Raw genomic sequence first — 72,089 nt, 5'->3', positions numbered from 1 at the left:
CAGGAGAGGGGATATCCCACCCATATATTACAGGAACAGCGAGCCAAGATAGACTCACCTCAGACCACTATTAAGAGATCAATACAACAGCCCAAACGTCTCCCCTTATTGTAAAGTATCACCCCTGGATTAATAAGGTGAGATCAGTGCTAAACAGACATTGGGGTATCCTAATAAAATCCTACCCAACAATAGAAGAGTTTCAACATTCCCCCATGATCTGGGCAATATACACGATATAATCATAAGGGCAGACATCTACACAAGCACTCCTATCCACAGTGAGGAACGGCACCTTTCCCTGCCCCAATTGTAGGCACGGCTCCAGTGTGATAACGGGGGCAGACATGTCTCATCCACACGCAGGTGAACAAATCCCAATACGTGGCCATTTTACATGTGACAGCAAGTTAATTATTTATATCCTCGAGTGCCCCTGCCGCCTTGCTTACGTGGGGGAAACAACGATGCGTATTAAAGATCGCTTCGGTAAGCATAAATCCACCATACGAAGAGGCAATACACTCTTGCCGATTCCGTATCACTCTCATACACATAAACACAATATTGCACAACTGCGATTTCAAATCATAGAAGAAATACCGTTGCCCCGCCGAGGAGGAGATAGGGCTGAAATGTCGATGAGAAGAGAAGCATATTGGATCCTCCGTCTTGAGACCTTGGAGCCTAAAGGACTCAATAGAGCATATGCATGCAAAAAGCAATGAAGGGGCCACACTCAAAAGGGCTCACTTGGAAAAGCAACGATAGACACTTTATTTAGCCTAAAATTATCTCCTAAAAATATACATAAAATATAGGCTGAATACAAATATATGACCTCTATATATATAGGATTGAGTCCCGTGTATCAGTACACCCGCCCCAGGGTGATTCCTGTCGGCTGTGACCCTTACTAATCGATAGAAAGGTGGTGCATATGTGCCGGCTATATATCACTCAAATGTGGCACGTGTGTCAGTATACCGCAACCAAAGGTAGATCGATGGACGTGCAGCACCTGTACAGGTGTAATGATGGGGGCTGGATAGCACTAAATGCCAATAACTTCTGATCGTTCTCAGTCAAAGTCCAATTGATATACAGTAGGTGGAAACACTCACAGTGCATAACACCGCCAAAAGTCACTTAGTGCATTCACAATGCCACAATAGATGATCCCCAGGAGCTGGGTCTTACCCGTCTTCACTGCCTCTGATGCAGCACTGATTCCAGGCGGCCGCACACCAGCGCCGTCCCACGTGGTGTGCTAGACCTCGATATGGCGTCCCACGTGACCTGGCTGCTTGGGAGACCGGGTGAAGCTGGGATGACGTCACCAATCGGCGACCGCTTGCAATGAATCCGGACAAAGCTTCCTCTATCTTCTTTATTTATTGCAGGTATTCAGTGCAACGCTCACTCCTCATTGCAGACGCGTTTCGAGGTGCTGTACCTCTTCCTCAGTGGCCAGCAGTGTACCTTTTCCTCGGGCCACTGAGGAAGAGGTACAGCACCTCGAAACGCGTCTGGCGTGAGGAGTGAGCATTGCACTGAATACCTGCAATAAATAAAGAAGATAGAGGAAGCTTTGTCCGGATTCATTGCAAGCGGTCGCCGATTGGTGACGTCATCCCAGCTTCACCCGGTCTCCCAAGCAGCCAGGTCACGTGGGACGCCATATCGAGGTCTAGCACACCACGTGGGACGCCACATCGAGGTCTAGCACACCACGTGGGACGGCGCTGGTGTGCGGCCGTCTGGAATCAGCGCTGCATCAGAGGCAGTGAAGACGGGTAAGACCCAGCTCCTGGGGATCATCTATTGTGGCATTGTGAATGCACTAAGTGACTTTTGGCGGTGTTATCCACTGTGAGTGTTGCCGCCCATATCAATTGGACTTTGAGAACGATGAGAAGTTATTGGCATTTAGTGCTATCCAGCCCCCATCATTACACCTGTACAGGTGCTGCACGTCCATCGATCTACCTTTGGTTGCGGTATACTGACACACGTGCCACATTTGAGTGATATATAGCCGGCACATATGCACCACCTTTCTATCGATTAGTAAGGGTCTCAGCCGACAGGAATCACCCTGGGGCGGGTGTACTGATACACGGGACTCAATCCTATATATATAGAGGTCATATATTTGTATTCAGCCTATATTTTATGTATATTTTTAGGGGATAATTTTAGGTTAAATAAAGTGTCTATCGTTGCTTTTTCAAGTGAGCCCTTTTGAGTGGCCCCTTCATTGCTTTTTGACATCCACGTTTCACTTTGTAGGTGAGCACCTTATCTCATACGGTGAGAGGTTGAGCCGCGGAGCTTTCTGGTTCTAGGCATACAATAGCTTCTTGTGAAATGTGCGTAGATGCTCATTATGTCTTTTTAAATATGTTTTTACAGTGCATTTGAAGTGCGGCGAACAAGATACTCACCACCGGCAACAGCTGATCTTCATTATGCATGACCCGCCCTGTGAGTTCTTTGGTGCGTACATGGTCGCTATGACAACATGACGTCAGAACCACGTGATACAGGGCGGGGTATATGAGTGTGACACTTTGTATGTTATTGCCACTTATTCACAGCTTGATAAAGGCACTATATTCTCAATCTTCGCTATATTCTAGCAATACAACCATTAGGAACCCAGCTCTAAGTTGAATTCGCAATGCGATTAATATAACCTGTATTGATCGCATTGCGATTACAACTTAGTCAAATTTGTGACACTGCAGCTTCCGAATGAATCTAAGATGGATGGTGTCCTTGCTTTTTGATAGGAGGTGGGAGGGTCTGGGAGGGAGGGTCTGCTGCTGATTGGCTGGAATGTGTCTGCTGACTGTGAGGTACAGGGTCAAAGTTTGCTCAATGATGATGTATAGGGGGCGGACCGAACATCGCATATGCTCGCCCGCCGCGGCGAACGCGAACAAGCTATGTTCGCCGGCGAATAGTTCGGGACATCTCTACTGTCAGATTGCATTGCATTATGTGGGGACAGATCTGCTTTAAACCATCTTGTTCTGTAACCTGTCAGCAGTATATTGTCATTAAAGCTGGGTCTATGGGGAAGATTTTTTCATCCATAATATTTCTCTGGAGTATGATTTCAGTGATTAAGAAACCTGTGTTAAGTGCACGAGGAAGTAGTGATAATTATACAGTTCTTGGTTCCAGGCCATTGTCACTGATGATTTCATATTAAATGTTTTTTTGGTCTATTAAGTTTAGAACCTTTATACAAAAGATGGGATTCCACGGTGAAGGAAATGAATATTACAGCTTTAACGAGAAAGGAGAAATGCTCGAATATCTAGAGATTGTGAACTGGGTAAAAAGAGAACAAAAACAAGTCAACCAAACCAGATATGTTCCTTTTCGGATTTGTGTGGGCAACTTTCATCCATTGCAAGCAGAGGACGAACATCTGACTATATTCCCACAGAGGATAACTTGGAGACATGGAAAGGTGAGAAGAAAATACCACATTTTGTTAAAGGAACACAAAACCTAACAATAATTGACAGGATATAATGGGATGTAGACCTGCCCACACTGTCAGTCTACAGGATGTTCTAAACAATCTTCTAAAAATCCTGCAGAGAAGTTATCTCTTCTGTTGTCTCAGCTAGTAACCTTCTTAGAGGTGTAAGCCGTGTATCGGGGGTGGGTTCCCCACGATACAACGAAGTCACGAACGAGGAAAGCAACCCCAACACCAGCTTTTGCCAAAACAGTATTTTACTTTAACGTGGCAATGAGCACAGCCACAAATGCTGGGAACACACAATACATTTACATACACCCAGCCAGAAGGCTCAGACCCTTGTGCTGCACAACGCGGCGTCCTCCAATGGATTCCAGAGGAAAGTGAGGTAATTTACCTACTGACGGGCACAACTAAACAGCCACGCCTTACCTGTTATTATCCTAAAAAATCAAGAACAACTGTTTGGGTGTGTGGTACGGGCTAGCCTGCGGTGCAGCACAACAGCTTACAATGCTCGACAGAATTCCCCTTCCCATAACTGTTTTTGTAGCACGTGCCTGAGTATTCCTTCTCAGCCAAAACGCCAGCCTGACTTGAGTTTGTGGGGAAGTTTATCAGCTCTCCAGTGTGAAATGTCCCTTTAAATTGTGGGGTCCTAGCAATGAACAGCCAGCAACACTTGTGGCCATGCGATACCGCAGTATATCGATGGAGCCTCCTCACACACAGCTCCTGGATCCTCTTCCAAGCTCTCCCCCAAGATAGCTGCTCTATCTCTTCCTCTCCATGCTTTGTAACTCCACCTCTCATGAATATGGAAAAATATGCATCTCTCATGAATTAGGAAACAGCGGCATCTTGTGGCCAAACAGCACAATTTCAGTCGAGATATATAACTTAGTTTACACAAACAGTGCTTAGATAATGAGAGCTGTTTCTCCATCTCACATGCCACCCCACTAGAGGTTGTAATCCTCGGCAACCCTCCCCATTTAAACTCATCCTGGGCATAGCGCTGTGGGGGCACACCAGCATTGGGCCGGGGGGAGGAGCTGATGACTGCTCAAAACTGGCTCTGACCATCACCCGGGGCATACCCATCCCTCTGGACTGGTCTTATGTTAGGGTGCACCACTTGTCTCAGGCGCTCCATCACAACCTTGTGGATCACTATGAGCCATCAGGAGTGGTCTTGCAACTATGCGGTGGTATTTGTCGGTGGGGGCTCCATCAGATCTAGCATGTGGAGATCTTCAATCTTCCGTCCGGCTCTCCCAAACATGAGCATATGTGGGGAGTATCCAATGGTACTTTGTACCCTGTGGTTCTAGGCCCACATCAGTTCAAGTAGGTACTCGGGCCACTGAGCCTTTTGGCTGTCCTAAAGAGACGGCAGCATCTGGAGCAAGGTTCGGTTGAACCGCTCGCACGCCCCGTTTCCCTGGGTTTGATGCAGGGTGGTGCAAGAAAGTTCGATCCCAGTTGGTACAGCTCATTCATTAGAGTATCCTGAAAACATGCCCCCTGGTCTGAATCTATCCTCCATGTACACCTGAACACCTGTATAAAGTATTTGCAGACCACTTCAGCGGTCGACTCTGCTATCTGGTCTCTGGTGTGTACAGCCATTGCATACTTTGTGAAATGATCTGTAATGACTAGACAGTATGAGTTTCCCGAGGTAGAATACTCAATCTGTACATAATCGATCATAAGGAGCTCTATGGGCGCAGAGGTCTGGATGGGCTTCACAGGAGCCCTCTGTTCAGTACTCTTTCTCATCCTGCAGGGCCGACACTTAAAGGGTTTCTGTCACCCCACAAAACTCTTTTTTTTTTTTGTGTACTTATAATCCCTATCCTGCGATATATCTATACATTATGTTATTAATCATTTTCGTTCAGTAGATATGTCAAAAAACGTACTTTTATAATATGCTAATTACCTGTCTACCAGCAAGTAGGGCGTCTACTTGCTGGTAGCAGCCGCAAAAAACCGCCCCCTCCTCCTGTTGATTGACAGGGCCAGCCGCGATCTCCTCCTCCGACTGGCCTTGTCAGCATTTCAAAAATCGCGCGCCTGTGTTGATTCGGCGCAGGCGCTCTGAGATAAGGAGGCTCGCCTCCTCAGCACTCCCTCAGCGCCGATGACGTCTTCTCTTTCGGTGACGTCATCGGCGCAGGCGCACTGAGGGAGTGCTGAGGAGGCGAGCCTCCTTATCTCAGAGCGCCTGCGCCGAATCAACACAGGCGCGCGATTTTTGAAATGCTGACAGGGCCAGTCGGAGGAGGAGATCGCGGCTGGCCCTGTCAATCAACAGGAGGAGGCGGTTTTTTGCGGCTGCTACCAGCAAGTAGACGCCCTACTTGCTGGTAGACAGGTAATTAGCATATTATAAAAGTACGTTTTTTTACATATCTACTGAACGAAAATGATTAATAACATAATGTATAGATATATCGCAGGATAGGGATTATAAGTACACAAAAAAAAAAATTGTTTAGTGGGGTGACAGAAGCCCTTTAACCACTTCAGCCCCCAGTGCTTAAACACCCTGAAAGACCAGGCCACTTTTTACACTTCTGACCTACACTACTTTCACCGTTTATTGCTCGGTCATGCAACTTACCACCCAAATGAATTTTACCTCCTTTTCTTCTCACTAATAGAGCTTTCATTTGGTGGTATTTCATTGCTGCTGACATTTTAACTTTTTTTGTTATTAATCGAAATTTAACGAATTTTTTGCAAAAAAATGACATTTTTTACTTTCAGTTGTAAAATTTTGCAAAAAAAACGAGATCCATATATAAATTTTGCTCTAAATTTATTGTTCTACATGTCTTTGATAAAAAAAAAATGTTTGGGTAAAAAAAAAATGTTTTGGGTAAAAGTTATAGCGTTTACAAACTATGGTACAAAAATGTGAATTTCCACTTTTTAAAGCAGCTCTGACTTTCTGAGCACCTGTCATGTTTCCTGAGGTTCTACAATGCCCAGACAGTACAAACACCCCACAAATGACCCCATTTCGGAAAGTACACACCCTAAGGTATTCGCTGATGGGCATAGTGAGTTCATAGAACTTTTTATTTTTTGTCACAAGTCAGCGGAAAATGATGATTTTTTTTTTTTTTTTTCTTACAAAGTCTCATATTCCACTAACTTGTGACAAAAAATAAAAAGTTCTATGAACTCACTATGCCCATCACGAAATACCTTGGGGTCTCTTCTTTCCAAAATGGGGTCACTTGTGGGGTAGTTATACTGCCCTGGCATTCTAGGGGCCCAAATGTGTGGTAAGTAGTTTGAAATCAAATTCTGTAAAAACTGACCAGTGAAATCCGAAAGGTGCTCTTTGGAATATGGGCCCCTTTGCCCACCTAGGCTGCAAAAAAGTGTCACACATCTGGTATCTCCGTACTCAGGAGAAGTTGGGGAATGTGTTTTGGGATGTCATTTTACATATACCCATGCTGGGTGAGAGAAATATCTTGGCAAAAGACAACTTTTCCCATTTTTTTATACAAAGTTGGCATTTGACCAAGATATTTATCTCACCCAGCATGGGTATATGTAAAAAGACACCCCAAAACACATTCCTCAACTTCTCCTGAATACAGAGATACCAGATGTGTGACACTTTTTTGCAGCCTAGGTGGGCAAAGGGGCCCACATTCCAAAGAGCACCTTTCGGATTTCACTGGTCAGTTTTTACAGAATTTGATTTCAAACTCCTTACCACACATTTGGGCCCCTAGAATGCCAGGGCAGTATAACTACCCCACAAGTGACCCCATTTTGGAAAGAAGAGACCCCAAGGTATTCGCTGATGGGCATAGTGAGTTCATGGAAGTTTTTATTTTTTGTCACAAGTTAGTGGAATATGAAACTTTGTATGAAAAAAAAATCAAAATAAAAAATCATCATTTTCCACTAACTTGTGACAAAAAATAAAAAATTCTAGGAACTCGCCATGCCCCTCACGGAATACCTTGGGGTGTCTTCTTTCCAAAATGGGGTCACTTGTGGGGTAGTTATACTGCCCTGGCATTCTAGGGGCCCAAATGTTTGGTAAGGAGTTTAAAATCAAATTCTGTAAAAAATGACCAGTGAAATCCGAAAGGTGCTCTTTGGAATATGGGCCCCTTTGCCCACCTAGGCTGCAAAAAAGTGTCACACATCTGGTATGTCTGTATTCAGGAGAAGTTGAGGAATGTGTTTTGGGGTGTCTTTTTACATATACCCATGCTGGGTGAGATAAATATCTTGGTCAAATGCCAACTTTGTATAAAAAAATGGGAAAAGTTGTCTTTTGCCAAGATATTTCTCTCACCCAGCATGGGTATATGTAAAATGACACCTCAAAACACATTCCCCAACTTCTCCTGAGTATGGAGATACCAGATGTGTGACACTTTTTTTCAGCCTAGGTGGGCAAAGGGGCCCATATTCCAAAGAGCACCTTTCGGATTTCACTGGTCAGTTTTTACAGAATTTGATTTCAAACTCCTTACCACACATTTGGGCCCCTAGAATGCCAGGGCAGTATAACTACCCCACAAGTGACCCCATTTTGGAAAGAAGAGACCCCAAGGTATTCGGTGATGGGCATAGTGAGTTCATGGAAGTTTTTATTTTTTGTCACAAGTTAGTGGAATATGAGACTTTGTATCAAAAAAAAAAAAAAAATCATCATTTTCCACTAACTTGTGACAAAAAATAAAAAATTCTAGGAACTCGCCATGCCCCTCACGGAATACCTTGGGGTGTCCTCTTTCCAAAATGGGGTCACTTGTGGGGTAGTTATACTGCCCTGGCATTTTCCAGGGGCCCTAATGTGTGGTAAGTAGGTAAATGACCTGTGAAATCCGAAAGGTGCTCTTTGGAATATGGGCCCCTTTGCCCACCTAGGCTGCAAAAAAGTGTCACACATGTGGTATCGCCGTATTCAGGAGAAGTTGGGGAATGTGTTTTGTGGTGTCATTTTACATATACCCATGCTGGGTGAGAGAAATATCTTGGCAAAAGACAACTTTTCCCATTTTTTTATACAAAGTTGGCATTTGACCAAGATATTTATCTCACCCAGCATGGGTATATGTAAAATGACACCCCAAAACATATTCCCCAACTTCTCCTGAATAGGGAGATACCACATGTGTGACACTTTTTTGCAGCCTAGGTGGGCAAAGGTGCCCAAATTCCTTTTAGGAGGGCATTTTTAAACATTTGGATACCAGACTTCTTCTCACGCTTTGGGGCCCCTAAAATGCCAGGGCAGTATAAATACCCCACATGTGACCCCATTTTGGAAAGAAGACACCCCAAGGTATTCAATGAGGGGCATGGCGAGTTCATAGAAAAAAAAAAATTTTGGCACAAGTTAGCGGAAATTGATTTTTTTGATTTTGTTCTCACAAAGTCTCCCTTTCCGCTAACTTGGGACAAAAATTTCAATCTTTCATGGACTCAATATGCCCCTCAGCGAATACCTTGGGGTGTCTTCTTTCCAAAATGGTGTTATTTGTGGGGTGTTTGTACTGCCCTGGCATTTGAGGGTCTCCGCAATCATTACATGTATGCCCAGCATTAGGAGTTTCTGCTATTCTCCTTATATTGAGCATACAGGTAATGAGATTTTTTTTTCCCGTTCAGCCTCTGGGCTGAAAGAAAAAAATGAACGGCACAGATTTCTTCATTCGCATCGATCAATGTGGATGAAAAAATCTCTGCCAAAAAAAGAAAAAGGAGGGGAAAGGCGTCTGCCAGGACATAGGAGCTCCGCCCAACATCCAAACCCACTTAGCTCGTATGCCCTGGCAAACCAGATTTCTCCATTCACATCAATCGATGTGGATGAATAAATCATTGCCGGGATTTTTTTTTTTATATATATACAAAGTGTTTGCCAAAGTATATAATCACCGCCACCTCCTCAGCTCATATGCCTCGGCAAACGTATCTTTTACTGCAGAGGAGAAATATCGTCTTGCAGCGCCGCATACACCGACTTGTGTGTAATCTGAAAGCAGCGCAATGCTTCTGTCCGAATGCACATCAGTGCTGCAGCTGGTCGATCGGTTGGTCCACCTGAAAGGTAAAAAAAACAAAAGAAAAAAGAAAAAACCAGGCCGCAACGCAATAACTTTATTAACTTTAGAACAGAACATATTAACTTTTTTTAACTTTTTTAACTTTTTTACTTACCGGTAATTTTTTTTTTGTTTAGTTTTTTTTACCTTTATAGAACAAACCTCTCCTTCCCCATGGGACAATGTGCAAAGCGCAAATCGCCCAAAGATGTGGCGAAGTACGTTATGCACTTTATCCCAGGTGAAAGGAGAGGTTTGCAGCAGCTGTGAGTAAAAGGGCCCTAATAGCCCTGTGTGCCTGTCCTGTGAGATGCAATCCCTATGCTAGGTGTACCTGTGTGTGGTACTTCCGGAAACACTCTCCATAGCATAGGGCAGGGTGGTCCGGACAGTCAGGACAGAAATAGCGGGTGTCACGCCTTATTCCACTCCTGCTACAGACACAACATTTTTTTCGGGGTGGCGGTTGGGTTGAGGTACCAGCAACGACACTGGGGAAATGTCGCTCGTGTAGACGGCTAACTACACTGGTGGATGGGGCCACGGAACCTCCTGGATATAGGAGGTTCTCGATGATCTCTTCCTGGAATTTGAGGAAGGATCCCGTTCTCCCAGCCTTACTGTAGAGAACAAAACTATTATACAGAGCCAATTGAATTAAATATACAGACACCTTCTTATACCAGCGTCTGGTTCTGCGGGAAACTAAATACGGAGACAACATCTGGTCATTGAAGTCCACCCCCCCCATGAGCAAATTATAGTCGTGGACTGAGAGGGGCTTTTCAATGACACGGGTTGCTCGCTCAATTTGGATTGTCGTGTCTGCGTGAATGGAGGAGAGCATGTAAACGTCACGCTTGTCTCTCCATTTCACCGCGAGCAGTTCTTCGTTACACAAGGCAGCCCTCTCCCCCCTTGCAAGACGGGTGGTTACAAGCCGTTGGGGGAAGCCCACGCGACTAGTTCGCGCGGTGCCACAGGCGCAAATCCGTTCTAGAAACAAATGCCTAAAGAGGGCCACACTTGTGTAAAAATTGTCCACATAAAGATGGTACCCCTTGCCGAATAAGGGTGACACCAAGTCCCAGACTGTCTTCCCACTGCTCCCCAGGTAGTCAGGGCAACCGACCGGCTCCAGGGTCTGATCCTTTCCCTCATAGATCTGAAATTTGTGCGTATAGCCTGTGGCCCTTTCACAGAGCTTATACAATTTGACCCCATACCGGGCACGCTTGCTTGGGATGTATTGTTTGAAGCCAAGGCGCCCGGTAAAATGTATTAGGGACTCGTCTACGCAGATGTTTTGCTCGGGGGTATACAAATCTGCAAATTTCTGGTTGAAATGGTCTATGAGGGGCCGAATTTTGTGGAGCCGGTCAAAAGCTGGGTGGCCTCTGGGACGGGAGGTGGTGTTGTCGCTAAAATGCAGGAAACGGAGGATGGCCTCAAATCGTGCCCTGGACATAGCAGCAGAGAACATGGGCATGTGATGAATCGGGTTCGTGGACCAATATGACCGCAATTCATGCTTTTTTGTCAGGCCCATGTTGAGGAGAAGGCCCAAAAAAATTTTAAGTTCGGAAACTTGGACTGGTTTCCACCGGAAAGGCTGGGCATAAAAGCTTCCCGGGTTGGCGGATATAAATTGTGTGGCATACCGGTTTGTCTCTGCCACGACTAAGCCCAAGAGCTCCGCAGTCATGAACAGCTCAAAAAATCCCAGGGCCGAACCGATTTGAGCCGTCTCAACCCGAACTCCAGACTGGGCGGTGAAAGGGAGAACTACAGGTGCGGCTGAAGTTGGTGACTGCCAATCAGGGTTTGCCTGCACCTCAGGGATTCTAGGGGCTCTACGGGCCTGTCTGTGCGGTGGCTGCGACGGGGTAACTACTGCACGTGCCACCGTACCAGCTTCAACTGCCCTTCTGGTGCTCGCCACGTCACCATGTTGTACGGCAGTGCTGGTACTAGGTCCAGGGAGGGCTGCGCTGCTGGTGTATGCCTCACCATGTGATCCGGCAGCGACAGCCCCACTCTGCTGCTCTTGAAGCGGATCCTGCATAACCTGTGGTCTAGCGACACGGGGCCGGGTACGCCTGGTGCTGCCAGGGACCTCAACCTCCTCGTCCGAACTTTGGGTCAGACTGCCACTGCTTTCTACAGGTTCATATTCTGACCCGCTAGATTCGTCAGATGAGGGTTCCCACTCCTCATCCGACTGGGTCAGAATCCTGTAGGCCTCTTCAGAAGAATACCCCCTGTTTGACATTTGGACTACTAAATTTAGGGGTATTCCCTGAGACTACCCAAGAAAAAAAGCAAACCTGTCTTACAAAGGGGAGGCTAGCGAAGTACCGGAGGCCGCTGCGGTTGATAAAAAATATCAAAACTGATTTTTTTATCGCCGCAGTGCGTGTAAAGTGAATGTGCAGTGATCAAAAAAATATATATTTTTTGTCACTGCGGTGGGCGGGCGTGGGTGAACGCACGTGTGGGCGACCGATCAGGCCTGATCGGGCAAACACTGCGTTTTGGGTGGAGGGCGAACTAAGGTGACACTAATACTATTATAGATCTGACTGCAAAGCGCAAATCGCCCAAAGATGTGGCGAAGTACGTTATGCACTTTATCCCAGGTGAAAGGAGAGGTTTGCAGCAGCTGTGAGTAAAAGGGCCCTAATAGCCCTGTGTGCCTGTCCTGTGAGATGCAATCCCTATGCTAGGTGTACCTGTGTGTGGTACTTCCGGAAACACTCTCCATAGCATAGGGCAGGGTGGTCCGGACAGTCAGGACAGAAATAGCGGGTGTCACGCCTTATTCCACTCCTGCTACAGACACGACATTTTTTTCGGGGTGGCGGTTGGGTTGAGGTACCAGCAACGACACTGGGGAAATGTCGCTCGTGTAGACGGCTAACTACACTGGTGGATGGGGCCACGGAACCTCCTGGATATAGGAGGTTCTCGATGATCTCTTCCTGGAATTTGAGGAAGGATCCCGTTCTCCCAGCCTTACTGTAGAGAACAAAACTATTATACAGAGCCAATTGAATTAAATATACAGACACCTTCTTATACCAGCGTCTGGTTCTGCGGGAAACTAAATACGGAGACAACATCTGGTCATTGAAGTCCACCCCCCCCATGAGCAAATTATAGTCGTGGACTGAGAGGGGCTTTTCAATGACACGGGTTGCTCGCTCAATTTGGATTGTCGTGTCTGCGTGAATGGAGGAGAGCATGTAAACGTCACGCTTGTCTCTCCATTTCACCGCGAGCAGTTCTTCGTTACACAAGGCAGCCCTCTCCCCCCTTGCAAGACGGGTGGTTACAAGCCGTTGGGGGAAGCCCACGCGACTAGTTCGCGCGGTGCCACAGGCGCAAATCCGTTCTAGAAACAAATGCCTAAAGAGGGCCACACTTGTGTAAAAATTGTCCACATAAAGATGGTACCCCTTGCCGAATAAGGGTGACACCAAGTCCCAGACTGTCTTCCCACTGCTCCCCAGGTAGTCAGGGCAACCGACCGGCTCCAGGGTCTGATCCTTTCCCTCATAGATCTGAAATTTGTGCGTATAGCCTGTGGCCCTTTCACAGAGCTTATACAATTTGACCCCATACCGGGCACGCTTGCTTGGGATGTATTGTTTGAAGCCAAGGCGCCCGGTAAAATGTATTAGGGACTCGTCTACGCAGATGTTTTGCTCGGGGGTATACAAATCTGCAAATTTCTGGTTGAAATGGTCTATGAGGGGCCGAATTTTGTGGAGCCGGTCAAAAGCTGGGTGGCCTCTGGGACGGGAGGTGGTGTTGTCGCTAAAATGCAGGAAACGGAGGATGGCCTCAAATCGTGCCCTGGACATAGCAGCAGAGAACATGGGCATGTGATGAATCGGGTTCGTGGACCAATATGACCGCAATTCATGCTTTTTTGTCAGGCCCATGTTGAGGAGAAGGCCCAAAAAAATTTTAAGTTCGGAAACTTGGACTGGTTTCCACCGGAAAGGCTGGGCATAAAAGCTTCCCGGGTTGGCGGATATAAATTGTGTGGCATACCGGTTTGTCTCTGCCACGACTAAGCCCAAGAGCTCCGCAGTCATGAACAGCTCAAAAAATCCCAGGGCCGAACCGATTTGAGCCGTCTCAACCCGAACTCCAGACTGGGCGGTGAAAGGGAGAACTACAGGTGCGGCTGAAGTTGGTGACTGCCAATCAGGGTTTGCCTGCACCTCAGGGATTCTAGGGGCTCTACGGGCCTGTCTGTGCGGTGGCTGCGACGGGGTAACTACTGCACGTGCCACCGTACCAGCTTCAACTGCCCTTCTGGTGCTCGCCACGTCACCATGTTGTACGGCAGTGCTGGTACTAGGTCCAGGGAGGGCTGCGCTGCTGGTGTATGCCTCACCATGTGATCCGGCAGCGACAGCCCCACTCTGCTGCTCTTGAAGCGGATCCTGCATAACCTGTGGTCTAGCGACACGGGGCCGGGTACGCCTGGTGCTGCCAGGGACCTCAACCTCCTCGTCCGAACTTTGGGTCAGACTGCCACTGCTTTCTACAGGTTCATATTCTGACCTGCTAGATTCGTCAGATGAGGGTTCCCACTCCTCATCCGACTGGGTCAGAATCCTGTAGGCCTCTTCAGAAGAATACCCCCTGTTTGACATTTGGACTACTAAATTTAGGGGTATTCCCTGAGACTACCCAAGAAAAAAAGCAAACCTGTCTTACAAAGGGGAGGCTAGCGAAGTACCGGAGGCCGCTGCGGTTGATAAAAAATATCAAAACTGATTTTTTTATCGCCGCAGTGCGTGTAAAGTGAATGTGCAGTGATCAAAAAAATATATATTTTTTGTCACTGCGGTGGGCGGGCGTGGGTGAACGCACGTGTGGGCGACCGATCAGGCCTGATCGGGCAAACACTGCGTTTTGGGTGGAGGGCGAACTAAGGTGACACTAATACTATTATAGATCTGACTGCAAAGCGCAAATCGCCCAAAGATGTGGCGAAGTACGTTATGCACTTTATCCCAGGTGAAAGGAGAGGTTTGCAGCAGCTGTGAGTAAAAGGGCCCTAATAGCCCTGTGTGCCTGTCCTGTGAGATGCAATCCCTATGCTAGGTGTACCTGTGTGTGGTACTTCCGGAAACACTCTCCATAGCATAGGGCAGGGTGGTCCGGACAGTCAGGACAGAAATAGCGGGTGTCACGCCTTATTCCACTCCTGCTACAGACACGACATTTTTTTCGGGGTGGCGGTTGGGTTGAGGTACCAGCAACGACACTGGGGAAATGTCGCTCGTGTAGACGGCTAACTACACTGGTGGATGGGGCCACGGAACCTCCTGGATATAGGAGGTTCTCGATGATCTCTTCCTGGAATTTGAGGAAGGATCCCGTTCTCCCAGCCTTACTGTAGAGAACAAAACTATTATACAGAGCCAATTGAATTAAATATACAGACACCTTCTTATACCAGCGTCTGGTTCTGCGGGAAACTAAATACGGAGACAACATCTGGTCATTGAAGTCCACCCCCCCCATGAGCAAATTATAGTCGTGGACTGAGAGGGGCTTTTCAATGACACGGGTTGCTCGCTCAATTTGGATTGTCGTGTCTGCGTGAATGGAGGAGAGCATGTAAACGTCACGCTTGTCTCTCCATTTCACCGCGAGCAGTTCTTCGTTACACAAGGCAGCCCTCTCCCCCCTTGCAAGACGGGTGGTTACAAGCCGTTGGGGGAAGCCCACGCGACTAGTTCGCGCGGTGCCACAGGCGCAAATCCGTTCTAGAAACAAATGCCTAAAGAGGGCCACACTTGTGTAAAAATTGTCCACATAAAGATGGTACCCCTTGCCGAATAAGGGTGACACCAAGTCCCAGACTGTCTTCCCACTGCTCCCCAGGTAGTCAGGGCAACCGACCGGCTCCAGGGTCTGATCCTTTCCCTCATAGATCTGAAATTTGTGCGTATAGCCTGTGGCCCTTTCACAGAGCTTATACAATTTGACCCCATACCGGGCACGCTTGCTTGGGATGTATTGTTTGAAGCCAAGGCGCCCGGTAAAATGTATTAGGGACTCGTCTACGCAGATGTTTTGCTCGGGGGTATACAAATCTGCAAATTTCTGGTTGAAATGGTCTATGAGGGGCCGAATTTTGTGGAGCCGGTCAAAAGCTGGGTGGCCTCTGGGACGGGAGGTGGTGTTGTCGCTAAAATGCAGGAAACGGAGGATGGCCTCAAATCGTGCCCTGGACATAGCAGCAGAGAACATGGGCATGTGATGAATCGGGTTCGTGGACCAATATGACCGCAATTCATGCTTTTTTGTCAGGCCCATGTTGAGGAGAAGGCCCAAAAAAATTTTAAGTTCGGAAACTTGGACTGGTTTCCACCGGAAAGGCTGGGCATAAAAGCTTCCCGGGTTGGCGGATATAAATTGTGTGGCATACCGGTTTGTCTCTGCCACGACTAAGCCCAAGAGCTCCGCAGTCATGAACAGCTCAAAAAATCCCAGGGCCGAACCGATTTGAGCCGTCTCAACCCGAACTCCAGACTGGGCGGTGAAAGGGAGAACTACAGGTGCGGCTGAAGTTGGTGACTGCCAATCAGGGTTTGCCTGCACCTCAGGGATTCTAGGGGCTCTACGGGCCTGTCTGTGCGGTGGCTGCGACGGGGTAACTACTGCACGTGCCACCGTACCAGCTTCAACTGCCCTTCTGGTGCTCGCCACGTCACCATGTTGTACGGCAGTGCTGGTACTAGGTCCAGGGAGGGCTGCGCTGCTGGTGTATGCCTCACCATGTGATCCGGCAGCGACAGCCCCACTCTGCTGCTCTTGAAGCGGATCCTGCATAACCTGTGGTCTAGCGACACGGGGCCGGGTACGCCTGGTGCTGCCAGGGACCTCAACCTCCTCGTCCGAACTTTGGGTCAGACTGCCACTGCTTTCTACAGGTTCATATTCTGACCCGCTAGATTCGTCAGATGAGGGTTCCCACTCCTCATCCGACTGGGTCAGAATCCTGTAGGCCTCTTCAGAAGAATACCCCCTGTTTGACATTTGGACTACTAAATTTAGGGGTATTCCCTGAGACTACCCAAGAAAAAAAGCAAACCTGTCTTACAAAGGGGAGGCTAGCGAAGTACCGGAGGCCGCTGCGGTTGATAAAAAATATCAAAACTGATTTTTTTATCGCCGCAGTGCGTGTAAAGTGAATGTGCAGTGATCAAAAAAATATATATTTTTTGTCACTGCGGTGGGCGGGCGTGGGTGAACGCACGTGTGGGCGACCGATCAGGCCTGATCGGGCAAACACTGCGTTTTGGGTGGAGGGCGAACTAAGGTGACACTAATACTATTATAGATCTGACTGTGATCAGTTTTGATCACTTACAGATACTATAAAAGTACAAATGCTGATTAGCGATACGCTAAACAGCGAATAAGTGACTGCGGTGCGGTGGGGTGGGCGCTAACTCACGCTAAACTACCTAACCAAGGGGCCTAAACTATCCCTAAAACCTAACAGCCAATACTAGTGAAAAAAAAAATGTGACAGTTTACACTGATCACTTTTTTTCCTTTCACTAGTGACTGACAGGGGCGATCAAAGGGGTGATCAAAGGGTTAATTGGGGTGCAGGGGGTGATCTGGGGCTAAGGTGTAGTGTTTGGTGCTACTCACTGTGAAGTCTGCTCCTCTGCTGGATCCAACCGACGAAAAGGACCAGCAGAGGAGCAGAGAAGCCATATAACAGATCATATTTACTAATATGATGTGTTATCTGGCTTGTGATTCGTTTTTTTGAAAATCGCCAGCCTGCCAGCCAATGATCGTTGCTGGCAGGCTGGTGACGAACTTCTTCTTTAACTTTTGCCGGCCCGCGATGCGCATGCGCGGGCCGGCTTGGAGCGAAATCTCGCGTCTCGCGAGATGACGCGTATATGCGTGATTGTGCGCAGCGCTGCCACCTCCGGAACGTGAATCTGCGTTAGGCGGACCGGAGGTGGTTAACCGCCTCCGGACCGCCTAACGCAGGATCGCGTTCCGGAGGTGGCAGTCTCAGGCAGAGTCACGCATATACGCGTCATCTCGCGAGACGCGAGATTTCCTGTAAACGCTCGCATACAGGCGCGCGCGTTCATAGGAACTGCAGGTAAGCGAGTGGATCTACTGCCTGCCAGCGGCGATCGTTCGCTGGCAGGCAGTAGATGCGATTTTTTTTAACCCCTAACAGGTATATTAGACGCTGTTTTGATAACAGCATCTAATATACCTGCTACCTGGTCCTCTGGTGGTCCCTTCTGCTTGGATCGACCACCAGAGGACACAGGCAGCTCTGTAATAAGTAGCACCAAGCACCACTACACTACACTACACCCCCCCTGTCACTTATTAACCCATTATTAACCCCTGATCACCCCATATAGACTCCCTGATCACCCCCCTGTCATTGGTCACCCCCCTGTAAGGCTCCATTCAGACGTCCGTATGTGTTTTACGGATCCGTGGATCCGTAAAACACATACGGACGTCTGAATGGAGCCTTACAGGGGGGTGATCAATGACAGGGGGGTGATCAATGACAGGGGGGTGATCAGGGAGTCTATATGGGGTGATCACCCCCCTGTCATTGATCACCCCCCTGTAAGGCTCCATTCAGATGTCCGTATGTGTTTTACGGATCCATGGATCGGATCCGCAAAACACATACGGACGTCTGAATGGAGACTTACAGGGGGGTGATCAATGACAGGGGGGTGATCACCCCATATAGACTCCCTGATCACCCCCCTGTCATTGATCACCCCCTTGTAAGGCTCCATTCAGACGTCCGTATGTGTTTTACCGATCCACGGATCCATGGATCGGATCCGCAAAACACATACGGACGTCTGAATGGAGCCTTACAGTGGGGTGATCAATGACAGGGTGGTGATCACCCCATATAGACTCCCTGATCACCCCCCTGTCATTGATCACCCCCCTGTCATTGATCACCCCCCTGTAAGGCTCCATTCAGACGTCCGTATGTGTTTTACGGATCCACGGATCCGCAAAACACATACGGACGTCTGAATGGAGCCTTACAGGGGGTTGATCAATGACAGGGGGGTGATCACCCCATATAGACTCCCTGATCACCCCCTGTCATTGATCACCCCCCTGTAAGGCTCCATTCAGACGTCCGTATGTGTTTTGCGGATCCGCGGATCCATGGATCCGCAAAACAGGGACACCGCGGATCCGCAAAACACATACGGACGTCTGAATGGAGCCTTACAGGGGGGTGATCAATGACAGGGTGGTGATCACCCCATATAGACTCCCTGATCACCCCCCTGTCATTGATCACCCCCCTGTAAGGCTCCATTCAGACATTTTTTTGGCACAAGTTAGTGAAAATAGATTTTTTTTGTTTTTGTTTTTTTGTTTTTTCTTACAAAGTCTCATATTCCACTAACTTGTGACAAAAAATAAAATCTCACATGAACTCACCATACCCCTCACGGAATCCAAATGCGTAAAATTTTTTAGACATTTATATTCCAGACTTCTTCTCACGCTTTAGGGCTCCTAAAATGCCAGGGCAGTATAAATACCCCACATGTGACCCCATTTCGGAAAGAAGACACCCCAAGGTATTCGCTGAGGGGCATATTTAGTCCATGAAAGATTGAACTTTTTGTTCCAAGTTAGTGGAAAGGGAGACTTTGCGAGAAAAAAAAATATCAATTTCCGCTAACTTGTGCCAAAAAAAAAAATCTTCTATGAACTCGCCATGCCCCTCATTGAATACCTTGGGGTGTTTTTTTTCCAAAATGGGGTCACATGTGGGGTATTTATACTGCCCTGCCATTTTAGGGGCCCTAAAGCGTGAGAAGTCTGGGATCCAAATGTCTAAAAATGCCCTCCTAAAAGGAATTTGGGCCCCTTTGTGCATCTAGGCTGCAAAGAATAAATATCTCGGTCAAATGCCAACTTTGTATAAAAAAATGGGAAAAGTTGTCTTTTGCCGAGATATTTCTCTCACCCAGCATGGGTATATGTAAAAAGACACCCCAAAACACATTGCCCAACTTCTCCTGAGTACGACGATACCACATGTGTGACACTTTTTTGCAGCCTAGGTGGGCAAAGGGGCCCACATTCCAAAGAGCACCTTTCCGATTTCACAGGGCATTTTTTACACATTTTGATTTCAAACTACTTATCATGCATTAGGGCCCCTAAAATGCCAGGACAGTATAACTACCCCACAAGTGACCCCATTTTGGAAAGAAGACACCCCAAGGTATTTCGTGATGGGCATAGTGAGTTCATGGAAGTTTTTATTTTTTGTCACAAGTTAGCGGAATACTTTTCATCATTTCCCCCCCCCCCCCTCCATGCCCTGTTTTTTCTCATTGCTCACTCATGTATAATACTTCAGACAGTTACAGTGACCACTACCTCATGTATCTCACACACACAGTGACCATAATGTATAACTGACCACATATTTCTGTAAACACTGCATCTACAGTATTATACCTTCTATGTCTCACGTCAATACACTGCTCTGTGTGTGTGTGTGTGTGTGTGTGTGTGTATATATATATATATATCTATTAAACAAAACAAGCAATGCAACAGCTCACTGCAAATCAAATAAAGTACAAAATTGCATCCTAATAGCAAATGCTGAACTAATAAGTTAGAGATACTTAGAAAATCATTTTGTACAAAATTATTTGAGCCCGCCTGCCGAATTTGCTATTAGGATGCAATTTTGTACTTTATTTGGTTTGCAGTGAGCTGTTGCATTGCTTATTTTGTTTAACAGTCTTGTTCTCAGCCATAGCAACGTGCCCCTGCGCATTGGGATGTGCTGACTGACCCCCTTTTCTCTGCAGTTCGTGCTGGAGGTCTGGCTGCCTCCCCAGTCGTGCTCTCCTTCCAGCTCGTCTGTCCCACAGGTTGATTTTAATCAGTGTTAGTATTTAGCTTGGCCTGCTCCCCCCACTCACTGAGGCCATATGGCACCAGGAGAGAGATAGTGTGTGGACTCTCATTGCAGTCCTTGGTGACCATGTGGTGCCAGGGGTGGTGTGGAGTGGGCCCGGCGTACATGCTGGTAACTGCTTTCCCTGGATATAATGGAGGCCATTTTGGCACCGAAAATGACGGAAATTCAGGCGGATCCAGCATGTAAGTGGAACCTACACTTTCTGAATTTTATGATAGCCGCCATGGCACATAACAGGTATATTTAGTGTTAGGAACCCGTCTAACTAGAGATTGCCTTGACGTTCGGCAGGCGGGCTCAAATAATTTTGTACAAAATGATTTGCTAAGTATCTCTAACTTATTAGTTCAGCATTTGCTATTAGGATGCAATTTTGTACTTTATTTGATTTGCAGTGAGCTGTTGCATTGCTTGTTTTGTTTAACAGTCTTGTTCTCAGCCATAGCAACGTGCCCCTGCGCATTGGGATGTGCTGACTGACCCCCTTTTCTTTGCAATATATATATCTATATACACATACACACACTGCATATATTACACAGTATTATACATGCAATATGTACAGACGTCCGAGGGATAGTCTGGATGCAGGTCCGCCTAATGGGTTGTGCTGGTGAATCATTCATCCCGGAGAGGAATGGACAAGACGCTAGGTATAAATGTGCTGAGAGACCTAGTCTATCAACTCTATCCCAAAGAAGGGCCGAAGTATAGGCAACGGGCCACCCATACAAGGTGTGGACTCAATCTTTCTTTCAAATCCCTCAATTATTCGCCTTATTTATTGCTTTGGAGCCAAAGCCTAGAGTCCAGCCGTATCCGGGTAGGAGTACCGAGAATGGAACCTTCCATTCCATTCTGAACCTCCCCCCCCCCCCTGGAGAGAGGTGAGCAAGTCCCACTTACAGCAGGAAGGGTGGGGACCAATGAGAGTCAGTTTAGCTTACCTACTGCTGGACGTGCCCAAGCCAGCCAGAGCACCCTAGGTCCAGGCTGATCTATCTGGCTGTAGCATGAAGCCACTTTGTCAAGGGATGTTCCCTTTAGACATATAAACTTCGGCCAGCAAGGTATTATCCCAATCTGGCCCTGATGGCATAAATTATAAAACGCAGCAGCAAGAATAGTTCATGGAACAAAAGGAGGGGCTATAAAAGGGGAATGGGGGCCCAATTTAGATTCCTGCTATGGGGCCCAGTGATTTTTATGTACGCCCCTGCCTGGGTAACATTCAGCTTATCCCACTGGCTTAACAACTTCTGGCCCACTAGATTCAGAAGAGGTCAGATCTTGGTCTGGACCCATTCTTTCACTTTCCACAAGTCTAGGCAGCCATTCTGGACCCTCTCCCAATCAGCCAAGGTCATTCCCAGCACCAGTGACATCCCGGACGCCACCCCACTTGAATGTGCCATAGCCTGAAACATAGATAAATTGACCAAGTCAGTGTCCTCTAGCTCCTCATCAGCACTATGAGTCGACAACCGTACAGGGACTCAGGAGAGTGCATCGGTGTTGCCGTTCTCCCTCCCCGACTGGAACTTGATGCAGTATTGGTACTTAGAAAGTGACCCATCCACCTCTGTTCAAGCGCACCAAGCTTGGCATTCTCTAAATGTGTTAACGGGTCTGTCATGGATGGTGAAGAGTGTTTTCCAGCAACTTCTGTTGTCCTGGAGTCAGTGTCTTTCAGTCCACCCCCATTTGGGCCATGATCACCCAGCCGTTCCACTCGGTTGTTGGGGTCTCTAAACCACCTCATCTCCCGTAGCTTAAACACCCTTAATGACCAGACCACTTTTTACAATTCTGCACTACACTACTTTCACGGTTTATTGCTCGGTCATGCAACTTACCACCCAAATGAATTTTACCTCCTTTTCTTCTCACTAATAGAGCTTTCATTTGGTGGTATTTCATTGCTGCTGACATTTTTACTTTTTTGGTTATTAATCGAAATTTAACGATTTTTTTGCAAAAAAATGACATTTTTCACTTTCAGTTGTAAAATTTTTCTAATAAAACTACATTTCTATTTAAAATTTTCTCAAATTTCTTTGATAAAAAAAAAATGTTTGGGTAAAAAAAAATGGTTTGGGTAAAGATCCAGGAGCTGTGTATGAGGAGGATCCATTGATATACAGGTGTAGGAGCACCCTTCAGTGACCAGAACTACCAGATCTTGTCCAGAGGAACAAGGATTGCTTCCAGGAATGCCGATGAGAGCTGAGGAGCAAAGCAACATACACGCAGTGCATGCTTGTTAGAGAAGCTTTTGTTTGGTTCACAGTCACCAGCGGATGCAGAGCAGACTCGGGTTGGTAAGACTGATCATGCACGCACCTCACCACAGTTTTGGCGCCTAAAATCCTAGAGACTGAGCCAATGTTAAACTTCCAACCGCCGCAGTAGCTGGCTGTCGTGTGGCGGTACACCATAAGCTAAGCCCTATGCCTGAGAAACACAACATATATTACAGCAGACCCGTTATGAAAGCCGAGCTGGAAGGCCAGCAGTCTTCAACATTGAGACAGAGGTAGTGAACTCCACAGGGGTTCTGGCTTCAAGCAAACAACTTGTTTACAAATAGCCAGGAACCCCAGCTAATAGAACAGGAAAGACCTCTCTGCAGGGGTCTGGGCCATCCCCCAGTTCAATCAAACATAGAAGACAGAATGGAACTGGCGATTTATAAGGAATTATGAATCGCCCAGCCATCACAGGCACAAACCGGATACATATTTGTGTCCCTGTGGCCACGATGAACAGGCCTGTGGTCTTAGTGTGGTGGTGGGAGGCCAGGGAGGGGAGATATACATATCTCCCCACAGAAACCCAATGACGGTACCATGTTTGGACTCTACTTGTAGCCGGAACCCAGGTGGGTCTGCTGCTCCCAGAACCATCTCCCTATGACCTTCTGGTCTGGAGCTATGAACCCTAAAGGGTTTTGTGGGTCAGTGAGCTGCCATCATCAGCAGGGAAGGGGGGGACCCTTCCCAGAGGCGGGAAGAGGAGGGGCCGGCTACAGTTTAAAAGGCTTGTGCCAGCAAGCGGGCAGGTCTTTCTCTGAAAAGGGGTCAAATCGTGGCATGTGTTTGGAGAGACCTGGAAACTGCTGACATCACTGCCCCCACAAGACCGCAGCCAAGGATTATTACACCATCATAACCCAAAGGAACATTCATCTACCCGGTAACTGACTTGTACTCTGTGTAATCCTGTTTGTACCATACTACCTGTATTCATAACCTCAGACCACTGTATATATTCTGTGTGTATAGTATGTTATCTAGTGTGCCCTTAAGGCGATTAAATATATAATTTAATCTTGTGCTGTCTTGTATCTCGATCACGAATCCCCACGTCCGTGTTTCGGCCTAGTTATAAGCTACCGCTGGTTGGTTTCTCACCCTATATAATCCCGTTAGCGGACCGGGCTTATATCAAACGAGAAGCTGGTGGCAGATTTCCAGGGCTGAGGAAGTGCTGTTTCACTGGGGCACTGACCAGGCTCCCTCAGTTTGTTGCCTCTCTGTGCATGTGTGGACATGAGGAGTCGGTGTAAACTGTGCCAAGCTGACCTTACATGCTCATCCGGGAGGGCGTAACGTCACGTCTTGGTAACCAGTGACCATACCGCGTCTCGTGAGCTCGACGTAGTTGACGTCTGACGTCAGTCGGGGCACGAGGGATGGTATTCGTCACAGAGGGCCCTAGGGGGAGGCGCCCATTGCATATGCAGTATGTTAGCTGTGTTTAGGAAACAGCAGCATCTTGTGGCCAAACAGCAGAATGTCAGTCCAGATATGTAACTTAATTTACACAAACAGTGTTCAGACAATGAGAGCTGTTTCTCCATCTCACACAGGCATGGCTGTGCATTCTTTGTGTCTCACTGAACATAAAGCAGAACGGGAGAGGCTCCTGCTATAGCCAGTTTACTAACAGCCAAATTTAGGATTGTTAGTAAGAGGAGGGAGAACATGGTTACTCTTACAGGATTCACGATAGAATTCTTAAAGAGGCTCTGTCACCAGGATCAATCTATTTCTCTATTTTAATTGCGATATGAGAAACATATGAAATGAAGAATGTTTAGTGTTTCAGATGTTTAGTGTTTCATTAATATGCAAGTCTTAATGTCTGCTAATGATTAGAGCCCTGATGAGCATCACACATTGCAATAAAGGACTACTGCGATAGATTTTATTAGGGATTGAAAACTATAACGTTGAAGAGAACAATAAACATTTCTTAAAAGCTTTTCACTTGTAAAGATAACCTCTCCCCAACCTGCAGTCATACCTATAGCAGGGGCGCTGACTTACATTCAGCATCTTGGCTCTGTTCTATGTCAGATATTTGAGTGAGGTGGTGCCCAGAATTGAAAAGGACTCCAGGGCAATAAGTATAATGGTTTCTGGTCTGAATAATTTATGGGTCTGGTCTGGCATCTTAATTCCTGGGGTCTGATTAATTAGGTATGGTGTGGGGGTCTGCATGAATTTAGGGATTTGTTCTGGGATCTCATTAATTTAGAGGTATGGTGTGGGGGTCTGCATGAATTTAGGGATTTGTTCTGGGATCTCATTAATTTAGAGGTATGGTGTGGGGGTCTGCATTCTTTTAGGTTCTGTTCTAGGGGATGACTGAATTTAGGGCTTTTATCTTGGTATTTTGACGATCAACATAATGGAGTTAGCCTTAAGTAGGACTTTTATGTGCATTGATCTAATCATTTGTCAGCATTATTTGATTGTTGGAGAGCTTTTTTGATGACCGATGATATATATTTTTCTAGATACCAGCAGGCTCGTGTTCTGCAGCTTGTTTTCCAGGAACTCGACGATCTCCAAAAAAAAGCTACCACTCATGCTGCCATGACTGTATTCCATGTTCAGAGGGACATATATCCAATATATCTGGTAAATATCTCCTAATACACATAACATGTAAACCATGAGTGGGATCAATTTACTTGATCGTGAGGATCAAAAGGGACATTTAGGTGCCAGACATATGAAAGGAGGATCATTAGACAAGGAGCTAAGGTGAAAAGATAATAGTTAATAAAGAGGGGACATAGGCCGACAATAGATTCCTGTCATTTAAAATTAAAAGATGACACAAAAACAACAAAAAGTTAGATATTAAAGGGAACCTGTCACCTACAAAATTGACCGCAAATACGCCTTTTTACTGACATAAACACAGGGGGTTTAGGCTAGACAGCTGGCTTTACTTAATGATTATATCTACCCAAAATAGTGCATTAAAAACTATAACTTATCCTGCAAAAAATAAGCCTTTATACAGGTACATTGATGAAAAAATAATATTATTATAGCTCTTGGACCATAGTAAACCAGGTCCAAGTTGAAATAGCAATTCGATTAATTCAAGTTATAATAATCGAATTTCGATTTTAGCTTAGCACTGTTATATTCCATATTAGGCTAGAATTAACGAATATGGAATATAGCAGTGCTAAGTTAAAACGATTATTAAAACTTGAATTAATCGAATTGCGATTTCAACTTGGACCTGGTTTACTATGGTTGGCTTGGTAGAATTAGCAAATATGACGAATGTATTCGTCATATTCCTCAAAACGAAGATAACGAAGTATTCTACATCTTCGTTTTAGCTCCATATTCGTCATCTTCGCTAATTCTAGCAATCAAATAGGAAGGTTGACTATAGAGACAGCTGTGTTTAATTCGCTATGCGATTATATTATTTTTCCTTCTTTTTTTTTATAAATAGAATCATTATAATAATCAAGTATTTAACTATTAAATTTTTTTTTTTAAAAAGCAAAGTAATATAATCGCATAGCGAATTAAACTTAGCTGTCTCTATAGTCAACTTTCCTATTTGATTGCTAGAATTAGCGAAGTTGACGAATATGGAGCTAAAACGAAGATGTAGAATACTTTGTTATCTTCGTTTTGAGGAATATGACGAATACATTCGTCATATTCGTCATCTTCGCTAATTCTAGATATCAAACCAATAGGAAAGTAGCCTTAAGTTAAAATCACAATACGCGATTATTTAAATCGCATAATAATCGCGATAACTAGAATAATGACGAATATTCGTTTTCGACGAATATGAAACAAATATTCTATCGAATATTCGCGAATTTTGTCGAAATCGAATATGGCACCTGCCGCTCATCACTAGCGCACATGCGGGAATAATGGTAACACAGCGCATGCGCGAGAGTTCAGGCTGGAATCCAACATGACAAGAAAACTTCAATCAAATGCTAAGGGGTGGGAAGGGGCCGCGATGAGTTTGACTTCAAGTGAGAAAGCCACTGCCCCTTGACTTTAATACCCTCTTTACATACCGCCTGCAGGGGAATAAACATCTTTTTTCAGGAGAGTAAGTTCAGAACGTCTCCTCCTTTTCACTGCAGACATCTTATATCTCCTCACATCATTATTTACCAAGTGAGCTGGAATGTGTATTTTGTATCTTATCCTTTTCATGAAAAGGATCATTGACTCTCCTGTCTGATCTTGTGATTTGTACCATGGACAATTCTCTATATACATTATACTATACAGCCCTTTAATATAGTAAAGGGATATTCCAGTTGTTACAACTTATCCCCTAGCCACTGGGATTCAGACCCCCAACGATCATAAGAAGGAGGACCCTGTACCCCTCGGAGTCCCCTCTACCCCTCTGAAATGAACGGAGAAGCAGGTCGGGCATCTGAACTGCCATCCCATTCATCTCTATGGGGGTGCCAGCAATAATTGAGCACTTTACTCGGCTATCTGCAGAACACCTGTAGAGATGAATGAAGAGTCAATGCTTGACCAACTAAACTGTAACTTACCTCGTCCTGGCCCAGAGATGTTCTACTGTGCAGGCTTCTTTGATGACTATCGTTCATCACTCAATAGCAGTTTTAAAAAGCGACATCCTTCAAGTGTTCTTTACCTGTGGACTCAGGTATTGTCCTAAATCACAGTTGGCTGAATTCAATAAAAGATATGGAAACAATGTGATGGCCAACGTTTTTTGTGTTTCTGGGAATGGGACTCAACACCACCACGAAGCTTTCTATTAATACCATGTGCCCTACTAATCACAACTCTATTCTTGACTTGTACTGTTATATACCTTCCATATCAGGCTGCTTTATAAGTCATACTGCTAACACAATCACTAAACGTTATGAAAAAAATCTTATTTACCATGGTCACAATGACTCATGTCAGAATAATCTATTTGTGTAAAATCAGAATTATTTGGTTGCTGTAGTTGAGTAATGGGCAAATTCATGCCATTCTAGACAACTCACATATTAGACATTATGAAAACTAATGAATATTGAAGCAACGTATGTGATATTTAAATAGGACCTTGTAATCAGATGTATTTATTATGTTATTTCCAGATAGTGAAAATTGCCAAAAGTGTCCTGAAGATCAATGGCCAAATGACGAAAAAGACGAGTGTATTCCAAAATTGGTAGAGTTTCTGTCATACGAGCAGGACATGTTGGCTGCAGTCTTCTCCTCCATGTCTGGACTTTTTCTTATTATAACTATCTCTGTATCAGCAATTTTCCTTTTATTCTTGAACACACCCATAGTAAAAGCCAATAATCGGAACATCAGCTTCATTCTTCTTCTGTCCCTCAAGTTCAGTTTATTGTGCATGTTCCTGTTCATTGGTCGCCCAGATGATATAACCTGCATGTTACGACAAATCTCCATTGGGGTCACCTTCACTGTTGCAGTGTCTTCTATCTTGGCCAAGACCGTTATGGTTTCCATCGCTTTTAAAGCCACCAGACCTGGAAGCTACTGGAGGAAATGGCTGGGGGTTAAACTGCCCAATTCTGTAGTCCTGATCTGCTCCCTCGTTCAGTTTCTGAATGGAATTATTTGGCTGTCAATTTCCCCTCCATTTCAGGAGATGGACATTGATTCTTATCCCGGAAAGATCATCATCCAGTGTAATGAAGGCTCTGTTGTGCCATTTTATTTCATGCTGGGTTATCTGGGGCTTCTGGCAGCTGTGAGTTTTATGCTAGCATTCACGGTGAGGACATTACCTGATATATTTAATGAGGCCAAGTATATCACCTTCAGTATGCTGGTCTTCTGCAGCGTCTGGATCTGTGCCATCCCAGCTTATGTGAGCAGTAAGGGGAAGAGCATGGTCATTGTAGAGATATTTTCTATATTGGCCTCAGAATTTGGCATTTTGAGCTGTATATTTTTTCCCAAATGCTACAATATTATTATGAGGCCAGAGGTGAGTAGTAGAAGAAATTTCCTGGAGAAACAATAATTCATGTACTGATTGTACATAATGTAAGAAGAAGTTCAAATTTACTCACCGAAATTTCTTCTTTCCATGAGTCCCGAAGCAGCACACTAAAGGGTTAAACTTAATAATTTATTATTTGAATTAATCAAAACTGTTTCCCGCTGAGACAATAAAAAGAAGTGTAAGTATGCAGAAAGAAAATATTTAATGGGTGGGATAAATTTGTGTTGATGCGGGACTCATGGAAAGAAGAAATTTTGGTGAGTAAATTTGAATTTTCCATATCATCCCTCAGCAGCACACTAGAAGGACAGGCAATATAAAAAAAGAAGGGGAGGAATTAGAAAGTCGCCTGTTCAAGCACTCTTCTTCCAAAGGCTGGGTTCATACTGGCAGAGATGTCTAGCTTGTAATGTTTGATGAATGTGCCTGGAGACGACCACGTAGCAGCTCTGCAAATTTGATCGAAGGAAAGTTGACCAACTCTGCCCTCAAAGTGGATGTAGTTCTGGTGGAATGCGCCCTGACGTTCAACTGAGCAGTATGACCATTAGCAGAGCAGGCTTTTGAGATGACACACTTAATCCATCTAAATTTTTGAGGCATCTTGCCCTTGCTTGGACCTTTCAAAAATACAGTAGGTTATCTAATAACCTAAAGTCCAGATTTTTTTCAAAATAAAGTAGTGCTCTCTTTACATCCTGCAAATGTTTAGACTGGTCTTCATTCTGACGGATTTTACTTTCGACGGCCTGTTCTTTTTGCAAGTATGGGGAGTTTCAATGGGGGCCAAATTTTCCACCTCCCTAGTGAATTTAACTATGTCATACTAGGAGGAAAATAATATATATATATACCACAGATAATCCTTTTGTGGCGGCGCTGGATTGGTATGGCAGGTACATCGATGACCTGCTCATCATCTGGAGCGGCGATGTGCCTGCCATACCGGATTTCATGCGCTATCTCAATGATAATCCTTACAATTTGAGATTCACTCATTTACAGGATAGGTCCACGATTAATTTTCTCGATTTAACTCTCATGGGTATCCCCCATTCAAATATACATTCATCCACTTATCGCAAACTGGTTGCTGGCAATGCGATTTTGAGAGCTAACAGCCATCATCCCATGCATACTATTAAGTCCATACTGGTTGGCGAAATGTTGCGTGCTAGATGAAGCGGCCTTCATCATGGAGTGCCGTATCATCGCGTCACGTATGTTGGCAATGGGCTATCCTAGTTGGATGATTAAAAAAGCTGAAAAATTGCACAGATGAAAAATCGTGAGACACTACTTTTTGGGAGGACTGATGAGGTCAGGGACAGTGTGAATATAGCAGGTGGGAATGATCGCAATAACCTGCCTACCTTGGTTCTTACGTACAGCAACCAATTCCAGCAGGTCAAACAGGTGGTATCGGAATGTATGTCGATCCTACATGAAGATGATATTTTACATGGCCTTCTGCAAGATGGTTATAGAGTGGTAGCCAGACGGTCTCCCACACTGGCTTCTCCGTTGTCCCCTTCACTCTTCACTTCCACTCCAAAGAGAACTGAGGTCAGCACCTGACTAAAGTATACCAGGTTCACACGGTGCGGCAGCCATCCCTGCAAGACTTGCGGTTATGTTCTGCCCACCAAAATGTTCCAGGATTCTGAACATACTCTAACTTTCCCCATTAGGTCTTATATTAATTGTAACACCACTGGGGTTATTTATGTCATCAGATGCACACAATGTAACCTGCTTTATGTCGGAAGTACTATAAGAAAATAAAAAAAACTGAATCCTGGAACATTTAAACTATGTCACTAATCCTTCGTATGTCAACATTTCGAATGCAGCCAGGCATTTTATTTCGGTACATGAAAGGAGCTTACGAACATCTTCTGCTTTTGGAATTGAGCGAGTCTTGCCTTCCATTCGAGGGGGCAATTTCCAAAAGCGTTTAACACAGAGGGAAGCCTTCTGGATTCTTCGATTAAAAAAGAGGCATCCAAATGGCTTAAATCTGAAAAAAGAACTTATGTATCTGTATTAGGATTGAGTCCATTCCTGGTGTACTTATCTATTTGTTTATTCCACTCAGAGGAGCAATTATGAAGATAGATCTGCCATGTTTGGTTTGCATTTTTTGTTTTGTTTTTAACATTGGAAACCACTGTTCAGACCATGCGGTTTTTCAGGAATACATTCTTTCTAATTTTTTTTTATGGGAGACTGGTCTATATGTATTGTTATTCCTGATTTAGACTTGAAAGCCTGAATAGTACACATTTTAGTGCACGAATTTGGTTTTATACACAATTTTAATTTACACCAATGTTTGCCTCAGATTTTCCTATTGGCTCTGGCATAGGTGTGTCGCAATCTACTGCTTCCAATCACCATCTGGAGATGGGAGGAGTGTTTGTGACTAACCTCCATAACCATTGCCATTTGGAAACTTCTGATCAGTCATGATTAAGAACACGTTTGTTCGAAACGCGTAGACGATCACTTGGAACACGGAGGTGATGCTGTCACTGTATGGATCTGTACTATATTGAATAAAGGAACCCACAATATTTTTCAACTTCGATGCTGGATTCATCTCTTTATTCCTACAAGTTCACAGTCTTACTAAGGTTTCCGTGCATCAGGAAAGTCAATCCAAGGGATAGAGGCAACAGGTGAGCTGGATATTTTCCAAATTTTCAATCCGGTATGACCATTAGCAGAGCAGGCTTTTGAGATAACACACTTGATCCATCTAAATTTTCGAGGCATCTTGCCCTTGTTTGGACCTTGCAAAAATACAGTAGGTTATCTAATAACCTAAAGTCCATATTGTTTTCACAATAAAGAAGCAGTGCTCTCTTTACATCCTGCAAATGTTTAGACTGGTCTTCATTCTGATGCTGAGCTACAAATACTGGTAATTTCTTGATTTAAAGCAACAGATGATGGAACTTTGGGCAGAAAGTCAGGTTTCAGTCTCAGTATTATACAGTCCTGACAGGATCTAAAATATGGTTCCTTAAAGCAGAGGGCCCGGATTTCACCTATCCGCTTGGCAGAGGTGATGGGCACGAGAAACAACGCTTTCAAATCCACAATCTCAAGTGGTTTAAAGGGAGTCAAAACTAGGCCGTCCAGGACTGTAAGCAGATCCCAAGAAGGTATGATGCTCTTGACTGGTGTCCTGAGATTCTTAATCGTCCTAAAGAATCTTCTTACTAAAGGCTGATTAGAAAACCTCTTATTAAACAATGCATTGAGAGCTGAAATATGGATCTTAAGAGTGTTAAATTGGAGACCTTTCTTAAAACCTTATTGAATGAATTTGAGCAATTTGGGAACATCCGGAGAAGTATAACGGATCCAAACAACTTGAAGAGAAGGATCTGGATACTCGATCATAGACTTTAATAATGGATTGTCTTCTAGAGGCCGCTAGGATCTAAATAACCTTGTCTGTCAGGTCCATATCCCTCAGAGAGCTCCTGTCAATTTGCAAGCAGTTAGGTGGAACATACCGAGGTTCAGGTGGTAGAAGCCTTTCTGCTCCAACAGATTTAAATAAAGAGGAATCTCCCCTTCTATAGACTCAGGGCCAGAGGTAACCATGCTCGATGGGGCCAAAAAGGTAGAATCACAATAATTGAAGCTCGATCTTCTATTACCTTGAAAAGTACCTTCATTATAAAAGGAAGAGGAGGGAAAACATAAACCTTGGTTCGGTTCCACTACAGGGATAGACCGTCCAGATAATATGGATGATCCTTCAGTTTTCCTGGTTGCCATCACATCTAATTCCGGCAACCCTAGTCGATTGGCTATTTGCAAGAATAGATCATGATATAGGCTCCACTCTGATAGGCGAAGAAAATTCATGCTGAGCCAGTCTGCTTTCTGGTTGGATGAACCGTTTATACGAAAAGATCTGATGTCCTATATCCATATTTCTGACCAGGAAATGATCCTCTGACATTCTTCTGCAAGCTGTGGAGATCTGCTTCCCCTTTGCTTGTTTGTGTAGAGTACCAACACAAGGCTGTTAGAGAGCTACCTGTAATTGAATAGTGATGAGCGGGAGGTGCCATATTCGATTTCGCGATATTTCGCGAATATTCGAATAAATATTCTTATTATTTTCGTCGAAATCGAATATTCGTAATTATTTAATTTTTCGCGAATAATATGCGATTAAAATAATCGTACGATTATTTTAATCTTATGATTTTTTTTTCTTTCCTATGGCTAGGCTAATATGTGTACTTTACGAAATTTCTTAATATTGCTCTAACTTCGTCTTTTAGAATATTCGGAATATTGCTCTAACTCCGTCTTTTAGAATATTACGAATATTCTAAAAGACGAAGTTAGAGCAATATTAAGAAATTTCGTAAAATACACATATTAGCCTAGCCATAGTCATAGGAAAAAAAAAAAATCATAAGATTAAAATAATCGTACGATTATTTTAATCTTATGATTTATTTATTTTTTTCTATGGCTAGGCTAATATGTGTATTTTACGAAATTTCTTAATATTGCTCTAACTTCGTCTTTTAGAATATTCGGAATATTGCTCTAACTCCGTCTTTTAGAATATTACGAATATTCTAAAAGACGAAGTTAGAGCAATATTAAGAAATTTCGTAAAATACACATATTAGCCTAGCCATAGTCATAGGAAAAAAAAAAAAAATCATAAGATTAAAATAATCGTACGATTATTTTAATCTTATGATTTATTTATTTTTTTCTATGGCTAGGCTAATATGTGTATTTTACGAAATTTCTTAATATTGCTCTAACTTCGTCTTTTAGAATATTCGGAATATTGCTCTAACTCCTTCTTTTAGAATATTACGAATATTCTAAAAGACGAAGTTAGAGCAATATTAAGAAATTTCGTAAAATACACATATTAGCCTAGCCATAGTCATAGGAAAAAAAAAAAAATCATAAGATTAAAATAATCGTACGAATTTTTTTTTCGAATAAAAATACGAATATTCGATTTCGCGAATATTTGGAACTATATTCTAAATATTCGCGAAATCTCGAAATTGCGATATTCGAGAAAAAAATTTGAAATTCGAATATTCGCGCTCAACACTATAATTGAATAGCTTAGCTCCCTGAAATTGGAGGAAGAACAGAACTGTTCTCACTACCAGCAATGTTGGACCCATTTTGACCTGAGATGTGCACCCTGACCCTGTGTGGAGGCATCTGTAGTTAGGAGGTGATGAGGGGGATAGTCAATGTTCCTTCAACTGTGAATCACGTCCTCCCTGAGCCACCACTTCAGATCTTCTATCATAGGAGGTAATATATTCATGTGGTTTAGACCTAAAGGAGACCTGTACGCTGTGTTCCTGAAACACTTCAGTAAGTTGATTCTGAAACGAGCCAAGGAACTGCTGTGCTCAAAATCCAAACCCTGCATCTTCAGAATGTGAATTGGTTAGAAAGAGCAACTAAGCCAGTTTTACTTTACACCAGTTTGATAAATGACCCCGATAGTCTGTGCCTTTCTTTCCATTTGGCTGATTCCCTGGGGGAGACATCTGAAAAGCATAAGGCACAATAAGCAATACTGTCCAACAAGAATCCCTGCTGGCAAGCTGCAAATGCCTAAGGACACTCAGGCTAAGCTTAGCCCTCAAGCTATGGTATACCAGGCCCCTATCGGGGCGGCTATTCCGTTTTTAGGCAGGTTACATGCAGTATAGGGCCATACCTAGGGATAGGCCCAAATCAACATACGACCACCCTGCCCAGATGCCCAGATCCCAGTGTCCTCAAGCATGGATTGAGGAACAGGAACATTGCCGTAGAGTATACGTAGTATACATCCAACCCTGATGTGTCGCTTTTTCTTTTTTTTCCTTTTTTCTGTGTTTTGTTTGTCTGTGGGAGTTTGTAATTTTATATGTAATTAACATTAAAGGCTACGTTTTTATAACAGGAGGTACCCTGTGACTAAATAATAATATATACATACCACCCGTAATCATTACTCCCTCTGACGGGATATCGTCTTAGCTGTGACTTCATCTTTACAACAGCCTGGCTGAGCGCCATGACAGAACACCAAGAACACCAAGCTTATAGTCAAATGTCCCCCACCAGAAGTAACGTACAGCTCACTGGAGGCCGAAGCACATGCACAGTGCCACTTAACAGGAAAAGAGAGATCAAAGATGGCGCAAGCCATCAGAGGCAGAAGCGCAGCAGAAAGGAAGTACATCAGGCAACAATTCCCTGCGGTGGGAGGCACTGGTCTGGACAACTGTATAAGCCACACAGCAGTTACTACATTCAGAAACAAGAACCCCCAAAGTAACAGGCAAGGAACACTACTGCCTTATCTAGCCTAGCCGCATAGCAGTGTAATTGGGGCAGGCTGAGCCACAGAAACCCCTGGTATGCCATCATTTAAAAAACACACATCTTCATACCTAGAGAGACAGAAGAAAAAAACCACATCTTATTATTGCCTCAGCAGTATTATTATTGTGTTCTGCCAGTGGGTGGTCTGGACGAGAATGCTTACCCTAACTGGCCAGTACTTAACACCTTAGGACGAGCATTCTCTTCCTAGGGTTAACAGGCTGCCCCACATGCGCTGCCACGATCAGCAGCAGGGGCCCGGCTGATACTGACCGCCGTGCCCCTGCTTTAACTGCCAGCATCGGTGAAAACACTGATCCCGGCGTATTAACCCCCTGTATGCCGCAGTCACGCTGACCGCGGCATACAGAGGGTTTGCGCCTGCTTGTACATCACCATCGGGTCCCCCTGCCTTGGTGACGGGGACCCGATGGTTGCTATGGCAGCTCCGATTCCTTGCACAGGCATCGGGACTGCCAGCTATGGAAGCCCAGGAGATCCAGCCCCAGGGCTGGGTCTCCTAGGCAACTGTCAGCGTCTTACAGTGTAAGGCACTGACAGTTCAATACAGCACAATACAGATTTATTGTGCTGTATTGATACAGGGATCAGACCCTGAAATCTTGAAGTCCCATAGTGGGACAAAAATAAAAAATAATAAATTAAAGTGTTTTTAACAATAAAAAAATGTAAGTTTCAATTTTTTAAAAAGCCCCTTCCCCATAAAGAGACATATAAAATTGTAAAAAAAAAAAAAACTGACATATTAGGTATCGCCGCGTCCGTAATAACCTGCTCTATAAAACTATCCCATGATCCACCCCATCCTGTCAAAACCATACACATCACAAAATGTGTAATACCAAGCGCTCAAAAAGTCATATGTACCCACCAATCAAACCGTCATCTCATCTCACAAAAAATGAGTCCCTGCATAAGACAATAAAAGGCCAAAAAATAAAAAAGATAGGACTTTCAGAAAATGGAAATATGAAAACATAATTTTTTTGTTTCAAAAATGCTTTTATTGCTTAAAACCAAAATATAATAAAAAAAACTGACATATTAGGTATCCGCGTGTCCGTAACGACCTGTTCTATAAAAATATCACATGAGTTAACCTGTCTGGTAAAGACCGTAAAAAAATAAAATAAAAACTGTGCCAAAAAAGCAATTTTATATCACTTTACATCTCAATAAATTTAATACCAAGCGATCGAAAAGTAGTATGTAATCCAAAAATAATACCAATCAAACTGTCATCTCATCACGCAAAAAATGAGACCCTACATAAGATAATCGCCCGGAAAATTATAAATAGAACGGCTTTCAGAAAATAGAGGCAAAAAAAAACTAGATTTTTTTTCAAAAATGCTTTATTATGTAAAATTGAAATAAAAGAAAAAGTTGACATATTTGATATTGTTGCCTCCATAACAACATGCTCTATAAAAATAGCACATGATCTAACCTGTCAGGTGAACACCATAAAAAATATAAACTGTGCCATTTTTTGGTTACCTTGCCTCACAAAAAGCATAATGTAGAGCAATCAAAAGTCATATATACCACAAAATAGTACCAATAGAAGTGTCTTATGCTATAATTTCCAAAATGGGGTCACTGATTTGGAGTTTCTACTCTAGGGGTCTTTAAATGTCATATGGCAACTTAAAATTATCCCTGTGAAATCTGCCCTCCAAAATACATATGGTACTCCTTTCCTTCTGCGCCCTGCCGTGTGCCCGTACAGCAGTTTACTATCACATGTGGGGTGTTTCTGTAAACTACAGAACGAGGGTAATAAATATTGAGTTTTATTTGGCTGTTAACCCTTGATGTGTTATAGGAAAAAATGAATTAAAATAGAGAATCTGCCAAAAAGGGAAATGTAAAAATGTAATCTCCTTTTTCCTTTAATTCTTGTGGAACACCTAAAGGGTTAACAAAGTTTGTAAAATCAGTTTTTAATAAGGGGTGTAGTTTCTACAATGGGCTAATTTATGGGTGGTTTCCACTATGTAAGCCCCACAAAGCGTTTTCAGACTTGAACTGGTCCTTAAAAATTTGGTTTTGGAAATTTTCTTGAAAATTTAAAAATTTGCTTCTAAAATTCTAAGCCTTATAAGATCCTAAAAAATAAAATGACATTTACAAACTGATGCAAACATGAAAGTAGACATACGGGGAATGTAAGGTACGTAATAACACTCTTATGATGTATCACTATCTGCCTTAAAAGCAGAGAAATTAAAATGTTGAAAATTGCTAATTTTTTTAAAATTTCTGTACATTTTGGATTTTTTTAATAAATAAAGGTGAATTATATCGACTACATTTTTTCACTATAATGAAGTACAATGTATCGCGAGAAAACAATCTCAGAATAGTTTGGATAAGAAAAGCATTCCAAAGTTATCACCACATCAGGTTTCCAAAAAATGGCCTGGTCCTTAAGGTGAAAAATGGCAAGGTCCTTAAAGGGATTCTGTCACCAGGAGTAACAATATGTAGATATTTATATGTGCCGCATGCGCCGGCTCCCTGACCCTTTGGCTCCAGACAGAGGTGATTTACATATGAATAAGATCGCTTTTTATAAGAATATAAGGCACACAGAGCATAAACAGAGCGATCATTGTAAACACTGCATGAAGACTAATGGGCACATGTAAATATCTACATATCGTTAATCCTGGTGACAGAATCCCTTTAAGGTGTCAAAATAATTAATTGTTTTTTCTGTAGGGAAAAGGAAGTTTAACCTTTTAGTGTGCTGTTGAGGGACGATATGGAAAGGAAGTTTACCCCTTTAGTGTGCTGCTGAGAAACAATATAGAACATGTTTTTGTTGTTGAAGCTCTGTTGGCATCTGTCACAGTCTGCCATACTGGCTGGCATATTGCTCTCACCTTTCATTACTCTCCTCAATGACCTCACTGCTCAGGCTGGTTTCCCAACTCTTTCACTCCTCCGCATATGCCAGCCTACCGGAATCCCAATTCTGTCCTGCCTCAGCCTGTGCCCTCTTTCTGAAGGCTATTTTAGGGACACTTCCCGTTTACTGTCAACCTGAGCATTAGTGTTCTAGTTCTTTGCTAGAGGAAATTTCTCTCTTATGGCTAGTACTCTCATATGGCTAGTTACCTGTCCTCTTTCTGCTCTGATCTTCTACCTGTCTTCCATATTGCCTGAACTCCACCAGCCGTGGCCTTAGCATATCTGACTAAATATTCTGCCTATGGCTGTTGACATTCAGATGTCAACAGCCATCAACTTTTGCCAACTGAGAGAACTAAAAAGAATAAATACAGGTACCAAGGAATCCTTCAGACTCCACTCCCAGGTTTAGCCCTAAATTTTGGGACTACATCTGTATTGTTTATTTCTGTTGTTCTCCTATGTTATAGGAGAGAATGGAGAAAATAATGGCAGTGGCGGATCAGTCACATGTGAGAAATGAATGGCTGACTATAAAGGGTTTGGTTAGTTTTTATAGGGCAGCCATCATCCAAATCACAGCCTGTGTTGCCATGAGATAGGCGCTTTAGATGTCATCAGTACAAACCCTTGTAGAAGGGTTTATCCCCTGAAGGTGTCATATTGTTCAATATGGATGTGTCATTTTAATTTTTGTACTATAATGTTTCCTTTTATAATGCGGTTGGATATCACCTGTGTTTTGTTGAATGTGTACTGTATTGTACTTTCACAATGACAATAAAGTCCAATCTAATCTTTTCATCATATACAGATATGGGCTACTCACTGTTTGTAACTGATATTGGCCGGTACACCATGTGCACATATAAATCCTATACTCGCCGGATGTAGTAGTATAGCCTGAAATTAATAGACTAAATGACTCTCAAGGGCTTGCCTTATGTGGGATTAAAGATATTGATGTACTATAGTAAAGATAGAAGATATTTATTAAAAGTATATAGCAATTACTAAACATACAATAAAAGTGGAATTTTAGGTCTAGAAGTACACAATAAGTCACGGGTTATGAAATACAGGGAGTGCAGAATTATTAGGCAAGTTGTATTTTTGAGGATTAATTTTATTATTGAACAACAACCATGTTCTCAATGAACCCAAAAAACTCATTAATATCAAAGCTGAATATTTTTGGAAGTAGTTTTTAGTTTGTTTTTAGTTTTAGCTATTTTAGGGGGATATCTGTGTGTGCAGGTGACTATTACTGTGCATAATTATTAGGCAACTTAACAAAAAACAAATATATACCCATTCCAATTATTTATTTTTACCAGTGAAACCAATATAACATCTCAACATTCACAAATATACATTTCTGACATTCAAAAACAAAACAAAAACAAATCAGTGACCAATATAGCCACCTTTCTTTGCAAGGACACTCAAAAGCCTGCCGTCCATGGATTCTGTCAGTGTTTTGATCTGTTCACCATCAACATTGCGTGCAGCAGCAACCACAGCCTCCCAGACACTGTTCAGAGAGGTGTACTGTTTTCCCTCCTTGTAAATCTCACATTTAATGATGGACCACAGGTTCTCAATGGGGTTCAGATCAGGGGAACAAGGAGGCCATGTCATTAGATTTTCTTCTTTTATACCCTTTCTTGCCAGCCACGCTGTGGAGTACTTGGACGCGTGTGATGGAGCATTGTCCTGCATGAAAATCATGTTTTTCTTGAAGGATGCAGACTTCTTCCTGTACCACTGCTTGAAGAAGGTGTCTTCCAGAAACTGGCAGTAGGACTGGGAGTTGAGCTTGACTCCATCCTCAACCCGAAAAGGCCCCACAAGCTCATCTTTGATGATACCAGCCCAAACCAGTACTCCACCTTCACCTTGCTGGCGTCTGAGTCGGACTGGAGCTCTCTGCCCTTTACCAATCCAGCCACGGGCCCATCCATCTGGCCCATCAAGACTCACTCATTTCATCAGTCCATAAAACCTTAGAAAAATCAGTCTTGACATTTCAGCTTGTGTGTCTTGTTCAGTGGTGGTCGTCTTTCAGCCTTTCTTACCTTGGCCATGTCTCTGAGTATTGCACACCTTGTGCTTTTGGGCACTCCAGTGATGTTGCAGCTCTGAAATATGGCCAAACTGGTGGCAAGTGGCATCTTGGCAGCTGCACGCTTGACTTTTCTCAGTTCATGGGCAGTTATTTTGCGCCTTGGTTTTTCCACACGCTTCTTGCGACCCTGTTGACTATTTTGAATGAAACGCTTGATTGTTCGATGATCACGCTTCAGAAGCTTTGCAATTTTAAGAGTGCTGCATCCCTCTGCAAGATATCTCACTATTTTTGACTTTTCTGAGCCTGTCAAGTTCTTCTTTTGACCCATTTTTCCAAAGGAAAGGAAGTTGCCTAATAATTATGCACACCTAATATAGGGTGTTGATGTCATTAGACCACACCCCTTCTCATTACAGAGATGCACATCACCTAATATGCTTAATTGGTAGTAGGCTTTCGAGCCTATACAGCTTGGAGTAAGACAACATGCATAAAGAGGATGATGTGGTCAAAATACTCATTTGCCTAATAATTCTGCACGCAGTGTATAGTATAAAATACGAGATGTCTTCCATATATCATAGGCAATACAATTGGTGTCTGAGTGACTTCATTATTCGGGATAAGAAAAACCCATTCATGTTCGGGTTCGACCGAACCTGATCCCGAACCCAAACCCCATAGAAGTCAATGGGGACCCGAACTTTGGTGCTGTAAAATGGCTGTAAAATAGTCATACTAAGGGCTATAGGGCCGCAAAAGGTACCAAAATGGGGGTAAGAGTAGGACAATTGCCCTGCAAACAAATGTAGATAAGGAAATGACTTAAAATAACATAGCATAGAAATAATAATAATCTTAAACCAGGAGGTGGAGGTCCAAGTGGAGGAGGTTGAGGAGGCGGTGGACGTTATGGTGTAGAAGGAAGAGGTGGAGGAGGAAGCCAACTCTGTTTTTGTATTTTTGTTTCTTTAATTTTTATTTGGGGCATCAACATTGGGCAATAGCAAACAGAACAAATTGTGCTGGAGTATTACAATTGCTGGGTGCGACCAGTATACCTCTCTACTCCAGCCAAGGTACGGACAAGTCCTATGCGATCCATGCCTGGTTAATTTTAATGAACATGAGCTTGGCCACATTAGCTGTGGACAGGTGGATGCGCCTGTCCATGATCACCACCTCCGTGCTAAACACACGTTCGGACAATACACTTGACCTAGGGCAGACCAGCACCTCCAAGGCGTAAAGGGTAAGCTCAGGCCACCTGTCCAATTTGGCGACCCAGAAGTTACATATCAGTCAGTACGTGCAGACATTTGGACACATACTGCTCCACCATGTTGCTGAAATACTGCCTCCTGCTAAGACGGTCCATATCAGATGGTGGTGCTGGATGTTGTGGCGTGCTGACAAAGCTTTTCCACATTTCGGCCATGCTAACCCTTTCTTCTGAGGTGGTGGCTGTGGCCAGCTGCATTGGTGACTTCCTCCTTCGCCTCCGCCTCGTGCTTCCACAGAGCCCCCACTGTCAGGTGGGAACAACATCAGTAGTGTGTCTAACAGCGTGCGCTTGTATTCACGCATCTTCCGATTCCGTTCCAGTGGCAGAAGTAAGGACGGCACGTTGTCCTTGTAGCGGAGATCCAACAGGGTTGCCACCCATTAATCAGCACTGGTAAGAATGAGGTCAACACAGCAGTCGTTGCTCAGGCACTGCAGCATGCATTCGCTCATGTGTGCCAGGCTGCCCAGAGGCAATGACAAGCTGTCCTCAGTGAGAGGTATATTGTCTGTGACCTCTGTATCCCCCCCAGCCATGCCCCAGTGATGCCCGTGAGCTGCTTTGGGTGCCACCCTGCTGTGAACACGGTTCCTTCTCCTCCAAAACTGTGCCCTCCTGCAAAACTGGTATGGGGTTGAAGGAAGATAGAGTGGAGCCTAGATTTGATATTGGAACTGAAAAGACACAAGATATCGCATAGTGAGGGGAATGTTCCCCCCTTCTGCAGCAGGAGTTTTCCAGGGGGACCAGCTTTCAAAGCACCGTAACTCCTTAAAGTTTACAGACAGAGTATTACAAATGGTCAACAGCCAAAGGCACCCCGCTCAAAGGTACCAGAACTGTCAGAAAGTCCTGCTATCAGACCAAAGCCAGAGTCTAGCACAGCAGAGAAAGATAAAGCAAGGTATCCAAGTTAGTCTGCCAATTTACCCCAAAACGTGCTGGAGCCAAGAGAAAAACCACTTATTGTCTGGATGCAAGTTTATTCAAGTAAAGCTGTTGAACTTTACCAGATCTGGACTCTTACTCCACCAACTATTACTCTCCCCTTTATTGCTACAGAGCCTAACCCCCGGGGAGTGATGGTATCCAGGTAGGAGCACCGTGACACCCAAAACTGTTAAGGCCACATCACCACTCGGCATTACTAAAGACCTGGGACACGATTGGCCGAGGGCGGGCGGCATGATGCAAAAGCCTCTGTCAGACACTTCTGGCGGCAGCTTATTGTTACAATGGTGTTTTACTTTGCACTCAGGCGCTGGCTTCTTGTGGGTTTGAGTTAGTGCCACTGTGTTCAGTGGCGGTTCATGCGACCTTGGTTACTCGTGGGTGTGAAAGGCAAAAAAATAACAAATACAGTGCAGCCAAAACTCATTTTTTGGTGTGCAATTCCTACAAAAAAATTTAAACTATAAAAGTGGTGGCAATCTAACTCTATATATTCTCTCTCTAAATGTGGTGCCGATTTCACTCTAATGTGAACTCTAATGAGATAATCTCACTCCAAATGTGGTGATGATCTAATTATGTGGAAGGCTGAAAAGTCAGCCTGAATTTGTGGGCGGGGCATCTTACCTTCTTAAGCTCCAGCCCCCAGCTCCTCAGGGCGCTTCTGTTCATACGCTGGATAAGGAGTCGCTTTGCTCTGGTACTGCACCCTTGCACGTCGTGAGCTGCTTCAACTGCTTCGTTTTTTCGTCACCCGTACACCGCCGATTCCCGTCTGCAGGATAGGTAATTCATGTGTGATGTTCGCCCTGCTCCACAGGGCTCCTCTGAGCGGCGGTCACCTACTCCCAGCTCGATATGCACTCCAGACCCAAGGCCTGGGCCCATGGTCACATGCTCGGCGTGCGTTCCAGCGTGGAGCGCACGCCCGAATCCGGCCAGGCCTGGGCCCATGGTCACATACTCGGCGTGCGTTCCAGCGTGGAGCGCACGCCGGATCCCTCACTCAGGCCAGACGACTCCAGGGCAGCGGCTCCAGGACAGGTAAGCTCTGTCCCCACTGGGTCCCTCATTACAGAAGCATCCGGTCCGGGCCCCCATGTTCCGGGCTTCTGGTGGTCGGATCGGCGTGCTCCCACATCTGGGTCCCCTGCCCAACTTGCGACTCAGGACGGGGGGCCCCTTCCCCCAGTCCACCCGACCACATGGTCAACCCCCACAAAGAATTCTACCCTTGTTTCCCAGCTTCCGGGGGTAGAGGGGCGTGCGTTCCAGGGTGGAACACTCTAATGTGAACTCTAATGAGATAATCTCACTCCAAATGTGGTGATGATCTCACTCTAAATGTGGTGATGATCTAATTATGTGGAAGGCTGAAAAGTCAGCCTGAATTTGTGGGAGGGGCATCTTACCTTCTTAAGCTCCAGCCCCCAGCTCCTCAGGGCGCTTCTGTTCATACGCTGGATAAGGAGTCGCTTTGCTCTGGTACTGCACCCGATATGCGAAGTAGGCAGGAGTCTAGCCCCTGAGCAACAACAGCCATGTGTATAAACGGCCATAAAAAATAAAAAAATATATAAAATATATAATTTTTTGGGGGAGCTAAAACTCGGCATGGACACCAAAACGGTCACAAACGCACACCCACCGTACCACACAGTACCAGGTGGGATGAAGAAAAAGTCATCCTCTGTCCCCACTCATTGGGGGAGGGCTCCTGGGTCTCCCCCCCTCCCGCTAGGCTGGAAGGGCGCTAGTTTCAGTTCTGAGGTCAAAGAGAGCAGGGGGCCTCACCAGGTGTAGGTTAGGTCGTTATCGCACCCCGTACGCAATCAGCTTTTCACTAAACGTTCACTGCAATTGTCTGTTCTGATCCGTCGTGGTGGCAGGGCCACGTGATATATGTATGTGATTTCACGTTATATGCCGTTGTCTTCCTGCTCTGCTGGATCTCCCAGGCTCACACCTACCTCTGTCTCCTGGATCGCCCAGGCTCACACCTACCTCTGTCTCCTGGATCGCCCAGGCTCACACCTACCTCTGTCTCCTGGATCGCCCAGGCTCACACCTACCTCTGTCTCCTGGATCGCCCAGGCTCACACCTACCTCTGTCTCCTGGATCGCCCAGGCTCACACCTACCTCTGGGCGAACACACCGGTGATGTTCATCACCAATAACCAAGCGTTGGTGGACATTATCACAAGAGGTCGGGCTAAATCTTCCAGGATCATGTCCCTCCTGCGCAGACTGGTTTGGCTCTCACTCACTCATAACTTCCATATGTTCTGCAGCCACATTCCGGTGGCCGAGAATGTGGCGGCGGATGCCCTGTCTCGATTTACATTCCCCCTCTTTTTTCAGGTGCTGCCAGGAGCGGACCCCACAGGGTCCCCTCTTCCGGTCTTCCAGTCTCTGGTGATGGATTAGAGTCCCTCCTTGCTCACGCCAGGAACCTGGTACAGCATTCCCTCTCCTCCAATACCATCAGGAACTACCAAGCCGGCGTCAAGGTTTACAAAGTTTTTTCCAGGTCCCACCCGCAAGGTGGCTTGGACGATGTCTCCTATACCCTGGCGTTCATAGCCCACTGTCACCGCAATCTCAGGCTGTCATTTAACACTATCAAGCTGTACCTAGCGGAGATACAGCCCTGCGCCATGCTTCATAATCCAAATGGAGGTTCCATTTTTTCCGTGCAGGCGGTCAAGGCGGCCCTTAGGGGAATCCAGAAGTGTGGGGATGCCCCTCCCGCCCGTAGACAGCCTTTGGACAACTTTGTCAGTTTGGCTATGCCGACACCACCTGTCAAACCCTCTCCGAGATGACACTGGAGGCCGGACAAGACAGAACAAAGAGAGCAAACTAAGCCAGTCCCGGTCACTATTCCAAGTTGCCTGCCTAGAAGTCCATGGGGTCAGAGAATATAGTATGCTCTGGAGAAAGACCACAGTCCAGGTAGGACTGAACCTGATGAGGCAGTAGGTCTCGGTTTACTGATTTGTATCCGCCTGGTGTGGCACATGAAAAAACTGCTCTATCATGTTCATGACATTGAACTGGCTGCTTATGGTAGAGGTGACAGTGGGAGGTGGGTGATTCATAGCCATGATGTTCCTGCAATTGTCGCTGACCACCTTGCTTAGTTGGATGTGGCATGAAGACAGCCAACGGATTGTCACTTTTACAATTGATCGGCTGTTTGGCTACTCTTGCACAGGCTCATCGGCTCTAACGCAGCATGGCAACGCTTCACTTTACACGTATGATAGGGGGGAGGGGTGGGAGCAATTCTGCATGTTCTCTGTTGTGGATGTGAGAATGTCCATGCAGGAGGAGGAGGCAGATAAGTACCTGGTGTGTGGAGGTGTCAATAAGACCTGGCTGCTGTTGCTACTGTACTTTCTTGCCACGAAAAACATTAATCCAGTGGGTCGTGAAAGACATGTACCATCAGATGTTGCGTTTTTTTCCCCAGAAGACTAAATATCCTCTTAGCATTTTTTGAGCAGCATATCTGTGAGCACAGTGGCTGTCACTATAAGGTCTCATGCACACAACCATATCTGTTTTGTGGAATGCAAATCATGGATGCGGTCTCTGTGCCGTCCAGATTTTTTTGTGGACCCATTGACTTCAGTGGGTCTGCCAGAATAGGATGAGGATAGCCCATGGATGTCCACATTTTGTGGATCTGCAATCTGCGGACCTCAAAATGGTTATGGCCCTATGCATGAGGCCTAATGGGGACAATATGACTGCCACTATATCTGGGACAATCTATTGCCTGGATTTGTGGTCACCTGGGCACATGTCTGCCACTTGGCTCCACCAACCTTCAGGGTGCCCAGCAAAGGCTCAGTTTCTGCCATGCTCTCTCTGACACTTCCGTTAAGGGCCAGCATTGGTGCAGGGGTGGCGCGTGCCCCCCTTTTTCATAAAATGAACTAATCCACAATAAAGAATAAAATGAAAGGAGCTACAGAGCATTCTGTGCACAGGGAACAGGGGTGTGAGAGGTGCGCTGAATGGCTGCATTCTGGATCTTGGAAATTGTCGTGCGTGTCATATGCATTAGACTTGCATGTACAGGCGTCCATGATGCTTATACAGATGTTACTGCGATCTCTGGTCCCTGTCCATAACAGCTGCTCCACACCTTGGTACACAGGGACAATTGCAAGGAGCAGCCCACGTTCTCCACCATGTAACAATATGAGGCAGGGGTGGCAATATCCATCGCTGTACAGCCTCACGGCAGGGCTGATCGAGGTCTGTGGAAGATACGGATGCTCCTGCACTCCCCCGACCCAGGCGGTCATATGATCAATGGGCCGGAGCAGCTGTATACACTGTGCTCCTTCAGTGCTGCGTATATAGCGATCCAGAAGGCATGGTCCCTGCCTTCTCTCTGGGGTGCCCTGCTGTCACCGACGATTAGCGCGTAGTGTTCCAGAGCGTCCATTCAGACATAAACCCGACTGCCCAGGATGTTTATAGTTAATGGACAAACGGGAAGTGGTTAAGGACCGAGCAAAATTTTGCAATACTAACACGTATCACTCTATGTGATAATAACTTGTTCAAGCCATTCTGAATGTTTTCATGTGACACATCATACTTCATGGTACTGGTAACTTTATGTTTTATCTTTAGTTAAAAAAAAAATATTCAAAATTTGGAAACGTGCAATTTTCTAAATTTGAATTTCTCCGCATTCAAGACAGATAGTGATTCCTCATAAAATACATATTTCTTAACATTCCCCGTATGTCTACTTTATGTCGGCATCCGCAATTTTTTGAGGACATTAGAAGGATTGGAATTTGGAAAGCAATTTTTAAAATTTTCATGAAAATTTTCAAAACCAACTTTAAGGACCAGTTAAGCCCTGAAGTCACTTTGAGGGGGTGAATTCTTAAAACATAACTTTTATTATTCTATCCTCGATAAACAGCACTTCCATAAAAAGACCAGAAATTAGAGCTAGATAAATGCACATAAATCCATCAGGGTGCGTGGCGGGATCCACACACAGGGAATACCGTAATAAGCCTCTAATAAGACTGCAATCTGCCTATTAACCCCTTCCTTTACTCTTCACTCCCTGCCTTCTCGGAGCCATAACTTTTTTATTTTTCCAATCGCATAGCCATATGAGGCCTTGTTTTTTGTGGGATAAGTTGTGCTGTTCTAATGCCACCATTTTAATAGTGCAGGCATTGTTAAGATATAATAATCCATCTGTATTACTTACATTTCAACATTAGGTTCCGTAGCAGAGAGGAGGGAGGCCGGGAGGAGGGGCGGGAGGCGCGTCACTTACTACGTCACGCGCCCGTGCCGCCTATTTCATTCATAAACAAGTGACGTAGTGAGTGACGCGCCGCCCGCCCGTCCTCCCAGCCTGCCTCCTCTCTGCTACGGAACCTTATGTTGTAATGTAAGTAATACAGATGGATTATTATATCTTAACAATGCAGGTTAGATCATAAGATTATACTACAGTGAGCGGCGCCGGTGCATTAGAATACAGGGACTGCACCGATCCCCGCTTTCATGGATTCGTCGGATTCGAATTTAGTAAATGAGGTCGGGATTCGAGTCCATGAATCCCTCGAATTCAACAACATTCGAGGGATTCAACGGATTCGTCGTCACACCTCTACGTCACATAGTCTGCAAGTACTGCAGGGTAGCTATATGTGAACCATGACATGGGCCTGTCCCTAGGGAGACGGAAAAAAAGTAAAACATTTAAATGTAAAAAATTTTTTTTTTAAACCCAACTTTAGGGCTGGGCGATTTTGACAAAAAAAAACAAAAACATATCAAGACTATATAAACTGCCAGTGCACGGGTTATTATATGGAAAAATCCCTGCACTGCCAGTCTATGTACAGTAACCCCTGCACTGCCGGTCTATATATATGTAGTAACCCCTGAACTGCCAGTCCATATACAGTAACCCCTGCACTGCCGGTCTATATATATGTAGTAACCCCTGAACTGCCAGTCCATATACAGTAACCCCTGCACTGCCGGTCTATATATATGTAGTAACCCCTGAACTGCCAGTCCATATACAGTAACCCCTGCACTGTCGGTCTATATATATGTAGTAACCCCTGAACTGCCAGTCCATATACAGTAACCCCTGCACTGCCGGTCTATATATATGTAGTAACCCCTGAACTGCCAGTCCATATACAGTAACCCCTGCACTGTCGGTCTATATATATGTAGTAACCCCTGCACTGCCAGTCTATGTACAGTAACCCCTGCACTGCCGGTCTATATATATGTAGTAACCCCTGAACTGCGAGTCCATATACAGTAACCCCTGCACTGTCGGTCTATATATATGTAGTAACCCCTGAACTGCCAGTCCATATACAGTAACCCCTGCACTGTCGGTCTATATATATGTAGTAACCCCTGAACTGCCAGTCCATATAAAGTAACATAAATCTTAAAGCATTGAGATTTATGTGAATTGTACCCACTTCACGATTGGGACCTGCGACGCGGAAAAAGGCAACGTACTAGAGACCATATTTATTCCCATATACAGTAACCCCTGCACTGACAGTCTATATATATGTAGTAACCCCTGCACTGCCAGTCCATATACAGTAACCCCTGCACTGACGTTGTCTATATATGCAATAATCTCTGCACTGCCAGTCTATATGTAAGTAGTAACTAGAGATGAGCGTATTTCTCAAAAATTTGATTCGGCCGTATCGCCAAATTTTCCGAAAAGATTTGATTTGATTTTAATTTATTTGCGGCGAATCGCATTAAAAAACAGCTATTTCCAGGCTGCAGAGAGCCTTTATAGTGGTGTAGAACACTTTGCCTTGCAGTAACACACATAGGGAGTCTGCTTTGGTAGTAAAATAATACTGTGAGTCCGTATGACATGCAGATGACAGGCGTCGCTCTTAGAATCACTTCACACTTCACTTATTTGGTCACGGGCCAAAACTGACCAAATAACTCAAGTATGAACTCAGCCTTACAGGTCGATGTTAGCGTCAAGAAGAAGCGCACTCCTTTTACACCCTCGTCACTGATTCCACATAGATGTCTACAGAACCTGTTCTATTAACCCCTTATACAAGTAGAGCCCCCGACAGAGTAGAGAGGGGGTCAGCAGTAAGTTTGTGTCGACATCACTGATTATTTTGCCCTTCCTCTGATCCGTCAGAACAATAACCCCCCCAAAAAAACTTATCCTGTCTGTGGAGCATCCGCCTTCACTCGGTCAGCATTTGGTCAGTAATCCATCAGTATTGCTAAAGCCCAAAAAAAACAGGAGTGGATCCAAAACAGAGATGCCACGTGAATGGAATATTTGCATGTCTAATGTGTTTTGTACCCACTCCTGCTTTTGGCTACCAAATCATAACTCAATTCTGATGGGACCATACAGGCTTTACAGCTGCTACACAGACAGGATCTGTTGTGCGTCTCATTTTTCCTTCCTTCTGAAAGATCAGAAGAAGGGTCAAATAAATGATGATGTCAACCAGGCCAAAAAGGCAAAATAGTGGCCTAGTCATGGAGTGAGGAGGGTGGGAGAACAGCTTGAGAAGTCCACAGAGTGGGCCAATGACATTGTGTTGAGGTAGCAGCAGCATCAGGAGACCACAGAGTGTCCCATTTACATAGTGTTGAGGTGGCAGCAGCATGAGGAAGACACATAGTGGCCCAGTGACCTAGTGTTGAGTTAGCAGCAGCATGAGGAGGCAATAGACTGGCAAGGTGACATAGTGTGGAGGTGGCAGCAGCATGAGGAGGCCATAGACTGGCAAGGTGACATAGTGTTGAGTTAGCAGTAGCATGAGGAGGCCACAGACTGGCAAGGTGACACAGTGTGGAGGTGGCAGCAGCAGAATAAGGAGGTCACAGACTGGCAAGGTGACATAGTGTCGAGGTGGCAGCAGCATGAGGAGACCACAGAGTGGCACAATGACAGAGTGTGGAGGTGGCGGCAGCAGCATGAGGAGGCCACAGACTGGCAAGGTGACATAGTGTGGAGGTGGCAGCAGCATCAGGAGACCACAGACTGACCCGGTGACAGAATGGGGAGGTGGGTGGCAATTACAGTACCAGCTGACGATGGTGGGTGTAAGAAGGAGCACTTGGCATCAGATATGTGGCATCAGGTGGGTGGCAGCATCAGAATAGTAGCTGAAGCAGGTAGCCAAGGTTGTCAAGGTTTGCGTGAGGCATCATGGATGATATAATCTGATGCATCAGGCATTGGTAGGTGGAAATCCTGGCTGATCCACGCCTGATTCATCTTGACAAAGGTCAGTCTCTCCACATTTTGGGTGGACAGTAGTGTTGATCACGAATATTCAAATTGCGAATTTTAATCGTGAATATCGGCACTTCGTGAATTCGCGAATATTTAGAATATCGCAAAATATATTCGTAATCGCGAATATTCAATTTTTTTTTTAATACCAGTTCATGCGAATTTTATAAAAAAATGTAAATAATGCCTGGAGATCATGAATACGCGAATTCTCGAATATATGGCGAATATTCACCCAAATATTAGAGAAATATTGCGAATTCGAATATTGCCCCTGCCGCTCATCACTAGTGTTCTCCTTGGGGGTAACTATGGCCCCCGCCGCACTAAACACCCGTTCTGATGCCACACAGCTGGCCAGGCATGACAGCTTTTCCAGGGCAAACTTGGTCAGTTGCGGCCACAAATCCAGTTTGGCTGCCCAGTTGTCCAGTCGATCTTCAATGTGTGGTGGTAGGGTGCAGTCCAAGTATGCCACCACCTGCTGGTTCAGGTTCTGCTCCAGGTCTAGCTGCTGCTGCTAGTGAGTAGATTCTTCACTAGGCGGGTTAAGAAAGCTGCTCATCATCGACTCTAGATTCAAGCTGCTGCTGATGGAGCTCCGACCCCCCCACCCTGCCACAGCAGCCATAGCAGTGGAACGAGAGCGCAAAGGGCCCCCCCCCCCCCCCCGGTCAGACCCGCGAGAGGATGTGTAAAACCCTGGAGTGGTGTTACCACTCCTGCACCCTGCTACTGTCTTTATTGGGCTAACACCAATGCCATCTATGTATTTTTGTCCAGGTCCTCCACACTGTGCATTCCTGTGCATAATCTGTTTGCAACTGTTATGTTCATGTAATATGCCTGGTTCACCAGCAGGTGGCAGCAAATATGGCAGAGCTGTACTTGAAAAGAATGGAACTTTCCATTCCATTCTAAACCCACTCTGGAGAGAAGTGGGCTAGTCCTACTTCCTGCAGGAAGGGTGGGGATCAGTTTGTTCCGATTTAGGTCTTCCCTAGACAGGGGAAGGGTGTGCAGGGGCACGTCTCTAAGGGACGTGCCCACGCCGCCAGAGCACCCTAAGCTCTGCTGGCCATGGAGACTTAAGCTTGAAGCCTCAGGAGCCAGGAGGAATGTTCCCTGGCATAACCTACAGTCAGACTACAGAAAAGAAGTGCAGTATACAGAAGAAGTTGAGTTATACAGCTAGCCTGTCAGTACAGCAGTCAGAGAGAAACAGAGACATAGCAGAGGTGAGTTTACCTGCCAGTTTATTGCTAAAGCCTGCTGGAACCAAGACAAAGCCTGAAACTGTATGGAGAAAAGTTCATTCAAGTAAAGCTGCTATTGAACTTCATCTCAAAGTCTGGACTCAAGTTATTTTTTCTAATCCCTCAATTATTTCCCCTATTTATTGCTTCGGAGCCAAAGCCTGAGGTCCAGCCGTATCCAGGTAGGAGCACCATGACACACATAAAGAGACATTTAGGGAGAAGGTCCGAGGTGTCCGCCGTGCCGGCTGGAGTGTCCACTCTGCCACCCAGGAAGAGCTATCCTTCTGCCCCGCTGAACCCTATGGTCCCACCGGAGGTGGCAGCCCATGCCCAGACGATGTGGAACTACAAGAAGGTGATCGAGGACTGTGTGATCCAAGTCTTGGACCACCTACGGCCGGGGGATTCATATCTGGAGAGACGCCGGGGAACCGTCCTGTGGTTCTCCATCAAGAGCGGCAGTGGCTTCCTAGCGGATGACGAAGACGGCGAGGAGCTGTTCGTGGGCCGCAGGTCTGTAAACTGCCCCTTTCTGCCCCAGGCCCGCTATAGTCTGTATGCAGGGGATCACGTCGAGTACACCCCCATGGGCTCCATTAAGGGACCATTTGCCACCGGAGTGACCCTGCTGTCCAAGCCCCTAGTCTCTATGCCAGTCGCATGGAGACCAAAACTTGAAGCCTCAGGAGCCAGGAGGAAAGTTCCCTGGAATAACCTAGAGTCAGACTACAGAGAAAAAGTGCAGCCTACAGAAGAAGCTAAGTTATACAGCCAACCTGTCAGTACAGCAGAGTCAGAGAGAAACAGAGACATAGCAGAGTTGAGTTTGCCTGCCAGTTTAATGCTAAAGCCTACTGTAACCAAGCCAAGACAAAGTCTGAAACTGTTTGGAGAAACGTTTATTCAAGTAAAGCTGCCATTGAACTTCATCTCAAGGTCTGGACTCAAGTTATTTCTTCAAATCCCTCATTTTCCCTATTTATTGCTTCGGAGCCAAAGCCTGGGGTCCAGCCATATCCAGGTAGGAGCACCGTGACACACATAAAGAGACATTTAGGCCACACTACACCACGCCACATTCCTACACCTGGGATGCGTTATAGAGTGGGCCCTGGGGTGAGGCTGCCCGTTGCAGATGGATGATGGTGCAGATAGGCAGCGGCCAACTGACTACATAGGATGTCTCTATAGTAGTTCAGTTTGTCCTCCCTCTCAGTGGGTGTAAAAAAAAGCCCCCATTTTGGACAGGTAGTGAGGGTCCAACAAGGTGAAGAGCCAGAAGTCATCCCTCTGCCGAATGGTGATAATTCGGCTGTCACTACCCAAGCAAGTGAGCACGCAGCGGGCCATTTGCCTCCATCTCCACTGCATACGGCAACAGTGTGCCTGGATCATCTGCCTCGTCTTCCTCATCTCCCTCTTGCTCCTCCTCCTCCTCTCCTGTCAATTGTGTACAAAAACCACCCATTTCGCTACACGTTGCTTGTGCTCCAATGTCCTCCTCCTCCTCCAGTTCAGCCCCACAGGGCTCATGTGGCCATGAGATGTAGGTGCTACGTCTCCAGTCCCCTGACCAGCCAGATTTACCAGCATCTGTTCCAGGATATGAAGCAGTGGAATGATGTTGTTCATCCCGTAGTCCTGGTGACTGACAAATAACGTGGCATCTTCAAAGGGCCTGAGCAAACGGCAGGTGTCAAGCATGAGCTGCCACTGGCTGACATCGAAGTTACACAGGGGAGTACTCATGTCAGCTTGTATCATCAAGAAATCGTTTATGGCCTTCTCTGTTCGTATAGTCGGTCCAACATATGGGGGGTGGAATTCCAATGGGTGGAAACGTCGCATATCAGCCTATGTTGCCGCTGCAGCTCAAGGAGGGTGTTAAGGTTACCTGCACAATTGCTTGTAGAGGTTACTCGAAGATGGGAAGGAGTCCAATGGCAGCGACACGGGAACAGAGGAGCACGGAAACGGAATGGATGAATGATCCCGATATGCAGGAATGGCGGTGGCTCAATGGACCCGATAAGGTCCAAGTGGTAGAGGAGTGCCGAAGAACGAGGAAGGCAAGAGAATAGTCAGGCAGTCCTGGGTCGGTACAGGGGATGGCAGGTACAAGGAGTTAGGATGAGGCTGGAGAGTAGTCAATGGAGGCAGAGTTCGGTATACGAGATGGCAGGTACAAAGATTCAGGATGAGGCAGGAGAGTAGTCGATGGAGGCAGAGTTCGGTACACGAGCAGGTTAGCAGACAAATACTGAGAGGCTGAAGCAAGACTACGGCTGAGATAGCTCAATAATCTGGCAAGGGAGGAAGTGACATGGTCTTCCTTAAATAGGGCGTACACAGATCTGATTGGTCAAACCAAAAGCAGGAACATTCAGGTCAAGGAGGTGGTTCAAAAAAGTAACGGAAACTGTCCAGGAAGCTCTGTGGTCTAGTGAGCAAGGCTACAGCCTAGGACGCCGGAGTCTCCTGGTTCGATCCCTGACAGTACTCCCCCTTCTCCACGATGACCTCCGAGCATCTCCAAGATAGGCCTGTCAGGGTATTGCCGATGAAACTCACTGACCAGTCCGGGAGCGTGTACGTTCTCCTTGGGTTCCCACGAGTCCTCATCAGGACCATAACACTTCCAACAGATCAAATACTGCAGTTTTCTTCGACAAATTCTCCAGGATCTTTTCTACTGTACAACAAACTCCTCTACTCCATGCACCCTGACTGGCGGGGGTGGCAGCAAAAAGCGATCAGGGAAAGTATTCTCAACAAATGGTTTCAAGAGTGAACAATGGAACACTGGATGTATCTTGAGCGAATCCGAATGATGTGACATCATTAATTTGAGCCGAAATCTGATATGGTCCAATGTATCTTTGACCAGTTTTTGAGAAGGGACTCTCAGCTTAATATTTTTTGTAGACAGCCACACTTTGTCCCCAATATGAAAAACTGGTGCTGGTCTACAGTGTTTGTCCGCAGCTTGTTTGGAGCGTCTTTGGGCCTCGTGTAAATTCTCCATGATTTTTCCCCGTACCTCTTGCAGGTTAGTTAACCATTCGGTTACTGCTGGGAGGGCCGTGGTGATTGGCAGATGGGGAATGAAGACTGGACGGAGGCCTGTGTTTGCGTAGAACGGGCTGAAAGAAGTCGAACTGTGTTCCGAGTTATTGTACGCAAATTCTGCAGTGGAAAGATGTTCCATCCAGTCATCTTGTAAATGGGTAATAAAACAGCGTAGATACTGTTCGAGGGTTTGATTAGTTCTTTCAGTCTGACCATTAGATTGTGGATGAAAAGCTGATGACAAATTCACTTTGATTCCAAGGGCAGAACAGAAGTTTTTCCAGAATTTGGATGTGAACTGTACCCCGCGATCAGAGACCACGTTGTCTGGAATCCTGTGTAGCCGGAACACTTCACGGATCATGAGTTCTGCTGTCTGTTTTGCAGATGGTATTCCTTTGAAAGGGATGAAGTGTGCCATCTTGGTAAGACGGTCTATGACGACAAGGATAGTGTTCATTCCTTGAGAAGGAGGTAAATCGACCACGAAGTCCATAGAGACTGAGCCCCAAGGGGGAGATGGAACCGGAAGTGGTTGTAATAATCCCAGAGGGGAAGAACGTGGCGTCTTGTAGTGCGCACAGGTCAAACATGAAGAAACATACCTCTTCACATCCCCTTTACAATTGGGCCACCAAAAGGAACGAGATAACAGTTCTTGAGTTTTTTTTATGCCCAAGTGACCGGCCAACTTGGAATCATGAGCCAGTTTAAGGACTTCAAGTCAAGCTATTTCGGGAACATATAGTTGATGATCCGGTTTGATCCAATAACCATCCTTGAAGTGAAGGTTAACCTCACTAGTCGGGTGGCTAAGAAAAGAGTCACTCTGATATCCGTCTTTAATTAGTTTCCATAAATCCCCCGAATGGGTGGACCCCAAGAAGTTTCTTTCAGGTGGGATCGTGGTTTGATTCTTATTTTCTTGGGAGGAGTCAGAGAACATTCTGGACAGCGCGTCTGCTTTGCCGTTCTTAGAACCTGGACGGTAGGTAATAATAAAGTTAAAACGAGAAAAGAACAGGCTCCATCTGGCCTGTCTGGAGGATAATCTTTTGGCATTATGCAGAAACTCAAGGTTCTTGTGATCAGTCAAGACAGTTACGGGAATGGTGGCCCCCTCCAAAAGGTGTCTCCACTCCGAAAAAGCTTCCTTGATTGCAAGTAGTTCCTTATTCCCGATGTCATCATTTTTCTCGGCTGGGAACATTTGGCGAGAAAAATAGGCACAAGGATGAAGCAACTCTTTATCTCCTGCACGTTGTGACAAAACCGCCCCCATTGCTGAATCAGATGCATCCACTTCTACCGTGAATGGTAGTACTGGATCTGGATGGATTAGTATTGGTGCGCCTGTAAACAGAGTCTTTAGTTGACTAAATGCGTCTTGTGCATCGGGAGTCCAGGTAAAGTGTACGGTTTTCTTTGTGAGTTGTGTGATTGGTTTGATGACCCTGGAGAAATTCCAGATGAATCTCCTGTAGAAATTGGCAAAACCAATGAATCTTTGTATGTCTTTTACATTTCTGGGAGTAGGCCACTCCGTTACAGCTCTAATTTTGCTGGGGTCCATCTCTAGACCCTTCGGAGAAATGATGTATCCCAAAAACTGAACAGTTGTTTTTTCAAATTCGCATTTCTTGAGTTTAATGTAGAGTTGGTGTTCTTAAAGTCTCTGTAGAAACTTGCAGACGTCCATACGATGTTGCTCCAGACTTTCAGAAAAAATTAGAATGTCGTCCAAGTATATTATTACGAACTGATCCAACATGTCCCGAAACACATTGTTAACAAAGTGTTGAAATGTAGCTGGCACATTACACAGTCCGAAAGGCATAACGAGGTATTCAAAATGTCCATACCAAGTTCGGAAAGCAGTCTTACATTCGTAACCCCGACGAATACGGACCAGGTTATATGCTCCTCTGAGATCGAGTTTCGTAAATATTCTGGCAGTGCGCAGTGTTTCGAGAAGTTCAGATATTAAAGGAAGGGGATACCGATTTTTTACAGTGATACTATTAAGTTTCCGGTAGTCTATACAGGGGCGTAAAGAGGAATCTTTCTTTTCTACAAAGAAAAAAGGAGCACCAGCTAGAGAGGTAGAGGGTCGGATAAACCCCTTTTTTAGATCTTCATCTAGATATTTTTTCAAAGCCTTCAATTTAGGATCAGAAAGCGGATAAATGCAGTCAAACGGTATTTCCGCTCCCGGTAATAGTTCAATCGATCAGTCGTAACAACAGTGAGGAGGAAGCTTATCTGCATTTTTCTTGTCGCCAACATCCTGAAAATTCTTGCACGGCAGAGGTAATAACTCACTTGTAGACTGTTCTGGAACCAGAGGGATCGCTGGAGCCAAAGACTGAGGGTCTTGCAGGCAATTACAGTGACAGAATTCTGACGGGAAGTGTAGTACATGATTTTCCCAGTCAATGGATGGATTATGAGTCGCCAACCATGGGATCCCCAAGATTATGGGAAATTTGGGTGAAGAGATCAAAGAAAAATGGATGTCCTCAAGGTGATCCGTGTTGATGCGTATTTGGAGCTTTCTTGCGTAACTGGACCTGAGGAAAGAAGTGAGCCGTCTCCATATCCAATGGTGTTGTTCTCTTTAATAGTGGGATATGCAAATATTAAGTCCATAAAATTGCCCCCAGCCCCAGAGTCCATCATAGCAGAACAGGAGATTTCGAGTTCCGAGATGAAGCTCTGAATGGGTACCATGAAATGAGACTCGGGGATAGTAGTTTGGTCTTTCTTCCAAGCAATAGGGGAAATAGAGTTTATTTCAGAGTGTATGGAGTATGGAATTTCTGATTCCAATTGTTCTTCTATCTCTCTGACCGCGTTTATTCTACGGACCCTTCTAGGGCAGTCGATAGCATAATGTCCCGGTTTTCCGCAGTAGAGACAAAGATCTTCTGAGATGCGTCTTTCCTTTTCCGCTACAGTTATGGATCTCCGTAATGCATCAATTTGCATAGGTTCCGGTGCAGGTTCAGGATTACGGGGAGCTGATGGTCTGAAAAAATAGGTGGGTCGGTTTTCCTGCGCCCATGCTTTCTCCCTTCTCCTTTCAGTAAGTCTCTGATTGACTCTGATACAAAGTTGAATGAAGTCTTCAAAGTCTTCTGGAATATCTTTCCTAGCAAGTTCATCTTTCATTTGTTCAGACAACCCCCGCCGGAACTGACTCTTTTGGGCGGCATGATTCCAGGTGGTGTCGGTCACCCAGCGGCGGAATTCGTCTGTGTAGACGGCCACTGAGCGGTTTCCTTGGCATAGATTATGTAGTTTTAGTTCCGCAGTAGCACAACGATTAGGATCATCAAACACCTGACTTATGGCGGAGATGAAGGTCTCCAGATCCCACAGAAGGCTGCTGTCGGTCTCCACATAAGGAGATGCCCATGCGAGAGCCTCATCAGACAAAAGATTGATGATGAACAATACCTTCATCTTTCCAGTAGTGAACCGGGCTGGATTCATTTAGAAATAGATTCGACATTGGTTCACAAAAACCTCGGAATTGGCGTCGATCTCCATTAAACCTTGCTGGGAGCGGCATGCGTATATCTCCAGCTGGGGCCTGCCCCTCCAGGAGTTGTCTCTGTAGGGCGATTATTTCCCCTTGTTGATCTTGTACCACACTTTGTAACTGGGAAAACTTTTCCTGATAAGTGGTTCCGAATTCTTGTAGTTCTATAAACTTGTAGTTTCAGGAGCATCACCGCGGACTCCATTTTTGAGGCCAGATTATTCTGTTAAGGTTACCTGCACAATTGCTTGTAGAGGGTACTCGAAGATGGGAAGGAGTCCAATGGCAGCGACACAGGAACAGAGGAGCACGGAAACGGACTGGATGAATGATCCCGATATGCAGGAATTGCGGTGGCTCAATGGACTCGATAAGGTCCACGTGGTAGAGGAGTGCCGAAGAACGAGGAAGGCAAGAGAATAGTCAGGCAGTCCCGGGTTGGTACACGGGATGGCAGGTACAAGGATTCAGGATGAGGCAGGAGAGTAGTCGATGGAGGCATAGTTCGGTACACGAGCAGGTTAGCAGACAAATACTGAGAGGCTGAAGCAAGACTACGGCTGAGATAGCTCAATAATCTGGCAAGGGAGGAAGTGACATGGTCTTCCTTGAATAGGGCGTACACAGATCTGATTGGTCAAACCAAAAGCAGGAACATTCAGGTCAAGGAGGTGGTTCAAAAAAGTAACATAAACTGTTCAGGAAGCTCTGTGGTCTAGTGAGCAAGGCTACAGCCTAGGACGCCGGAGTCTCCCGGTTTGATCTCTGACAGAGGGTGTGCTTGGCGTTGTACAAGTGGCTGAAGTGCATGCAAAGTTTCCTGGCCATTTTTAGGATGTCTTGCAGATGAGTGGAAGACTGAGTTCCAGAAAATGTTGATCGCGCTGCCTTATGAGTGTAGAGTTCCAATCTCAGACCCTTCTTTCCAATGTTCAGGTTAATCCACCTCGTAGCCAAACAATCGGTTACCAGAGGCTAGTGCACTGACGGACACCTGCACCCAAGAGGGAAGTTATAGCACAAAATAGTGAAGTTCCACCAGGTAGTTCCGCAATCAGCAGGTTTTATTCTACTTACAAAATATCATAAAATTCAAGCCTAAAAACAAATTGCTTTCATCAAAGATCCACCCAACCCGGGTTTCGTCAGTCCAGCTTTGACAGGGGCGATAATGTGCACTCTCACAGGTGCAGTATTTATTGAGCCGTGATCTCTTCCAAGGACCGCCCATTAATTCAGACTTATTTTTTCTCTTTTTTTGGATGTTCAACAGAACTCAAGCAATAGAAATAATAAACATAATTCCTAAAGCCCGCAAGGGCCAGCGGTATTTAGAAACAAAATAAAAGAATACATCAACTTAACAGAGAATATAATTCACAAGCACTACTAACCCTCTATTCTCCATTCATTAAAAAAAAGCACGTAGCGACATTCCGATCACGTGACTTCCCAGAGCCTATAACGGCTTACTATATTGAATTCATTCATAATAAACAAGAGGCATCCAAGAACAGCGGCGATAAACCACCCCCCCACCTACAACTAAACCCATTTTACCTTGACAACGCCTCAAAGAAGTCCACCCACTACCCTTGCATAGTGGTCTAAATAGGTCCGTAGCGACAGCGACACAACCCCTAACAATTTCTCTTCATTCCACCAGACACGGCTTCAGATCAAACTCAACGTTGAGTCCCGCTAGTTTCAAGGTTCCTAATTTATATATCCATCCAACTTCCTTGCAGTTGATATTAGCAACAGGATCCCCTCCCCTCCAATTCCTCTCCACCTTTTCTAAACCACTAAACCTCAAGGCCGCCGGATTTTTACCATGCGCTAGCTTGAAGTGTAGTGGGACACTGTGATCCTCTTTGCCCCTCCTAATGTTCCCTATATGCTCCTGCAGTCGGGTCTTCAGTTTCCGAAGGGTTCTGCCCACATACTGGAGCCTACAAGGGCACTCCAGCACGTAGACAACCCCCATCGTCTCACATGACAGTTCGCCTTTGATCTTATGTGTCTGCCCTCCTCTCGACACAATTTCCTGCAGATTTTTGTCCTCTCTGGTGCGGTTCCTGCACATAGTACAGAAACCGTACCAAGTGAACTGATCCCTACTTGTTTTTTTGTTTTTCACTATGCAGCTGTGTACTAATGCATCTCGCAGGTTTGGTGCTCTTTTATATAGTACCCTCGGCCGCTCGGGGGTAACCTGTCCCAACACTGGGTCATTTTTTAATATGAACCAGTTTTTCTGCAAGGAGTTCTTTAGTGGTCCTATCTGCGTGTTGTATTGAGTGAGGAAGGTGAATTTAAAATCCAACATTTTTTTCTCATTATCTGTTTCCTTCTTTCCTGATCTTATTCAGAACCTCAGGGTTGTATCTCTTCTCTTCAAACCTCTCCTGAATCACCATGCTCTGTTCCCTATAGTCCTTGAACTCAGTACAATTATGGCGAACACATATAAATTGCCCCTTCGGAATATTTTGTTTCCAAGGGGCATGATGGCAACTCTGCATATCGATGTAGCCATTCACATCTGTTGGTTTGAAGTAAGTCTTTGTCTTCAGCTGACCTTCTTCTAAAAAAATTGTTAAATCCAAAAAGTTAATACTCTTGGGGCACTTTTTTCCAAGCCCCTGCGTTCCCCTTCCCACATAATCAGGCAATCGTCAATAAAGTGCCTCCTTCCTGAGCTGTTTTCAGATAGGGATCAATTGCTAATTTTTCCCAGGCCGCCATGTACAAATTAGCAAAACTGGGGGGCGCATTTTGCCCCCATCGCCGTTCCGGTCAGCTGAAGATAAAAAGTGCCATCAAACCAAAAGTAGTTCTTACTAAGACTTCAGGAACCGCTTGACAACCAGATTGAACATGTGCACCATGAGGACACGGTGAAGGATGAGGTGGCAGAGGCAGACATTGTCGCAGGACCAATGGCCTGAGAACGTGGAGGCAGAAGCGGCGTCACTCGCCCAAGCTGCTGTTTGGCTGGGTAAGAACCACATTTACCCAGTGGGTCGTAAAGGAAATATATTGTCCTTGACCGGAGTTACAGCTACACATGTTGGCGCTGCCATGCACTTTGGCAGACACCGACAGGCTCAAGGACTGGCCCACCTTCTGTTCTACATATTTGTGCAGGGCTTGTACTGCCTTTTTGGCAAAGAAATGATGGCTTGGGACCCTCCCCCTCAGCTCGGCACAAGCCATCAGTTCTCTGAAAGGTGCAGAGTCCACCAAGGAGGGACTGCAGCACCAGCAACTTGGCCAGAAGCAGTTTCAGCTCCTGCACCATTGGATGAGTGCATGCATACTGTTGTCTCTTGGCAATCACTTCAGTGATCGATTGCTGATGGAATGACTGACAAGGAGTAGGAGGGTGAGGAGCAGGAGCATCAGGACCGATAGATGATGGGAAGGACAGACAGCTCCCTTCGGCTGAGGTGGTGGAGCCTTGACTGCTTGAAATCGGGTGCGTGCAACTAGGTGATGCAGCGGTTGCTGCGGCAGGCTGGACCACCACATTGGAGCCACGGTTCTCCCAGGCCACTTTATGGTGACGCTGCATATGTTGATGCAGGGCTGCTTCCCCGTCTGTCCACAGATTCGGCAAATGGCCATGTTCACTTCCTCCGGCGGCTTAACAAAAAACTGCCACACTGGCGAGTAGGTGATTTTACCTCCAACACTCCGCACTGACTGACTGCTACCACCGCTGCCCCCTTGAACCCCTACACCACTACTTTCCGAGCAGGTAGGCTCCTGCGAAGCAGGAGGTCTACCCTGGACACATTTGTCTCCCAACCTTCCACTGCTGCCACCCTGCTGACTCCAAGCCACGCTACCGACTTACTGGCTCCGCTGCTGCCTCACGCGCAAGCTGCCTCCCTCTTCTCCTGATGATGATAAAGAAGCCCCTTCATCATTGGCTCCCAATTGCGATCGGCTATATCATCATCGAGTACTGTCTGCACGTCACTGATGTCCTCCTCAACGGTCTCTGAGCTAGGAGCCTGACCGTTCGCAACACCAGCTCCCACGCCACTCTCCTCATCACTACTTGCCCGCCTACCGGAGGAAGCGGCGGATGCCTCCTCCAGATTTTGGCTGGGCAGTAGCTGCTGGCTGTCCTCTAGTAGCTCGTCCTCGCTGAGCTAAGCCTACTGCATATAATACTTCTCTGGCTGAGGGAACAGAAAAGGACAGAGGCAGGTTGAGGACAGGTGAGGACACAGGGCCTGCTCCTGGGCCATGCCAACTAAGGGTTGTGTCTGACGAACCCACCGACTCTTGGCTGGGGGTGTCTGATGTCACTTGGGACGAAGTGGATGACCTAGTCAACCATTCAAGAACCGCTAGGTTTCTGGTCAAGACACGACCACTACATGACACCGGGAGCTCAGGCCTCTCGCTGCGACTCCTGATGCCACGACCCCTTACTCTGCTGCGACCTCCGCCTGCGCCAGAAACATTTAGGCCTCTGCCCCTCCCCTGTGCAGGGCCGGGCACTTCTCTGCCTGACATACTGTTAGAGCAAGGAAGTAAATAAAAAGGAAATTAATACACCCCAAAAAAGGCTGTAATTTTGTCACTTTACCACACAACGGCAAATAATACTTTTTTTTTGCCACTTACTGTATACACGCCAAAAAAGGCTTTAGAATATATAACTGCTGAACAGCAAATGATGTTTTGTGTTTTTTTTTGCCACTAATACCAGAAAAGGCTGTAATTTTCTCACACCCATGAATCAAATACAATCCAATAAAATGAGATATAATAAAATAAAAAATGGATAACCCCCCTGTATTATGTAGGTATTAGTTCTGTGACATTTACACTACAATCACCTAATAGGGAGAAAAAAATAAAATAAAATAATAACTGTTTAAAACACTATGAAGAGTATAGAAAAAGAAGCACAATATTTGTGCTATTTAGCTGACAATGTAGATGCACTATTAGTCCACATCAAATCTGTCTCTGTCTAGTCACCATGTGGTATTTATAGTAGAGCCATCAGTTCAATATATAACACTGCAGGAAGAGTTCTTAATGTTACTTGTAGAGCAGATATAATATTACCACAGGGAGGCAGCACAGACCAGAACTGGGCACGTAGTGAGTCCTGTATCTCACCTCGCTCAGAATATCATCAAAAAGTGGACACATATAGCCACAAGTCTGTGATAGTAAGTTCCAGCAATTATCTCCGTATGTTCAACATGCTTAATCCCGGTCAATGGTAAAGTATCGCTGCTCTGATCAATGCACTAATCAGATATCACCACTTCTGCCGACCAACAGGGACAGTCAAAAATTATCTCAGCATGGATTTTTCAATTCTTCCACTGCTAAGTCTATTTGGTAGCTAGAATAATAGCAGGCCTGTGCTCACCGATGTCCCACTGTACACGGGTGTGCTGGCCGCTTACCTGTCCCGGCGTCTGCTCGGAGCTCTCGCTGTCAGGGCAGGTGCAAGGATTTTTGCCAACACAAGCGAAGCTACATTTTACTCCATGTTACATTTTTCCCCCTCCATGTCACATTTCTCCCTCTCCATGGCACATCACCCACATGACCCCTATTGTGTCACATTTCCCCCCCCCATGGCACATCATACCCCCCATGGCACATTTCTCCCCCTCCATGGCACTGCAACTGGCGCTCACCTACCACTCCAGTCGGCAGTCTGGCTGTGTGTGACTCACAGACTCACAGCATGAGTCACCACCAGCTCCCTCCAGTCCCTGCTGCTGCCCGCCGCCGCGAGCCACGGCACCACTCGCAACGCCAGTCACACCCCCTGACCCCGTGACAGGCCGTGCTCACTCACGTGCTGCTCTGTGAGTGAGCTGCCGCCGGGGCCGCACGCACGGTACACACGCATGCAGCGCAGCTGCACAGCGCTGCGGTGCAAGAACTTCTCGGACTCGGAGTACTCGCATAGTCGCACGCAAGTGAATTGATTTATTAAAAAAAAATTAAAAATTCTGCCTTATGGTAGCGCCAGGCCTGCTCGCTGTTGGTGAAGGCTGGATGGTTTGCCTACAATTAGCGTCCCACGTGTTGCCTCTAGTTCGGCGTCCCACGTGTGTGTGTCGGCTCCGTGTATTTTGCTTGTGCGGACAGATCGTTACTTGGAAAGCTTCCACTTTCAATGCCTGATATATTCTTTTTCAAAGAGGGGTATATGGGTGCTGTATCCTCTCTTTTACACCGGACGCGTTTCAAAGTCCATTCCCAACTTCTTCCTTGTGCCACTCTGCTAGAGTTACCCCTGTCTCATGGGTATCAGTCACTCTCATAACAGGCCACAGTCTCTCCCTATTATGAGTTTATAGTGGAGATTGGTGGCGACTGCCACTTCGTGGGTCCACCTGCCAGCCACCGTGGTTAGAGACACCAGTGCGGTGGGGTAGTCTTTCAAGTCTCCATGAATGCACATCACCCCAACTTTCTGGCCAGCATACTCAGCGGACCTCACTAAGCTAGCCCTTACTAGGGTCACCAAGCTCCCTGAGTCCAGCAGCGCATCCCCTTCCACCTGGCACAAGTGGTCTAGAGCCTCCGGGGTACCAAGGGCACACAGTTTCCTAGCAGTAGCCACAATTAGTGACACTCAGCCCTGGTGTGGCCAGGTTCCTGACACCGCCAGCATATTAACTGGGTCTGGCCCATAGGGAGAAGCTAAGGGGGGGTTTCATTGGCTCATACCGGTGGGCCGGGGTGGGGAGTTCTGGAGTTTGCCTGCCCTCCTCCCAAAAGAACCCCCCTTGAGATTCTTGGTGGCATCATAGCGTTCCACCAGGTCCACCATTTCCAGGGCATTTCCAGGAGATACATGGCCGATCCAGTGCTGGAGAGGGGGTGGCAGCACCCTCCAGAATATGTCAGCCAATCGTCTATCCAGCATAGCCGGGGGACTCAGCACATCAGGCTGTAGACACTTTTGCAAAAGGTGGCGTAAGTCATAATACTGGGTCCTTGCAGGCTCAGCCGGCTTAAACCCCCACTGATGTACCCGCTGGGCCCCGACCAACACATTCACCCCCAGTCTTGCCAAAATCTCACCCTTTACTTTCTGGTAGTCGGCTGCTTGATCGTCCGGCAAGTCGAAATACACCTGCTGGGAATCGGATGCCAGGAACGGAGCGACGACCTCATCCCACTGGTCATGGGGTAGCTTTTCCCTGATGGCCACGGGGTAGCTTTTCCCTGATGGCTACTTTCTCATACATCGCCAGGTAGGTTTCGATGTCATCTGCGGGGGTCATCTTATGAATCGCTGCACAGACTGCTTTCCAGGCATCGTGGACACTCGGGGTTGCTCCTGCTGTCTGCAAAGCCATCACGTGTTGTAGCAGCAACTGGTTAGTCTCCTGCTGCTGCTTATTAGCCTCACGTTGGTGCAAGTTTGTGTCTCGCTGCTGCAGATTAGCAGAACAGCCTCCATCATTTTGTCGTGGGGCACTGGATGTAATACAGCTGGTTTGATGTACGACATACAACCGTGCCTGAAAAATGCAGAAACCAAAAGTATCTCGCTGATCTTGCCCGCATCCTCCACCAATTGTGGGGACTCGCTTTGGATCAAACAGTTCAGTGTTTTATTCACACTTTAGGAAAGTGACAAAACAAGCGTCATAAACAAGCAAAAAGTTCCCTTGCGGTGTTGGTGGTAATTCATCCCATGAGGCAATTCTGCCTCAAGGAGTCCTTGAGCACAGCAGCACCAACCTGTTTTCACACCAAACACGTAGCAAGCCTTCATCCAAACACAAGGCTCTCAGATCCCAACACAGAGACATGGCTTCTGAGCCCAGCTGCCTATTTAAGAACAGCCAGGTGCTGCCAAAACCTGGACCGGCACTTAAAATCTGGTCCGGTATTTGACCTCACCTGGCTGTAAATCCGCCCAGCAACACATCCCGGGAGGAAAATACCTGTTTTCCCAGACCAAACCTCTCACTGTGTCACTATATATATATATACACAGTGGATATACAAAGTCTACACACCCCTGTTAAAATGTCAGGTTTCTGTGAGAAATGAGACAAAGATAAATCATTTCAGAACTTTTTCCACCTTTAATGTGACCTATAAACTGAACTCAACTTTCACAACTCAATTGAAAAATAAACTGAAATCTTTTAGGTAGGGGGAAGAAAAAAATATAAAAATAAAATAATGTGGTTACATAACTGTGCACACCCTTAAACTAATACTTTTTTGAAGCACCTTTTGATTTTATTCCAGCACTCAGTCTTTTTGGGTATGAGTCTATTAACATGGCACATTTTGACTTGGCAAGATTTGCCCACTCTTCTTTGCTAAAACACTCCAAATCTGTCAGATTGCGAGGGCATCTCCTGGGCACAGCCCTCTTCAGATCACCCCACAGATTGTCAATCAGATTCAGGTCAGAGCTCTGGCTGGGCCATTCCAAAACTTTAATCTTCTTCTGGTGAAGCCATTCCTTTGTTGAGTTGGATGTATGCTTTGGGTCGTTGTCATGCTGAAAGATGACGTTCCTCTTCATGTTCAGCTTTCTAGCAGAAGCCTGAAGGTTTTGTGCCAATATTGACTGGTATTTGGAACTGTTCATAATTTCCTCTAGCTTAACTAAGGTTCCAGCTGAAGAAGAACAGCCCCTTGGCATGATGCTGCCCCCACCATGCTTCACTGTGGGGATGGGGTTCTTGTGGTGATGTGCAGTGTTGTTTTTGGCACCAAACATATCTTTTGGAATTATGGCCAAAAAGTTCAACCTTGGTTTCATTAGACCATAACACCTTTTCCCACATGCTTTTGGGAGACTTCAGATGTGTTTTTGCAAAATGTAGCCTGGCTTGGATGTTTTTCTTTGTAAGAAAAGGCTTTCGTCTTGCCCCTCTACCCCATAGCCCAGACATATGAAGACTACAGGAGATTGTTGTCACATGTACCACACAGCCAGGACTTGCCAGATATTCCAGCAGCTCCTTTAATGTTGCTGTAGGCCTCTTGGTCGCCTCCCAGACCAGTTTTCTTCTCGTCTTTTCATCAGTTTTAGAGGGACGTCCAGTTCTTGGTAATGACACTGTTGTGCCATATTTTCTCCACTTGATGATGACGGTCTCCACTGTGTTCCATGGTATATCTAATGCCTTGGAAATTCTTTTGTACCCTTCTCCTGACTGATACCTTCTAACAATAAGATCCCTCTGATGCTTTGGAAGCTCTCTGTGGACCGTGGCTTCTGCTGTGGGATGCGACTAAGAACATTTCAGGAAAGACCAACTAGAACAGCTGTACTTTATTTGGCGTTAATCAGAGGCACTTTACATGATGGCCGGTGTATGCTGACTCCGATCTAACAGGATTCTGAAGGTGATTGCTTCATTCTGAACACAGCTACATCCCCAGTTATAAGAGGGTGTGCACACTTATGCAACAACATCATTTTAGTTTGTTTTAGTTTTTTCTTCCCTCCACCTAAAAGATTTCAGTTTGTTTTTCAATTGAGTTGTACAGTTTAGGCTACTTTCACACTAGCGTTCGGGGCTCCGCTTGTGAGTTCCGTTTGAAGGCTCTCACAAGCGGCCCCGAACGGATCCGTACGGCCCCAATGCATTCTGAGTGGATGCGGATCCGCTCAGAATGCATCAGTTTGGCACCGTTTGGCCTCCGTTCCGCTCAGCAGGCGGACCCCCTGAACGCAGCTTGCAGCGTTTTCGTGTCCGCCTGGCCGTGCGGAGCCAAACGAATCCGTCCAGACTTACAATGCAAGTCAATGGGGACGGATCCGTTTGACATTGACACAATATGGTGCAATTTCAAACGGATCCGTCCCCCATTGACTTTCAATGTAAAGTCAGGATTATACCATCAGATCAGAGTTTTCTCCAATCCGATGGTATATTTTAACTTGAAGAGTCCCCATCACCATGGGAACGCCTCTATGTTAGAATATACCATCGGATTTGAGTTACATCGTGAAACTCAAATCCGACAGTATATTCTAACACAGAGGCGTTCCCATGGTGATGGGGACGCTTCAAGTTAGAATATACTGAGAACTGTGTACATGACTGCCCCCTGCTGCCTGGCAGGTGCTGCCAGGCAGCAGGGGACAGACCCCCCCCCCCCTCCTGTATTTAACTTATTGGTGGCCAGTGGGGCCCCCCCTCCCTCCCCAGTATTAATTGTAACCAGTGCGGCCCCCCTCCCTCTATATTCATCGGTGGCCAGTGCGGATATTAAATATGAGCAGTGCGGTCTCCCCCTCCCTCCCTCCCCAGTATTAAATATGAGCAGTGCGGTCTCCCCCTCCCTCCCTCCCCAGTATTAAATATGAGCAGTGCGGTCTCCCCCTTCCTCCCTCCCCAGTATTAAATATGAGCAGTGCGGTCTCCCCCTCCCTCTATTCATTGGTGGCCAGTGCGGATTCAAAGTATTGTGATCAGTGCGGCCTCTCCTCTCTCCCCCCCCCCCATCATTGGTGGCAGCGGAGAGTACCGATCGGAGTCCCAGTTTAAATCGCTGGGGCTCCGATCGGTTACCATGGCAGCCAAGACGCTATTGCAGTCTTGGCTGCCATGGTTACTTAGCAACAAATAGCAGCATTATACTTACCTGAAGAGCTGCGATCTATGTGACCGGCCGGGAGCTCCTCCTACTGGTAAGTGACAGGTCTATAGGCAATGCGCCGCACAGACCTGTCACTTTACCAGTAGGAGGAGCTCCCGGCCGGTCACATAGATCGCAGCTCTTCAGATAAGTATAATGATTCTATTTGTTGCTAAGTAACCATGGCAGCCAAGACTGCAATAGCGTCTTGGCTGCCATGGTAACCGATCGGAGCCCCAGCGATTTAAACTGGGACTCCGATCGGTACTCTCCGCTGCCACCAATGATGGGGGGGGGGGGGGGGATTTTTATTAGGGGGGGGAAGAGGGGAGGCCGCACTGATCACAATACTTTGAATCCGCACTGGCCACCAATGAATAGAGGGAGGGGGAGGCCGCACTGCTCATATTTAATACTGGGGAGGGAGGGAGGGGGAGACCGCACTGCTCATGTACACAGTTCTCAGTATATTCTAACTTGAAGCGTCCCCATCACCATGGGAACGCTTCTGTGTTTAGAATATACTGTCGGATCTGAGTTTTCCGAAGTGAAAAATCAGATCTGAAATAAACAGTTATGCAAACGGATCCGTTCTGAACGGATGCAAGCGTTTGCATTATAGGAGCGGATCCGTCTGATGAAACATCAGACGGACCCGCTCCGAACGCTAGTGTGAACTTAGCCTTATAGGTCACATTAAAGGTGGAAAAAGTTCTGAAATTATTCATCTTTGTCTCATTTTTTTTTTACAGCACAGAAACCTGACATTTTAACAGGGGTGTGTAGACTTTTTATATCCACTGTATATACAGTACAGACCAAAAGTTTGGACACACCTTCTCATTCAAAGAGTTTTCTTTATTTTCATGACTATGAAGGCATCAAAACTATGAATTAACACATGTGGAATTATATACATAACAAACAAGTGTGAAACAACTGAAAATATGTCATATTCTAGGTTCTTCAAAGTAGCCACCTTTTGCTTTGATTACTGCTTTGCACACTCTTGGCATTCTCTTGATGAGCTTCAAGAGGTAGTCTCCTGAAATGGTCTTCACTTCACAGGTGTGCCCTGTCAGGTTTAATAAGTGGGATTTCTTGCCTTATAAATGGGGTTGGGACCATCAGTTGCGTTGAGGAGAAGTCAGGTGGATACACAGCTGATAGTCCTACTGAATAGACTGTTAGAATTTGTATTATGGCAAGAAAAAAGCAGCTAAGTAAAGAAAAACGAGTGGCCATCATTACTTTAAGAAATGAAGGTCAGTCAGTCAGCCGAAAAATTGGGAAAACTGAAAGTAAGGGCTATTTGACCATGAAGGAGAGTGATGGGGTGCTGCGCCAGATGACCTGGCCTCCACAGTCACCGGACCTGAACCCAATCGAGATGGTTTGGGGTGAGCTGGACCGCAGAGTGAAGGCAAAAGGGCCAACAAGTGCTAAGCATCTCTGGGAACTCCTTCAAGACTGTTGGAAGACCATTTCAGGGGACTACCTCTTGAGGCTCATCAAGAGAATGCCAAGAGTGTGCAAAGCAGTAATCAAAGCAAAAGGTGGCTACTTTGAAGAACCTAGAATATGACATATTTTCAGTTGTTTCACACTTGTTTGTTAGTATATAATTCCACATGTGTTAATTCATAGTTTTGATGCCTTCATAGTCATGAAAATAAAGAAAACTCTTTGAATGAGAAGGTGTGTCCAAACTTTTGGTCTGTACTGTATATATATATTTATGTAAGTTCCCATAGGAAATGGACTATACAGTAACTTAACCAATATATTTCACGTGTAAGTAGTGTTTAGGGATGAGCGAAATTCATATTTAGAAGTTTGTGTTCGGGTTGGGGCATATGCTAAATTGCGTTATGGATTCCATTACCACGGACCATAACGCAATTCCATGACATAATACATAACGGAATGCATTTATTCATTCCGTCATAATAGAAGTCTATGGGCTGCATAACGGATCCGTCCAGTTTCCGTTATTCAGGAGAGGACTCCCCATAGACTTCTATTATGGCAGAATGCATAACGGAATGTCTCTAAAGGCATTCCGTTATGCATTATGTCATGGAATTGCGTTATGGTCCGTGGTAATGGAATCCATAACGCAATTCAGCATATGCCCCAACCCGAACACGAACTTCAAAATGTGAAGTTCGCTCATTCCTAGTAGTGTTCTATACCTCCCAACTTTCTAAATGAACAAAGAGGGGCACATCATGCAGCCACGCCTCTAGCTCCGCCCAAAACATAATTATGCACCTAATCCCAAACAGTCCTCTTAATGCCCCCACATAGTAATGATTTCCCCCTTCATGCCACCAAACAGTTTTTATTCCCACATTGTGCCCCCTCACAGAATTATGCCCAGCTGTTCCCACAGTAATATGCCCTGTTATGTGCCCTCATTAATATGCCCAGCTGTGCCCCCGGTAATATGCCCAGCTGTGCCCCCAGTATTATGCTCAGCTGTTCCCCCAGTAATATGCCCAGTTATGTGCCCCCAGTAATATGCCCAGCTGTGCCCCCAGTAGTATGCCCAGCTGTGCCCCCAGTAGTATGTCCAGCTGTGCCCCAAGTAATATGCCCAGTTATGTGCCCCCAGTAGTATGTCCAGCTGTGCCCCAAGTAATATGCCCAGTTATGTGCCCCCAGTAATATGCCCAGCTGTGCCCCCAGTAATATGTCCTG

General features: G+C 45.6%; 1 protein-coding gene across 1 annotated transcript; it reads left to right on the top strand.

The window, feature by feature from the left end:
* The first annotated feature begins 26,917 nt into the window (after positions 1 to 26,917).
* Positions 26,918 to 44,995, top strand: LOC120991101 (vomeronasal type-2 receptor 26-like). The gene is made up of 4 exons (XM_040419993.1): positions 26,918 to 26,933; positions 28,041 to 28,906; positions 44,696 to 44,818; positions 44,930 to 44,995. Exons 1-4 carry the CDS (start codon positions 26,918 to 26,920, stop codon positions 44,993 to 44,995), a joined length of 1,071 nt encoding a protein of 356 aa, XP_040275927.1.
* Positions 44,996 to 72,089: the final 27,094 nt, after the last annotated feature.

This window comes from Bufo bufo, chromosome 2 (genome assembly GCF_905171765.1).
Source record: "Bufo bufo chromosome 2, aBufBuf1.1, whole genome shotgun sequence".
Classification (NCBI taxonomy): Eukaryota; Metazoa; Chordata; class Amphibia; order Anura; family Bufonidae; genus Bufo; species Bufo bufo.
This window is presented reverse-complemented; position numbering and strand designations above follow the sequence as displayed.

Coding starts and splice junctions, on each gene's coding strand:
- LOC120991101 (XM_040419993.1), top strand. Junction 28,907..44,695: donor ATATTATTATGAGGCCAGAG/GTGAGTAGTAGA, acceptor TGGATCGCCCAG/GCTCACACCTACCTCTGGGC. Junction 44,819..44,929: donor TGTCCCTCCTGCGCAGACTG/GTTTGGCTCTCA, acceptor CTCTTTTTTCAG/GTGCTGCCAGGAGCGGACCC.